Here is a 72,089-nt window from a genome sequence, read left to right on the forward strand (position 1 = left end):
AAATAAGATCCATCACTCTCTCTCTTCCTTGCTGCCCTTCTTGTCCTTTAATTAGGGCCTGGGGAGTCCAGGCCAGTCAGACCTGTCTTGGAGACACATCCTGGAGGTGGCTGCCCTGTCAACCATGAAGATTAATAAGGAACAAGCGAGGCTAGCTTTTTGGGATTACCCCAGGAGGCAGACCTTTCCCTGCCCTGGCCTGCTTCCAGCCCCACCCACAGCTGCCCAGCACTGCCTGGAGCTAAATGGACTTTCCAAACAGAGAAGGCCACAGTCTCCAGGGCCTTGTTTCAAACTTGTGGCAGTTCCCCCTTATCTACAGAGGAGCCATTCCAAACCCTCACTGTATGCCTGAAATCAAGGCTGGTACAAAGCCCTGGATATACTAGTTTTATTTTCTATTTGTTCTTACTATAGATCTTAGCCACCTTAGCATACCATTTTTTCTTTCTATATTAAATTGAGAAATTTTATTTTTGCACTTAAATTAATCACCTTACAACCTTTTTTTGGCATATTTGGATTGTCAACATCACTATTCTTGTACTTTGGGGCCCTTATTAAGTCAAATAGGGTTACTTGAACGTAAGCACTGTGATATTGTGACAATAGATGGCTACTAAATGGTGAAAGGCAGATAGTGTATACAGTGTGGATATAATGGGGCAGAGGGATGATTCATGTCCTGGGAAGCTGGAGAAGGGCTGCACGAGCTTTCATCATACCACTCAGAATGGTGTACAATTTACAATTATAGATTGTTTATTTCCAGAGTTTTCCATTTAATAATTTCAGACTACAGTTGACCACAGGCAACTGAAACCATGGAAAGTGAAACCATGGATAAAGGGGACTCACTGTATTTTAATCTTCCAGTGATGACTGGGGAGAATAAGAAGTTGTAGTGAGGGGGCTGCAGAAAAGAAAGCATTTTGGGAATACCAGATAAGAAATATAAAACAAAATATACTTCTATAAGTTTTATAATCATGTCAAAAATCAAACATTGGTTCATGGTAAAAGCAGGAGTGAGAAGCAGAGGTAAAGCAAGGCCTTGCCACTGGGCAAATTAGAACAGGGAGAAGCTCCCTGTGGTCATGGCCAGGGTACAGCACACTTATTAGGTATAGCTGAAAACAAGATCGTATTTGCAAGATGTTCTGGGCCTTCTGACCACTCCTGAGCAATTACTATGCTACTCTGAGTCATTTTTCACTCCACTTGCTATGTGTCCATTTTTTTCTTCTTTTTGAAATATCTGGATTCTGTAGAAAAGGAAACCTAGAAAAACTCAGCTACAAGCTACTCAGGCTCTTCTATCACAATGTCAGGATGAAGCCTGCAACTCTGAAAAGGGTATGTTGAAATATTAAGAGTAGTAAATCAAAATGAAGGGTTAATCTATAATTTATCCTCTAAATGTTTTAAACCACTGGGGCAAATAACACTTGAGAGGATAGCTCTTCACCTGGCACGGGTTCACTACTTTGTTTCCTCATCTCCGCTTGGTAACTTTGGGCATCGGTAATAATGACTGATATGTACAGTAGAATGGAGCCACATTCAATCAGGACTCACTGAGTATGAGTATAATGAACTATTCTGAATAATGCAGAAAGCCATGAATGACACCCTGCTGCTATGTTGCTAACTTCCTAACTCCCTCCCCCTCTCCCTCTCTCCTCTTTACCCTCTCTCTCCTTCCTTTCCCTCCTCTCCTTCCTTCCTTCTTTCCTTCTTTCTCTGTTTCCTCGTCCTTAATGGACATTAATTTTGTTATGTGGTGGAGTTATGAATATAGAAGTGACAGTGATAACTTGTCTCAAGCCCACACCCTGTAAAGGATTACAGTGCTTCACTCTCCCTCCCACACCACACAATGCAGAGACCTAAGCAGGTGGATATGTTTCTGGAAGTCCAGAAACTCAACTCCCTTGAATGGCTGAAGGTTGTCGTCAAAAAGCATTTTTTCACTGGATTATTTCAAGAACAAGAAAGACTTTTTCCCATGAAAAATGAGTGCCTTGTCATCCTGCAAGTCTTTTCCTTGCCACCCACAGAGTTGGTCAGTCCCCATTCATTTGGGTACCACAGGCATGCAGAATAGCTGGTGGTGGCCCAGGCAGTGGCTGAGAGAAGCTCACTGCCAGCCAGCATGGACTTGGCAGCCAGCCAGCAGTAGCTAGCGAGCAGCAGAAGAGTAACCAAGGCTTGTTTGAATTCCAGGCAGAATGCAAATAATACATTCCCTAGATGTTAGGTCAAAACAACCGCCAGCCCAAACAAAATGAGAGAAAAGAGTTTCACAAGAGCAAGCAGCCACCCAAACTTGTTCTTGGGCAGAAACTTAATCAGCTTTTGATGGACAGCCTGGTGGCTATCCCTTAACCAAGTTATAAAAGTTAACATCATCAATATTTAGATAAGGTGACATCAAGAAACTGGATATGATTTAGACAAAGTGACATCAAGAAACTCTGAATGTGATTTCTTTTGAAAGAGCTTCACATTGCTTCTGGGGTGTTCCTGCCCAAAATTCATAACAAAATCTAAACAGGAGGAAATAGAAAACCAAATTGAAGGACGTATTAGAAACTAATGGATTGTATTCTTCAAAAGATCAAGGTCAAGAAAAAATTACAGAGAAATTGCTCCCAATTAAGGAGGCTGAAAAGACCTAACAATTAAACGAAATGCATGATTCTGAAGTGGATCCTATAACTGTAAAAGACGTAGTACAATTGATAAAACTTGAATATGGACTGGATTAGATTATGACATGATATCAGTATTAAATTACTTTGGTAATTGTACTGCAGTTATGTAGAAGAATGTACTCTGTTCTTGGGAAACACAATGAAGTGTTGACTGATAAATGGACACAATGTCTCCAACTTAGTCTGATAGTCAGGAAAAATATTTGTGTGTTATCTGTGTATCTGGAGAGAAAGAAAATAACAGCAAATGGAACAGAATGTGAAAACTTAGTCTGGGGTAAACTATGTTATTGAATTCCTTGTAGTATTGTTGCAACTTTTCTGGCAATTTAAAAATACATCAAACAAAAAATTGCCAAAAAGGTTTCCCCAATATTAAATCTCAACAGAACCAAGGCTATAGTTAGTTTTTCTTCAAGAGGCAAACTTAACTCTAGCATTTGGGAGGCTAAGGCAAGAGGGTTGCATGTTAAAACCCAGCCTGGTCTACATAGTGAGACCCTGTTTGAAAAAATAACAAAAATCAAGCAGATAAAAATAAAACAAAACACTCCCCACCCCCAACACAAACACACAGATTTAGGAATCTGTGTCGAGGTACTAGCAGCCCTAGGATTGAGGAAGAACTCTTCTTCACCTGTGGTCTCCCTGTGCAAACACATAAGGGCTGGGGGTCTCTGAGTGGTACATCACAGCCGGCAGATGGCGAATAGGGCTAAATTCCAAATACCAGTGGCTTGGTGGTGAGTCTGCCACTTTGTTTCCATATATCCCTGGCCTGAACCAGGACATGGACCCCGGCATACACAGAGCACTAGAAAATGCCTTCCAGCTTTTACTCTAAGTGCATTGGAGGCCTCTCAAGTCTTCTTATTTATCTCTTTATTAGTTTCTTGAAATGTTTAAGAGGAATGCTGTATATTGCCTTATCCTGCTGATATAACATTCTTGAAAAGACAAAACTCTGGTAACAAAGAAAACAGCCAGCCAGTGGTGTCTAGGGGTTGCGGGTGATTATGATGTGAGCAGAAGATGGTGACATGAGAAATTTGGGAGAAAACTACTGTGAGTGCTTTGGTTTCTGATTGTGGTAGGGGTTCCAGAATTCTAGTCATGTGTTCAAATTCCCATACTTGAACCAAAAGAGTCAACTTAACTGTGTATAATTTTTAAATTAAAAGAAGAAAAAGAAAAAAGCACAGATATGATTCCCTGAAGAGTAAGTTTACCTCCTATCTAGACAGACAGAAGATGGAAAAGAATTGAGCGAAGATCAGATGCTATGACACAGGTAAAATTGTCTTTGTTGTCATGCTGCTTTCGGTATTTGGAGAAAAACACCAACTAGCAGAACTCAGTCAGCTTGGAATCCAGCATCTTCCCTGACCCCCCTCAGATGCCTGCTGGAAACACTCATGCTAACAGCTGGCCAAAGAGCAGGTTTTTCTGCTCAGCACACATGAGATGTTGCAAATGGGGGCACGTAGTGAGGGTGAGGAGTTGGCAGGGAGAGGTGCCAAGTTTCCAAAATGGAATTGTCTTAATGGATTCACCATGGTCCTGAGGATGGTCAGAGATTTGATGTAACCATTGCCTCTGAGCTGATTGGATACAGAGAACATACTGAAAACCCCTCCAAGCTTGTATGTATGCTTAGAATTATGAGCTGGCACTCTTAGAATTGTTCACTCGCTTTGACAGGATGCATGCAAGCAGCCTGCCTTCCAGAAGTTGATTCATTTATTCATTCATTCCCTGTACATTTCCCGAGCCCCTTTGTCATGACAGGCATTACACTAGGTGCTGGACGAACTAATATAAATAATGCATGTGCACTGCTTCTAGCAGCAACTGGCTTCCTAGAGGTTGTGCTGCAGGGTAGAGAATGTGATGCCATCTGACAGGTACTCCAGGCCCTTAGGGCAATGATTTTTCCACCTTATGATTTAACAAAATAAGGTTAGGTGTAATCAGTCACTGCCTTGTGAATTTGCTTAGCAAAACTCATTATCCGAGCCTCTGACAAAAATTATAAAACTCTAGGATTGGACCCCAAACTGATTACGCCAATGGGAAAATGCCCCTCCATGAAAGTGCAGCCTTTCTTCTAATGCTAATGAACCTAAGGAGTGGTTCCTTTTAATTCAACCCACACTCAGCAAGTTTCCACCCTCTCATGTCTCCCTGTTTGCTATCTTGTGCTGTCCAACACTGTGTCCTTAGCAGGCCAGGAACTGAGTGTGGCATATTTTTATTCTAGTCTTTTCCCCATCTCCATAGGTAGTTTAGGGATTTGCAAATGGTTGTGAGTATTGCTGTTTGTGTGTATGAGAAAGTGGGGTGGGGGAAGTATGGAAGGGAGGGAGGGAGAGAGAGAGAGAGAGAGAGAAAGATGGATGGGGAGGGGCATAAGCTGTTCAGAACTTGAACTGGGAGGTCCTTTAACTACCCTTTAAGTAAAACATATTTTTCATAGGTCTGTGCAGGAATTACACTTTTCAACAGAAAAAAAAAGATTCTAATTTTGCTGTCATTTGTTAGCTATGTTATCTTTGTAAGGCAATTATCATCTAATTCTCTTTTCTCAACCATAAATGCAATGCCTGGGCTAGGGAAATTCTAAATATTCTGGTACCCATTGGTTTCTGCATTTCTTGAGACAAAAATCCTCTTTGAGGTTCTCCACTATTTATTTTATAGTTTCTTTCACCATTTCTTTTGACACTTTAAAGAACTTTCTGAAAACTGCTAGTGTGAGAGATTTCCCATAAATAGTCTATCATATATGTTTCCTATTAGGGCTTCTGACATTCTACATGTTTTCAAAGGTAATTGGAAATACTAGAGACAATTTAAGGGTCATTATTGTGTTAGCCAAGAAAATAGCTAATGATGACTTTAGCTACTGAGCTATTTAGCCGATCATAGAACCCATTAGCTCAATTAAGTAAATCAAATAGGAAAAACATTTAGACTTTTTAAAAAGCCACCCACTACTACCTATTACTTGCCTGTGAGGCTTCTATTTCATGGGGAATTCAGTTTGTTCATTCTATGTAGAAGAAAATGGCCAGGTCATCTGATTTAGCAGATGCAGAGATTTAAGACCACTTAGAAGCTAAAAATGATCTTAAATAGCAATTTTAAGAAAGCAGGCAGGACAAGAAGCCTCCGTTTAAACCAGAGCTCATGCTTTTCTGGAACGGTTCATTTCACAACACTGAGGCAGGTCTGGGGAAAAGCCCATTGACTTTTCTTCCTTCCAACAATTTTCTTCAACCCTGAGTGGTGTGTAAGTTCAGGTAGGCAGACAGCAAGGCACTAGCATTTGGATGAACACTTAAGATCACAAACTTTCTGATTGCGGATTTACAGCATTCAAACATCAGGCATGCACTCAAACTTTCAAAGACCAAGCCCTTGATAAAGTGCTGAGGTTAACTTGTAGCTTTTTATCATTCAAGTGGGCAGTGCATAGGATGTTTGAGGTGACTGGTGGAGAGAAAAAAAAATACCACAGTTCATATTACTAATATTTATTATATAGTTATTATGCACAAACTAAGCTGTTGTGGAGAGAGCAGGTCCTTGGATGAATGTTCAATTTTGATGGAGAAGTGAATATTTCATCTGATTAAAAATTTAGCAAATGATGTAATCTTTGGTGTGCTGGTAAATGGGTCACAAATGGCTCTCCTTCACTGCTTTGCATCACTTGCTGATTTTCATGGTGGAGACACTCTCTTCATCGTTGATATCAAGCTACTAGTGTGGTGTCATTTGGCTTTTCCCAGCTGCTGGAAATTTGACAAAAATTGGCTTTAGTGAACTAGTATAGTATAATATTGAATGTGACTTAAGCTACAGAATAAAGAAAGAATAGCTTAGATTTTAAGAAAGTAATTCTTAGACCACACACCTAAATGCTCACTTTGTTGTTAACTTGCATCCCAAATTGGGAGAGGCTGAGAACACCCTTGCTAAGAAGCCTTTGGAAAAAAAGGAATTCTCCTTTCTACATATAGCTACTCCTCAGCTATAGTGTGACCAGAGCAAAAGCAGGCCATTCCATCTCCCTGGAACTCATATGTAAAATAAACAGATTTCATAACTGAAAGGTGTATGTTTTCTTCTATGTCTGCTACTCAGTGTGCAGTCTAGCTACTAATCACTTCATGATCAGTACAGATCAGTACTGATTATTATAGATCATTATGCTACAATTTGGATCTAGAATGTTCCCTAAAGGCTCATGTGTTATAGGCTGGGTTCCCAGCATGATGCTGTTGGAGGTGGTAGACACTTGAAGATAGGCCTAGTGGGAGGATTTCAGGTCATTAGGGCATGTCTTCAAAGAGAACTGTGGAACTTTGGTTTCTTCCTCTTTTTTCTTTCTCTTAGCAATGAAGAGAGTCATTTTATTGTATCACAATCTACCCCCACAGGCCCAAAGGCAATAGGGACAACTGATCATGGTTTGAAACCTCCAAAACAGAATCAAAAGAAACCCTTTCTATAAACTGGTTTAGTTCCATATGAATTTTAGAATTGGTTTTTTATTTCTGAGAAGAATGTCATTTGGGATTTTGATGGGCATTGCATTGAATTTGTATTTTGCTTTCGTTAGTATAGCCGTCTTAACAATATGTGTTCTGCCAGTCTATGAACATGGGAGGATTTTCCATCTTCTAGTGTCTTCTCCAATTTCTTTCTTCAGTGCTTTATAGATTTCATTGTAGAGATCTTTAACCTCTTTGGTTAAATTATCGCAGCACTATTCACAATGCCCAAATTGTGGAACCAGCCTAAGATGCCCACTGACAGTGATTGGATAAAGAAAATGTGGCACACAAATGCAGGGCAGTTTAACTTGGCCATTAAGAAGAATGAAATTAATTTATTTGCTATAAAGTGGTACTGGAGGTCATCATGTTAAGTGAAATAAGCCAGTTCCACAAAAGTAAATATTGCATGTTAGCTCTTATTTTTGGAACTTAAAGGAAAAACAACACAAAACCAAAAACAAGTCTATGAAAATAGAAGGGGGACTAAAAGGTAGAAGAGAAAGGGGCAAGGGGGAGGGGGAGGGAGCTAAAAGGCAGCAACGGGGAGGTGAAGATGATCAAAGTACATTATACGCATGTGTGGGAATGCCATAATGAAACCCTTACTATGTAGAATTAATAGTCACTAATTTATAAAATGAATAAATTGGTTATCTCAGGTATTTGGTATAGTACCTCAATCATAAGTGTCAATATGTTCCTAAAACGTAAGTGATCACCACCCAGATAGGAGAGAAGAAGTTCTTCAAGCTTCCCCAGGGATGTGCTAGGAGTCTGACTGCTTCCTATGAGATGCTTCTTGATGGACAAACCTGCTTTCTCTAAGACTGTCTCCTTCCTTCTGTCAACATTGTCCCTCTCATCTCAGCCCACCCAGTGCTGTACTTAATCCTGCTCTTGCTGTTGTGGCCTAAGAAATGTGTCTTCTTTTTTTTTTCTCCCTACCTCTCCTTTCACCTGTGTGTCATGAGGTGGTCATGCATATATTCTGTCATGGTCATTCTGAAATATTCATTGCTAGAAGTAACACAAGAATATTGAATTAGAAAAAAACACATATGATTTAATTCTCTAATATAATAATGATATAACATGAAACTGGTCACTAACAGTTGTCTACTCAAGTATGCCCTAATATTCAGTGTTTTTATTGACACATATCTTGGTTGTGCATCAACGCTGTGCACAATCCAGTCTGTAGATACCTGTTGAGTGGGAATAGATGGCTGAAGTTCTATCTGTGCAAATGGATGAACTTGCCTCAAGCTCATTTTCAAGCTTCAAGGGCTAAGAGACATTTTCCCTATTTCTATATATTTCCCTGGGTTGTCTGTTTATTCCTAGAGAATGGCAAATAGCATCTTGCACCGTGGGTGGAGAAGGATTTTGGCAGGAAAATCATACTCTTTACCTGTCACCTACCTTCCAGAACCACATGACAGGATAGCATGAGAAAGTGGAAAACACACCATGCAATTGCCAACAGTTGGGAGAGCAGCAAGTGAACTCCAGTGGGTGGCGCTTGTCCCCATTTCTGTGTCTGATCTGAAGCTTGTACAACAGATGTACTGGGGGCTGGAAGCTGGTGGTGCTCATATGGGGAGGTGAACACGCGAGGGAAAGGCCCAGACCACGTCTCGCGGAGGAAGCTGAGTGCCACAGGCTTGTGAACAAACTGATCCTGCTGGGTGGTGCTTCAGCAATACTATGACTGATTGCAGTGCTAGAAGCAATGGTAAACCTTGCTAACTTAACATTTTTAGAAGGCTGGAGTGCCAGAACTAGATTATATGGGACTTTTCACAAACTCTGTGGTTTTCTGTTTATTTCTGAGTAAATCTTAACCTCCAACTCGAAAAAAACTAACGTCCCAGAAACCTTTTGTTTCTGCTTCTAATTATAAAAATGGCGTGAGAATATTATAAATCCAGTGTTTTTTTTCTGTAGTCAACCTGATGTCTTTTGTGTGTATAGTATTTAATGCTTCTTCTTATCCCTGGGTTAATTTCTTCCTGTGCTCTTCTTTCTCTCACAATACCTATTGTAGCTTTCATATTTCTCAAAATAAAACAACAACAGCAAAAAGGAATTTCAGGGAGCTGTAGTATAATCCTCTCTTTAAAGTACTAAATAAACTCTTCTCAGGACATTAGGAGAAATTTCCACAATAAAACTTGTAAAAAAATTATTCGTGAGAGAGGGGAAATTTACTTGGAATTATCAATTCAGAGCTAATCTTTAACACCATTATTTAAGTCAATGTGTGTATTTAGTTTAAATGGGGTGTTAACCACAGGACAGATAGGGATTTTCTGGCCTTGTTTTGACCAATGAAAAGTTGAAATTGCATAGATTTTTATACCTTAAAATTGGAACAAAAATGGGAGTTTATACAAGATGTGACATTGTGATTTTTTAAGAAGTTGGTGAAGAGACAATGTCTGTTTCTAATTACACAAAGTAGTTAAGAAAAAGAATTTAAGTCAGTGGATATCTTTCCTATCATTAGTTATGATTTAAACCAGCTCATGTTTTATCCTTTCATTATTTACAGGACATCTAATGACTGGTCTGATTGAATTTAAACATTTGCTTCTGGCTTTGTGTGTGTAGAACTAGGGTCTAAAACAGTCAGATACTTTACAACAGGACTTTTGTGTTTTGTATGAAATAAAACATTTCACAAGACAACTTCTCTATTTCCCTCATTTTGATTCTCTGCTTATTTACATGAAATAATACAAATGAGATCATTAGTCATGGACAACATTGTCAATTAAAAGTGAAATCAGTGATAAACTCTATATGACTGGCCTCAAATTATTTATTGCATTTTAAGAGAAATGTTTTATCATTGAAAAGCCCACTATTTTAATTCATCACCTGGACTCTAAATCCAAAGAAAGGATTTGAGTACAAAGTCTTCATTTGAAGAGAACTGGAAAAAATTCTCATCACGTGAATAATCTGCAATTGCTTAAATAGTCTCAAAGGCTTCAGTACTATAGTTGTTAGAAGGTAGATCTCCAGACATGGCCTTGTACCCAGAAGGCAAATCCTTGCCCCATTCATACATGAGTCACTTAGAGGAGAGAAATGCTACAAGCAGAGTGATTAGAAAATTCTTTATGATTGTGAAACTGAAAAGGGGTGATGGAATGGGTTTCTTTACCCTCGTCTACATAAGCAATTTATTGATTTGAAGGACAGATGACTGGTGTTGCCACTACCTTGCATTCCAATGTAACCATGAATTAGTTCCCAAATACCAATGTAAGTACTTTCCTGTTCACACGTTGTATTTGGAGAAACAGCTGCAAATATTACTCATTGTGCTGTACCCACTCATTCAGCACAACCTCTTGTCCCCAGAGTGGACTAAATGACTAATGAAATCATACATCCACCCTTTACCCAACTTGGTATGTGAACAATAAATTGCCTCAAGATTGGTTCAGATTACTACATTAATGGAAACAAAAAAAAAAAGAAAGAAAGAAAATTGGACAGAAAATAATGAAATTTGTTCTAAAATCTGTACTTTTAGAGTTCATTAGTCAGTAACCATAAAATTTTAAAACTGAAATGAATGTTAGAGATTGCAAAAATAAGAGCAGGCATGAAAATAAATGACTCTGATCCAACATAAAAACACTGAACATGGAATCAGGAGACACAGGCAGTTAAAATGTTTTATGAACAAGAAACATGTCATGGTAGCTGAATGACTTCTGTAGGTCATTTTCCTAATAATTAGGATGGGACTTCATAATGAGTTTCCTACAGGGATCAAATTTTGAGAGTACAGGGAAGGAATCTCCAAATTCTTGGCTTATAAATTCCATTTTTATTTAACTTTTACATGTTTCTAACATAATCATAGGTGATGACGAACAAATATAAAAAATTAAATGTGATTCATATACAATATGTATATATAATTTGTCCACACATAAATATACACATATGAAAATTAATGTTATATATTAACTACAATATATAAATTAATGTATTATATATACATATGTATGTGCATTTATTATTTATATCCATATATATGAATCCATTGGGATTGGAAAAAGAAGTGAAAGGAAATTTTTATTAAACTCTGATTACAGTATGTATGTTTTTAGTAAGTGAAGAATGAAGCATAATATGTGTAATAAAAACACGGTTAAAAGAAGTAATGCTTTACATGAGAAGATACTATGATGCTGTAGACCTTTACCTCTATCACCATAAATGACTGGGTTAATACCAGTATGAAGAAAACACAGAAACAATATGAAGAAAAAGAGCAATACCATGTGTTTCCCTGACCCTAAAAATTAATATTATCTTAAGAATATTTTACCATTTGCTAACAAATTAGAACCATCTCAAGATGTTTTCACTCCAACAAAGCCAAGAAATGCCTTCCATAGGAACTAAAATAAGCAAAACAAAATAAGAATGCAGAACATAGACAAGTAAAGGAGATGTCCATCATTCAACAGAGAAATTCTGAATGTGCCATTCCTCTTAGGCCTTCCAAGAGTATTTTTTTTATTTATATGAATCATCTACTTGGCTATTTACTGAGATCCCTCCATAAAAACCAAATCACTCAGGACAGAGAATGGAAGGTATCTAATTTTTCTGTTCCTACTTTTGTTTCTAGAAAGGTTGTAGGATTATGGACAGGATGTAGCCCCTGCCATGATTTGTTACTAAAGCTGAGAGTTTAAACCTTGTAGAGTACCTAGATGTACCAATTGGGCAAGAAAAAGAGTTAAAGGGGATCCAATTTGAAAAGCAGGAAGTTAAACTAGCCTTGGTTGCAGCTGAAATGATCTTATGATTAAAAAAAAAAAAACCCTAAAGACTCCATCAGAAAACTATTCAAATTGGTAAACAAATTCAGTGACATTGCCAGAAACAAGATCAACATACAAAGATCATTATTATTTGTGAATACCAATAATGAACTGGCTAAAATGAAATCATGAAAGTATAACATTTACATAGCAGCAAAAATATCTACAGTAAGTTTAGCTAAGGTGGTAAAAGAACTCTACAATAAAAACTATAAAATACTAAAGAAAGAAATTGAAGAGAACACAAAAATGGAAAAACATTCCATTTATAGAATGTAAGAATCAATATTATTTTAAAAAATCCCTAATACTTAAAGCTATCCAGATTCAATGCAATCCCTATCAAAATACCAGTGACATTGTTCATAGAAATAAAAAAAAAAGTTCTTCTAAAACTCACATCCACTAACGACTGAATAGCCAAAGCAATTGTAAGCAAAAAGAACAATGCTGGAGGCATCACAATACCTGACTGCTAAACATACTACGAAACTGTGCTGATGAAAACACATCTATCTGTCCATAACAAAGTAAATGACAGCAGATTAATTCCTCTGTTGTAAACTATAAAGAGAGAAAATAGAGAGGCAACTGGTTTGGGAATTGGAAACAGTACAAACCTTGCTATCTCAGAAAGCTCTTTGCCTAGGGCTCTGGAGAAGACTAAGCTGTACAGTGGGGGAAGTCCCAGAAATTTCCATATGCTTTCCCCTCAAGTTCTCGGTTGAGAGCTTGGTTGAGTGTGCACAAGGTGAACTTGGGTGGTTACTAGAGAGCAGAAATGGAGGACAGAGTGGAATTGACTTGCTAGAGTTTGGACAGTTGTATGAGATTCTGGAGTTCCAGTATAGCCTGAGTGGAACACCTTGTTGACACTTTGGCATTCAGCTGACACATCACAAAATTCTCCTTCAGGAGTAAAAGTCGTGTGCCAGGGAGAGTCTGAAATGAAACCAAGACTACAAGTTTAGCTTAATTAGGTAGTAAGCTGATTGCCTACTAGAGCAAAAGTCTACTTTACAGAGGAAGATGGCAGAATTCTTAGGCTCTAAAATGTACCATTCGTGGTGTTGAAGGCACAATAAAAATTGCTAGACATAAAAAACAGAAAAATATGATCAATTAAAAGAACACTGTCTGTTAGAGAATCTCAGCAGAGAAATGGAAATGGAGAGAGTGAGAGAGAAAGAAGTGTGGGGTGCACTCAAAACTAAGGAAATCTTGATCTTGAGTGTGAGGCAGCCTGGGCTACATAGGAAAACTGTCTCAAAAAAACAAAGGAAGGAGGATCAGGGTCTTGGGGAAGGGGCGGCAGGCGCCATGTCCGGCCGCGAAGGTGGCAAGAAGAAGCCCCTGAAACAGCCCAAGAAGCAAGCCAAGGAGATGGATGAGGAAGATAAGGCTTTCAAGCAGAAACAAAAAGAGGAGCAGAAGAAACTCGAGGAGCTAAAAGCGAAAGCCGCGGGGAAGGGGCCCCTGGCTACAGGTGGAATTAAGAAATCTGGCAAAAAGTAAACTAGTCTTGTGCCGAGATGATGGTGACCCTGATTCCATTCCTATTTAAACATCTGGATTTCCTGCCATAACATCTTTTGCCACCTATGGTCAGAATGAAGTGTTGTATTGGAGTCTGTTGTACATTTAAGAATAAACAACTTTAGTTAAAAAAAAAAAATCATAGTTCAGTGGCTTGTTGTGTCTAGTGTGTCAGCCATTTGTACCTCAGCTGTGAATTTAAAATAAACCCAGCCTAGAATCCTGAAAAAAAAAAAAAAAAAAAAAAAAAAAAAACAAAGGAAGGAAGGAAGAAAATAAAGGGGGATTGCAACTTACATTAAAAAAATTCATCAAAAGGAATTAATAGCAGATTGAAAATAAAGGAACTATCATAAACTAAAGACAGATTGATAGAAATTATCCTATCTGAAGAACAGAGTAAAAAATGTAAAAAGGTTTTCAGAATTTGGGGTCACAATTTATATAATACCTAATTTACATATTATTACATAATATGTAATATTTAATTATTATATATTACTAATTGGAGTCCCAGAAAAACAAGGTAAGAATATTTTAAGAAATAATAGTTCAACTGTTTGAAATTTGGTGGAAAATGTCAACTTACACAATAAGGAAGCTCACTGACTTATAAGCAAGATTAATGCAAAGTAAACTACACTTAGTCCCATCCTAGGCAAACTTCTAAAAACCAAAGAAAAAGAAAGAAACTTGAAAAATTACATTCAAGGGAAAAGTAACATAAATGATGACTTACTTCTCATCTGAAATAATAAGTCCAGAAGTCAATGGAATAAAAGTTTTTTAAATGCTGGCAAAACAAAACGTTATGTCAATTCAGGATTCAAAATAAAGAAAAAATATCCTCCAAAAACAAGTCTGAAACAAGACATTTTCAGATAAATGAAAACTAAAAGAAATTATGTCAGCAAAACTAAATTATAAAAAATATCATAATGGGTGTTCTTAAAGACGAAAGGAAATGATAGCACATGGAAATTTAAATTTACTAGAAAGAATGAAGACCAGTAACTCAGTAAATAAAGATATCAAGTAAAGAATGTGCTTCTTTTCCCTCTTATAAAATCCTAAATGACAACTGTTGGTTTAAAATTAAAATGATAATATTGTAGGGTAACATTTATTCATTATGTAGAAGTATGAAAACATTAGTGCAATGGCTAGGGAGCAGAAGAAATTATACTGCTGCAAAAGTATTGACTGTGAACACTCAAGTATGAAGAATCAGAGCCAAAGTGTGAATTGGAAACTCAGAAGTGGAAATGTGAAATATTAAGTGTGAAGTGGGACAATATTGACTCTAGGTGGACTTGGAATTGCATACTGGCTTTCACTGTTTTATAAAATACATTGGTTAAATGGTACCATTATCAAAAAATCCCTTGGCCTATATCAATTTTATTTCTGTTCAGTTTTCACTAGATACTTTGCTCTGAGTAATGTCTGGAAGATTATATATCTGTTGGCAGAGAAAGTCATGACCAAAAAATTTGTGTGGGGTATTTTTTCAGGTTTGTATTTTATTTGTAAGAAGCCAAATTGAAAATAAAATTCGAATGACTTAATTCTTAAAAAAAATAGTCTAATAAGTTCAGGATGTTTTGTTATCTCTTGTAGTAATCACTTAAAAACCAATTATAATCATGATTATGCTAAATGCAAATGCTCTAAATGCTCAAGTCAAAAGTTTGAGATTGTCAGAACGAACTTTAAAAATGCAAGTTTCAACTACATGCTACTATGTGAGATATATCTTACATATAAAGTATGGGAAAAGATGTATCATGAAAATCATAAGTAAAATAAAGCAGACATGGCTACATTAATCAGAGGCAAAATTGACTTCAGGAAGTAAAGTTTATAAAAGGGGAACAATTTACAATGATTTAACAAATCAATTCATCAGGAGTATACAGCATTTCCACAAGCATAGGACTTAATAGTAGACCTGACTATCAAAATATGTAAAGCAAAACACTGACAGTAGACAAAGAAATAGACGATAGTTGGAGTTTTTAACACATTGTTCTAGTAATTATTAAATCATATCTATGTAATATATATATACATATATATAAATCATTAAAACTTCAGAAGAGCTGAGCACTATTAACTAATCTGACTTAATTAGCACTTATGGAACACAATAATTGCAGAATGCACATTCTTCTCAGCTATGCCTGGCTCAAGAAAGATCACATATTGAGCCACAAAGGGTGATTCAATCAATTTTAAACCACTGAAATCTAACTGCATATAACATCTGACAATAGCTTAAACTAGAAACCAGTTTAAATTAGAAGGCCCTAAATATTTGAAAAGTTAATAAGGTATTTCTAAATATCCCATGGAATGAGTTTTTTAAATTACAAGCAAAAATTTACAAATCTGAATTGACAATTAAAACACAGAATTTAAAAATATGTAGCATGCAGCTTTAGAATTACTTAAAAGGAAATTTATCATTTTAAATGCCTTACTAGGAAGAAAAAATTCAAAATTAATAACTAATTTTCCACCTTATGAAGGCAAGTAAAAGTGAAAGAAAGTAGAATGAAAGGAATAATACAAAGCAAAACTCAATGGAATCAAGGCAATTAGAAGATATTAGCAAAGCTAAAAATTGTTTCTTTAAAAGATCTAAGAAATTGATAATCTCCTTGAGAAACTAATCAAGAAACAATGAGAGAGAAAAAAATAGATAATGTAAATAGTGGGATTCAAAGAAGAAGAAAATCTTACTACAGATCTTCCAACAAGGTAAGATAATGATAAATTTTGACAAATAAATTTGATAATTTGGAAGAAGAGAACTTACTTGACACTTACCAAAACTGATTTAAAAAGAAATACAAAATCTTGGTTGTCTTATATCTACTAGAGAAATTTAATTTTTGATTAAAAAAAAATCTCCCCACAAAGATACATGGAGACACAGAGAGTTCAACTGGTAAGTACTATCAGACTTTGAGATAGGGAATAGTAGCTTGTGCAGAAGTTCTGTCTAGATCTACCTTCACAGACTCCTCAGTGGGACAAAAATCTTAATCTCAAAGGAAGAACAAAAACTGTCAGTTTAGGGCATTGGTGAACATCTACTGTAGCAGAAGGAAGGGAAGAGAAAAAATAAAATTGTATCCTGAGAGAGCAGCAGCCCAGGACTTGAGCTGCTAGAGAGTCAGGGTTGCTTGTGAGAACCATACCTGTGAGTCCTCACCCACAGCGCCTGCCTTACATTAGTGAGGATCAAAGTATCAGAGAATGTTCTCTTACTCCAATCCACCACCAGTAGCAAGTGTTAAGTAAATACAACCCTTTGCAAAGATTACTAGGACAGAGAGATTCTTTCTGGGGAATAGTATAGAAGGAAGATTCAGAGTCAAAATGAGAATAGATACATTCTCATTTTGAATAGATAGTCACAATGTAACCCATACCCTAAATACAAAGTATCACTAGAGGAGTTTGAGACTATGGTTCACTGAAGTTAACTATAGTAATAACAAACTTCAAATGCAGTCCAACACCTGAGGACATTAATGCAAAACCCTAAATTGAAGATCTAGCACCAGGAAAGACATATATATCTGTGCTCTTTGCAGTATGACAAGATTCCAACAAAAAATTATAAGTTGTAAGAAAAGACAAAAAAGAGTTTGAAGAGAAAACTAATCATCATAGACAAAGTTGTAACTCAGACATTGAACACAGTTTAACATAATTATAATTAATGTTGAAATACTAAAGGAAAAGGTAAGCAACATGCAAGAGCAGATAGGCAATTTCATCAGAAAGATAAATTGTAAGAAAGAATAAAATGGAAATACTAGAAAACAAAAACACACTATCAAAGATGAAGATCATTTTTGATGGTTTTAATTGACAGACTTGATGCAGACAAAGAAGGAATCAGTAAACTTGAATATCAATCAGTAGAAACTCCACAAACTGAAGTGCAAAAGAAGAAAACAGTAAAATGGCATCAATCAAATCAAAACATAGCATCCAAGAATTTCAGGCAATATCAAGTGGTCTAAAATGTGCATAACTGGGATTTCAGAAGGAGAAAAAAGAGATAATGGGGCTAATGAAATGCTCAAAGAAATAATAGCTGAGGATTTTCAAAAATTAATAAAATCCAAGATCTAAATCATAGACCCAAGAGGCTCAGAACATTCTAAGCAGGATAAATATACAAACAAACCCACAAATAAAAACCATCTAGGCATGCTCTATTCAAAATGCTGAAAACAAAAGTCAGCATGGACATCTAAAGGCAGACCAAGAAAAAGATACATTACCTGCAGGGAAGCAGGATAGAAATGACAGCACATTTCTCATCAGAAACATGCCAGCAACAAGACAATGATATGGCATCTTTAAGATGCTGAAAACTATGGGAATAAATGGATTGGTAGCAGACAAACTTTGTGACAATAATAATAAACAATAAAGGAAAAATTTTTAAAAGATAAAGAAATGTTAAAGGAACTTCTTCAGACTTAAGGAATATGACATGCATCAGAAACTTAAATCTACACAAAGAAATAAAGAGCAGTAGAGTTGAAATAAATGGACATAAAATATTTTTTTCTTGCTATTGATTAACATAAGTAATTTTTCAAAAGGAATTCACAATGATGTGTTGTTGAATGTTTGGCACACTGTTATAATGTACTAACTCCTCTCACAGTGTAATTTATTTGAAGATAGAAACAAATTATTTAAAATGTATATTATAATTCCTAAGACAACTACTATCAATTATTTAAATAATAACTCAATAGAGAAGATAAAATTGAACTACACTTATTTAATTAAACCTAGAGAAGAAAGAAAAAGAAGAAAAATTAACAAAGAACAAATGAAGCAGGTAGGAATCAAATATCTATACAGTCCATTTTAATACAACCATTTCAAAATCTGGCCCAAACACAACAGTTGTTCATAGTCTTCTACTATTGTTTTAATATATCTGTGGATTAAAAACAACATGTTCCTCATTTTTTTGTAACTTATGTCCTCACGTGTTTTTCCTTGATTGGTCTGACACAGATGATAATGATAGGCAAACATAAGCCTGACTGGCAGGAATGCTATTCATAATCCATAGATGAAAAACATTTTTGAAGATTTCTAAAGACTAGATCTTACAACCCCTGGGCATTTGAAACTCAGTCCTCTAATAGCTGCACTGTTCTGTCTCCAGAATCTACAAAAAATTTTCCAAGAATTTTTTTATCAATTTATTAGACATTAGACAGCATTTATTGCCATTTTACATTCCACTTTGTCCCAAACACTATTTGAGGTAAATAAAGACAAGCCTTTGATGTTTGCAAAACTTCAGGAGAAAAGGAAGTTATAGATTTGATACCTTCCCTGAGAGCAATTGAAGACACAAAACTACACACATACCCTTGGGGACCAACTCGAACTTTTCCTTCCTCTCTCCCTCAATCCTTAGGAGGAGCTCTGGCCTGTTTAGTCCTGGAGAGGAACTTTTGTGGGAGGTGACAAGTCATTAAAATTCTCCCTTTCTGTACTGAGGTACAGATGACTCCCGGATGGTCTTGGCAGCCAAACTTGGGAGAAGGTCACTGTGACTTAAGACAGAAGGAACTGATTAGACAGAGCAGAGTACTTCCTGTCCAAATCCCTCCATTTGTATCATTCATGAATAGCAAATAAATATCTACTCTGTTGAAGATAATTAAAAAAAAGAACCTCCCTTTATTGGGTCTTTTAATTCCTTTGGCCCCAAGGTTGTCAGGCTGGGAAACTCAAGCAAGGTCAAGGTAAATTCTGTGGAAAAAAAATAGCAAAAAAGGATTAGCTAGATTTTCTTACCTGTTTCTGGCTTTATCCTTCAGTGAAGATATTCTGGAGTCTTTCCTAAGATCACCTCTTCAGAAAAGAACAAGGTCTCAGTGTGAAACTGGATCCTGGGAAGCCCTGCTAAGTGCAGTGGGCATTGCCAAGGTGGAATGGGTATGCATTTGCAGAATTCTGGCTCTACAAGACTGGCCAGTGCCAAGTGCACAGTGAGATGATGCAAAGACTTCTCAATCCAGGAAAGAGGATGCTTCTTGAGAGGAGAGGAGAGGGAAGGCTCTGTGGAGGGACAGGACCCAAGCTGCATTCTGAAGTTGCTTGGTTGTAGGCAGGTGAGATTCAGGGGGAGACAGTGGGATATTGGCATAGAACCCAGGGTGACTGCTTTTGGCTAAAACTCATGAAGAATGATTATTGTGATTCTTCTATGCATTGCAGGGGCAGCTGACCCTGCATTGCCTGCTGGGAAAGTATCTGTCAGTGTTGCAGAGTTTTCTCTTTGCTACTGCTGCTAGAGGGGTAGATTCTGAACACAGTTATTAAAGTCTTTAGTGGCTGTTTGATCCCTTGTCTGAAGCTTTTGAATTCATTTTAAATCAACTTCAATCTTGGCGATTTTGGAGGGAGGTAGAGCCTTTCAGTTACTCTAATTCCTACCTGCAGGTACAGCCTGTCCTTTTGTAGAATGCATTTTACTGGTATTTATGGAACAATTTACCCTGTCTATTCAAACACATTAAAACACTTATTTTTGCTTTTCTCAATTCAGTCAATTGTTAATTATCATGTTGTCATTTTTTCCAGACTTGGCACCAAAACTTTATTCATTCTCCTTAGAAATTCTGCCACCAACCTACTATAAAAACTGTCATTATTTCTCAAAGTCACAGTCCTGACATCTGCTAAGTAAAGGTTTATTTAACACTTCAAAAGTCAATCTACACAGCTGACTAGACTCCTTCAGAATCTTACAGCTTGCTCTTGTCAAATATTTGGGATAATAAAATTTGCTTTTAGAAAAATATTTGGTTTTCATAGAAAAGAAAATGCTCATTATTTATCAAAAATTATTTTGTTTCTTTCCCTGAAAAATAAAAAAACCTCAACTTTTCTTATCAATTGGTTTTCAGAAAAAAACATATAAAATACAAGAAATCAGAATAATTTCTGTTTCATTTCAAGCAACAAATTCTTCTTCTAATACCCCTAAAGGTTGAATGGCTCATGTAAGTTCCAGATAAACTGTTGCAAAGAAAATCACTGCAACATGATGGGCCCTGAGAGGAGAGAGGTAGCTGCTGCCTCTCCTTGTTCCAGTGGGCATTCCTCTGGTCTCTGCATAGCCCTGTCTGAGTGATTTGGATTTGCACATGGCCTTATGTGTTGAAGATCCTCTTTGACACATATCATCAATCTAGAGGACAAATCCCCACTTGTCTCCTAACATTGCTGGAAACAAAGTAAGGGAATAGATCATATGGTCTATATTGGCTTTGTGCTAAGAACTTTCCTTGAGCTGCCTTATTTGGTTATGATATGGTTTGGATATGAAATATCCCCCCAAAACTCATGTGTTGTAGGCGTGTTCCTCGATGCATCAGTATTCAGAGGTGGAGCCTCTGGTGGGTTATTAGAGCTGTAACCTCATCAAGGGATTAACCCAAGGATGGGCTCATAGCTGAGTGGGCTATCAGGATATGGGTCCTACTTTGAGAAAGCAGGACAGTGGGGTGTGTCTTGAAGGGTATATTTTGACCTTGCCCCTTCTCCCCATCTCTTGGCTGCCATGAGGTGAGTAGCTTTGCTCCACACAAGCTTCCACAATGATGCTCTGCCTTGCTAGAGGCTGGGAAACAGTGGAGCCAGGTGACCATGGATGGAAACCTCCGGATCCAAAATAAACCTATTCTCCTTTATTTATCTCAAGTATTTTGTCACAAAAATGGAAAGCTGACTAAAACACTTGTTTAATCTTTACCATGGTCCTTCAAGGTAAGTATCGTCTTACCCAGGAATTGAAGTCAAAGCTTATAATTGATTGCTGCTTTCCAGTAAGCTATAAAATACCGTGCTTGATTCTTTCACTGACAAACCTTTTCTTCTCATTTAGCAAAATACAATTCCAAGCTAAAACCTTTTCTTCAGTGACAACACATGTCTCTGTGGTTATGCACATTCATGAACCTACACATTTTCTTAACTGTGGGTGAGTATTTGCAGATATACTGTGTTCTTAGCATGTGGACCTATTATCTAAAATCAGAGTGATGGACTGAGCTTAAAGTCTATTGGAATTTTATGTGTGTGTTCACGTACAGAATTATTTGCTCCTGCTTCTGACATAGAAGTACAGAATTATTTGTTACTGCTTCTGACATAGAAGTCATGAAATTTTCTCTCTAGTCCCACTCCTAGGTATTCCTCATACTGCATTGGGTAACAGAAAGAGCAATGAACAAGAAAAGAGAAGCCCTGGTCTGTCGTACTTGTTCTGCCATGAATTAGCTATTTCACATTGCAAAAATCACTTGGCTTCATTCAATTCCATTCACTTTTTGGTGTAAAAAGAGAATGGTTGCTATAAAAACCAAATAAATAATGTGGAAGTAATTTGAAAACTATAATGAACTTCTGGGGATGTTCAAGTTCAAATTCATTTCTGTTACACCCTGAGTAGAACCCTTCCAGCTTCCAATCTTCAGTTGAAAACTAACCTCTTTATCCCTGTTCACCAGATTCTAGGTTATAAAAAACTGGAATAGCTCCAATGATCTTAAACAGAAAGAGAGGGCTCTTTGGGAGACTATAGTAGGCTCTTGGGGTCCCTGCGTGACCTAGGAAATGAGAACAGGAGGTCTTTAGAGGCCAGATGAACGGAAGAGTTTAGAAGGACACGGCACCAAAGAATGCTACTGCCACTGCTTGATGCCAAGGATGCCAGTCTTGAAGGAATTCTAAACTCCTTCTCTGACTTTGCATCTCTTGTTTTGGATTCAGAGACCCAGGGAGGTGAGTGATTAGCTGAACATAGGTCCCATCACTGTGCCACCTAATATACCAGGGATTGGGCGAATGATCTTGCTCCTTCATCTTCCATCACACGCAAAAATAACCTCATATATGACAGATGCTATGCACAAAAGGAGAAGCCCCCACACAGGAACAGGGTCTGGGGGCTAGACAGTGAAACAAAAACAACTCAAATGCACATTCAAGACCTCCTGGAAAAGCTGGCCCTGCTTCACTCATTAGCCTCATAAAGCAACCCCAATGGCCCCAGCCTTGCTAGCCATTTTGCTTCCTTTTTGTTGCCAAGTTCTTTTCCATGTCAGGGCCACCCAACTGAGACATCTGGGATTCTTCACTGTTCTCCAGCTTCCCTTTTGGCTGACTCTTCCTCAGCCTTCCAGTCTCAACTTGTGGGGAAAATACTTACCTGATCACCACCATTCTTGCCAAATTCTTAGCCCCACTCCCACCTCATCACGTACTCCCACATTAATTTGTGCTTCTTCTTCATAGCACTTAAAATTAAATAATCATTGGCATGGTCTTGCAAATGTCTACCTTACTCAGTAGGATATACAAGCTTCATGAGAATAAAGTCTATCTATCACATTCAAGGATATATAAATTTGTTATCATTAAACATTCAATAAATGTTTATTAGCTGTTTATTAGTGTATGAGGATGGGGTTATCAGCTCCCAGAGACCCTTGAGGGGCTCCACTTTTCTGCTGAATGCTATAAGTATGAAACCTGCTCCTTCCTACAGTATGGCAAGATGTTAAAAGTCATGGGATGAGCTTTTTCTTTGTACCTTTCTGTTGGCATACATCAGGGAACATTGAATAATGGATCAGAAGATGCATAGATATAGGAATAAAAGAACTTGGTTTATAGCAAAATGTTCTTCTTTGAGTCCAGTATGGCTAAGATTAAATTCTTTTTGTTACTTCAAGCTAAGAGACAAAAAGTGAGCACAAGCATGTTATCAAGCAATAAATATGGACTAGGTTTTCTGTCACATTCTATAGGGTTTAAAAATAATGTTAAAGTCAGGCACCATGGCTCAAACCTATAATCCTAGCCACTGGGGAGGCACAGATTGGGAAGATTGTAGTTAGAGCCTTGGAAAAAAGTTTGTGAAACCTCAGCTATTTCAACCAATAGCTGGGAAAGGTGGTGCCTGTCTGTCATCCCAGCTACACCAGGAAGCACAAATAGGAGAGTTGGAGTCCAGGGCGGCCCAGGCATAAAGGCAGCCCCTATATCAAAAACAACCAACAAAAAGGGCTGGTAGCGTGGCTCAAGTGGTAGCTAGTGCCTGCCTAGCAAGTGTGAGGCCCTGAGTCCAACACCCAGTACCACCAACAATTAATAATTATAATAATTTTAAACCTTCATTTTCCCCTGTCAAAGAGCTTACCATTTAGTTAAAAAGATAGGTTGAAAACACATGAAGAATTAAACAGTGATGGCTGCAGGCAACAACACTCTATTAAAGTAGTAAAGAGGATATTATATGACAGTGTATCATTAATTGCAGACATAGACAAGAAGAGCAATTCATTCTGAAGAGAGTGAGGTTTTACCTTTTAAAGTGGCCTTTCTTTTCATACTTGACTCCCATTCATATAGAAGCAAACTCTTCCCAAAGGAGTTGCCCCTTTTAAGAGCACTTCTCCCTACCCTTCTTCCATGCCCTTCTTGCCCTCTCCACATTTCCAAGCACACTTGGAGTTAGGAGTCCTTATTACAGTTATCTTTCCATCTGCATCTTTCTCAGGAACCTTTGTGTGTGAATCATTGTCAAACCAGAGACCCCTCCCCCAATGGTCCATTGGCCCAGTTACTTTTGTGCCTGTAGCAAGGCAGTACATCATGGAAGGCAGTGTGTGGTAGAGCAAAGTGTTCACCTTCTGGCTAGGAACAAAAAAAAGAAAGAGGAAGAGACAGATAGTGTGGCATGCCCTCAATGACCCACACCCCTTCCAAAAGAAAAACTGGTAAAGTCTCTGTCACTTCCCAGTAGCGTCACACTGGGGACCAAGTCTTCAATACATGGTCCCTAAGGGATACTCAACATCCATCCAAACCATAGCAACTGGAATGGGCCTAGCATGAAGAGGTTTTGATTCTCTCTTTGCTGTCTAGACACTCAGCTTGGGTAGAGGGTAGAGGGAGTCTTCATTAGGAGATTGGGGTAAATTCTAGGACTGACTAGTTTGAATTCTGGCCATGCCACTTTCTGGCTATGTCTAACTTCTTTAAGCCTCATGTTTCTCATCTGTAAAATGGATGCCATAAAAAGACCCATCTTTACGAAATGTTATCATTCGCTGGTAAATGGATGGAATTGGAGAACATCATTCTGAGTGAGGTTAGCCTGGCCCAAAAGACCAAAAATCGTATGTTCTCCCTCATATGTGGACATTAGATCAAGGGCAAACACAATAAGGGGATTGGACTATGAGCACATGATAAAAGCGAGAGCACACAAGGGAGGGGTGAGGATAGGTAAGACACCTAAAAAACTAGCTAGCATTTGTTGCCCTTAATGCAGAGAAACTAAAGCAGATACCTTAAAGCAACTGAGGCCAATAGGAAAAGGGGACCAGGAACTAGAGAAAAGGTTAGATCAAAAAGAATTAACCTAGAAGGTAACACCCACGCACAGGAAATCAATGTGAGTCAATGCCCTGTACAGCTATCCTTATCTCAACCAGCAAAACCCCTTGTTCCTTCCTATTATTGCTTATACTCTCTCTACAACAAAATTAGAGATAAGGGCAAAATAGTTTCTGCTGGGTATTGAGGGGTGGGAGCGGGAGGGGGTGGAGTGGGTGGTAAGGGAGGGGGTGGGGGCAGGGGGGAGAAATGAACCAAGCCTTGTATGCACATATGAATAATAAAAGAAAAATGAAAAAAAAAAAAAGACCCATCTTTTATGTTTATTGTGAATATTAGAAAAACACTGCTCAAAGGCTTAGCCCTTCATGCCTAGTACCTTCCTGAGAAGAAGCAATTCTTAAAGGGTAGCTGATATTACCATAGCCAAAACCTCTTTGATTGACCTTGCTATTGAATGTGAGAGTGTATCGTCCCCAGCATTTTTAATGACTCAACATTTTACACTTATTTTACAAAAGGAAATTGTGATTGGACAGAAGACTGTTGTGAAAATTACCCTTTGCCTGGGAACACATCCATGTGAATCACTCACACAACTGTTACACAGAGCCTGCTGGTTTAAGTCAACCCAATTCACAGGACTTACTGACACAGTGCATGTATAAAGTCAGGAAGTGCTTCAGGGGTAAGGGTGGAAAGTGAAGGTATTGTGGGGTGTTTGTCTTGCAGAAAACCACTTGAGCATCACAACCCAAGACAGGAAGTAGCCCTTTGCTACTTTGTTCCTATGATTCTGGTTAGAGCCGGGTCTTTCCTTCTCCTTGCTTGCTGTGGCCAATCCAGGGCTATAGCAATTGTCTAGAATAATTACCTCTGCTGTTTCAGCAATTGTGCTGAACTGTGCTCATTGAAATACGATTAAAAAAAAACTTTACAGTGAACAGGCAAAGTCTGGGTGAGTGCGCTAGTCAGGAAAACAACTTTCACCTGGGCATAGCAGCGCTCAGGACAACAAACACCTTGTAGTTTTCGGGCAATTAGAGATGGTTGCTCTCCTTCCTCCATGCATGTTAAATTGTGTGTGTACAGCAAAGGCAGAAACACTGAGTGAAAAGAAGAAAGAGGTCTCAGATCCTGCTTTTAATTAGCTTCCCCTCCGACATTAGCCATGTCCACCTATCTGGGTCCTCTAATCATTTCTGACCATGGGCAATGAACATATGTCCTTCTGTTCCACTAACAGGCACCTGTCCTCACAAGGAGGCCATCCAGCCCGCCCCCCACTCCTTACCCTCCTTCCTGGCAATGGAGATGTTTAAGCTTCAATTTTCAATTTGGCCCCCGGGTCTGAGGCCCAATTTTAAACAAGTTGGCATGGAGTGGGTTCTGGTGGTGTACTTTTTAATTGCATTATCCTGGGCGACAAAAATCCTTTAATTCTTCATGCACAAAGCACATGCTGCACAGGGTACACGCTTCCCACTGTGACTTCGAGCCGGGGCCCAGCTCCCTCCCAGGGTCACTTTGTCAGCTGTTCTAAGATCTTTTGTCATCTCCTTGCTATTAATTGCCCTTGAGCAGCACTGGGCTTTTTATTTCAGATTTTCCTTCCACAGCAGGAGGGGAAATGCCGTGATGTTAGAGGAGGTTAATGTTAATTGTGAATGTGGGTGGAGGGTTTTGTTGTGTAAGATGGTCCTTCTAATTTCCTAATCTTGAAATGAAGTAGATATTGGGAAAAGAATCTCAGTCCAAGTACCTTCATGATAAACCATAGGAGAAGGAATGAATGTGATTTCCTTTCTTTCCTTTGTTTTATTTAATTAATTGTTCCACAATCAAGGTAGTCAAAAGATTTTGCTTATACCAGAAGTAGAGAGGATGCCTGCTAGAGCTCCACAGTGCTTGTCCTGATTTCAGAGACTCAGGGGAAGGTAGGAAATAAAATCTCAACCTTAGAAATATAAATGAAACTTTATATAGACTTCTCAGGAGATTTTAAATACCATCCATACTGTTGATGACAGATGAAACTGTAAAGTATTAAAGATGTCATTTACCCACTTGGGATCTTGGAATACAGAGTTGAAGTTCAAGCCCTTAGTGTGGACTTTAAGAGAGTCAGAGTTGATATTTTGCATTGACAGGCGAGGTGATCCACCATCTTGACACTAAGAAAAGGAAGTTGTTTTTGTTCTTTTTCAAAAACAGAATTATCATTTTCTCCATTTCTCCCATGGAATCAATGGGCAACAATGGTGCTGTAATTATGTCCATAATTCTTTTCATGAGATAGGCTCTTTTTATGTAGCCCAGCCTGGCCTCAAACTCACAATCTTTTTGCGTCAGCTGCCCAGTAGTGAGTGTCGGGATCATTTATGTGTACCACTACACCAGGCTGTAATTGTATTCTCATACAAATTTTTGGGCAAAAATTTTCTTTGAGGCAATTTTTTTTCTCATTTTGTGTTGTCATAGATGAATGCTTGTTTTCCCTTCAATAGGCAGCACTTGGGTCTGGGGGTGTAGCTGAGTAGCAGAGTACATGCCTAGCACATGAGAGGCCCTGAGTTTGAACCCAGCACCCCCCAAAAAGTGGCTTTTTGTGCTCACTGTTCTCCGTTCTGGAATCTTTGCAATAGTCCTAGCCTCAAATGAGAAAGGACAAGACTCTCGACCACCCAGTGGTGTCTATCACTAACTTCTACATCACAGTATTTTCTCTAAGAAGTGTTATCCAATTCAGCCCTGGGTGTGCTGCAAGCACCAGAGAAAGCTGGGTCCCTGTGCTGACCCCAGAGATGACGATCTCTTTATCTGTGGTTATGTTATGATGCTTTCAGAAGGATTTCAAACAACAAAAGAGGTGTTTTTGAAGTTTTTGGGTTTACCATTTCAGTCACTCATGTAATGTGTACTCAGTAAGTATTAACTAGAGTGGTGATTCTAGGCAACTGTGTCAGGATGTTGTAGTTCTCAGGCACGGGGTCACACCAAAAATTAGAATGACACCTTGAAGACTAAGAAGGAGCACAGCAAATAACTACAGAAGAACAAAAGCATAAATTGGACAGCCCCAGACTTGGGCTCAACTTCCCTAAAATCACATTCTCCTTTTTTATCATGGGTCTTGCCTAAAGGTATAGATGTATATGTGCCCCTTTTCCAATGAGGGCTGCTTTTGGCCTCATTTCCCCTCCCTCAACTCAGGTGGATTTGATTGAAATCTGCGTAAGTCAATTTTCTGTTACTATAATGAAATACCTGAGGCATTTAACTTAAAAAAGAAAAAAGTTCAGAAGTTCTAACGGTTCCATTCCAAGATCAGGCAGCCCTGTAGCTTTGGACTCTGGGTAGGGTACCAGATGGCAAAGATGGATAGGGCATAGTGGAGCAAACTACTTTGTATCATGAATCAGGAAGCAGAGTGCAAGAGGAAGATCCTGGGTTCCACAATCCCCCTCAGGTGCTTGTCCCCCATGATCTAAGGATCTCCCACTAGGCCCCACCCCTTAAAAGTTCCACCACCTCCAATTAGCACCATCTTGGGACCAAGCCTTTATTATATAGACCTTAGGGGGGACACTCATCCAAACCACAGCAAAATCCATTTATTCTTCATCCATCTCCACTGGCCCCCACCTAGCAGAACTCTACAGCTCTGGCTAGCTGACAGGCTAGCAGGCTCTAAATGCCACAATGTCCTAGACCTACCACAAAGGGCAAAGCTATTGCTGATGTCTGGCCACTGCCCCCTTCCATCAAGATAAGGTTGTTATCAGTGGGGAATACTAGCAATGGGCAAACTTCCTGGCCACCCAAACTCTCCAGCTCCTCTGTGTCAGCCTGTAGCCCAGTCAGCACTTAGAGCTGTAAGTGATGGAGAAGATGCTCACAGAGGGATTGATGTCAGGTGACAATGGAGCCACTTGAGAGCAGGCAGAAACAATGATGCTGATGTTCTGATGGTCAGAAACTGCCCTGCCCTCCAGGGAAACTGACTAATTTGCTCGTAATGGTGTCCACACCTGCCCACCTGCCCCTCTCAAACATACCCTCCCATTTTTTTGAGTTGATTTTCCCTGAAAAAAATCCACAGATAGACTTAGTTCTTCTTTGTTCTCAGTGATGGTCATACCAAATTAACTGTGTATGAGGTGAAAGGCAAAGTAAAAACACTGCTGACTACACTCCCAGAGAAATCCTTAGAAAAAGTAAGATTAAATCAAATGATAGTCTTTAAACTTGTAATTGCTGGATTGGAAGAGAGTTTTTAAAACATACTGTCTTTTTTCCTTTTCCTCCAGAAAGATAACCACCCACAGCTTTTCTTAGTCTGTATACAAAATTTTCTTTCCTGTCCTCTCTGCTCTTTCCATTAGCAAGTCAGAGTTAATAAGGCCTGCCTCACCTGTCTTACAGGACTTTCTGTGAGAACTGATGATAATAAAATGATAATCTGTGTTCAGATAGTACTTTACAAACTGCTTTCACTCTTCTCCACAGAGACCAGCAAGGTGGGGAATCCGAGCTTCTGCATGTAAATGGATTTAAAGGTCTCACATGGTGGAGATGTGAAGCACTGTGCTCATGGATGGTAGAATGATACCAGTGAGTGTTCATTCCTCCAGGAGGACAGAGAGGCCCAAGTCTCCTGTCAGCAGCTCAAATGCTTCTCCTTGAACTGCTCTAGGATGTTCCTTACCACAGAATTCCATTTGCCAAAGCAGTGAATGTTTCCCAAAGCAGATGTGTTAGGGTCCATTGTGCAGTACTGGCACCATGACTTCATTGGCTTCCCACCACAATGCCCAGTGCCAGCCCAGCCATGTTAGAGTTCTTCCCCAGTGATTATGGACTGCTCTACATCAATTCTCTCCTACTCCAATCTAACCACATGACTTCCCTTCACCTTTCATAGTGAGCCACAACTTCTCTGCCATGCATGTCACCTGCAGTCCCTGAGGTGGTACAGAATCGACCTCAGCATTTGTCTGGAAAGAACAATACTAAATCTGTTTCCTGTGCAACTCGGAACTTTTCTGTGATGCAGGCGTTAGACAGCAGAAATGGTGCCCCTCCATCTCTAAATGACCTTCAGAGGTTGAACTTCAGAAAGCAAGTGGACTTTTCAAATGATCACTTGAGTTTTGGTTTAAAATCCCATCTAGAATTCTATACCTTTATCCAGCCCCTTCCCTCTGATAACACTCCATGGAGTTCTCCAAGTCAAGTGCTCTTCCTGGGCTCCCATGCACCTTGGGTTACCCACTGCAGTTGCATAATCACTTGCTTCCTCCTTTTCTTCTCTCATGCAGTTCTTGAATGCATCAACTATGATGTCTTTCTCTTTCTATTTTAGGCAACTAGCACATGATGAATCAATATTTTTAGAATTCATTGGCAAATTTAATGAATGGCTCAAAGTGGTCAGAGAAAGTAGAACTGAACACATTGCAAACTGAATGTGCACAATACACCTTGATTCACCAGGCCCATTTTCATTAGTAGCTGTCAGATCATTATGGTTAGAGTTAGTCTCTTGCCCTCAGAGCTCTCTGCCTCGTGCCATCCTACACTATGCTTCAAAAGCACCATCATCGACTCACAGTCTTGAAAGACATTTTTAAAGGGAGAAGACACATGTTCATTTTATAAAGTTCTTCTCAAGGAAAAGTTCTCCCCAAATGAGCTAAGTGTGACCAATGGTTACTACCCTGAGTCTTTGGACCCATGGACACAGAGCTGGGCACACTGTCCTTGCTGGTGAGGGCTTCTGGCTCATATGAATAACCAGATGTGGCTACTGCAGGGCATAAATGGACAGGGCTGTCAGGGTACATACAGCACAGAAGCTCTGAGTATAGGATTTGTCTCTGACCTTCCATGAACCAGTGCCAAATATTAATGAGTCATCTCCTGGCTTGATAAGCAGCATCGGCTGCTATACATTCCTACCACTCATCTGCTATCGTGCCCAGTTATTTTAGACAAGTCCCACTTTGCATGATGGATCACTGTTCTGGCTTTCATGAGGTTTAGGTGGGTGAGATGAAAACCACAGCAAAAGAACATGGCAGGAAGTTTTCTTGCAAAAGACCCATGTATTACCTTTGGGTTATGGTTTCTAAAACCCAAATTCTTAAGTGCTCTGACGTTAAAAGCTTCCTACTTGCCACAGCGTTGAAGGATGATGATCTAGCTGGTGTATTTTAGAAGTGCAATTTTACATTTGGCTGTCTTTAGATGAATGAGTCTTTAATTTTCACCAGGGAAGGTCATTATCAGAGAGGACAATTCTGCTTCCCGACAGGGCTCACTTGGGAAATGAAACCAAAGAATTAGGCTTGAAATGTAGTTATTTGGTGAGCGTGGAATGAGAAGGGGACTGGACTGACTGGCAGATTTATCTGTTCATGTAAGGATACTGTGGATCTCTTGAGAAAAATGGAGGAAAAAAATGGGAGTGTGGTCATAACTAAAAACTTTTCTATTTCTCCCACCCTTTTCTCTCACTAAATAGACTGATATAGAAAGGCATTCTGAGTTCTATTAATCTACTTACATTATTTTTTCTTTGAGAAAGAGTCTTGCTATATAGACCAGGCTGGCCTGGAACTCATGATTCTCCTACCTCAGCTGGGATTACAGGAGTGCCCACCATGCCCTGCTACTTACAATATTTTATTAACTGTACAGTTGTAGCTACCATCTATTGAACACTCATTATGCACTCAACATGCTATGTTCAGCCCACTTAGTGGCTACTGTTATTATGTCTATTTTAAGATGAATAATCTAAAACTCAGAGATGTGGTGAGTTACCTGCTTAAAGTCTCACTGTTCAGTACTGGGCAGAGACAAATCAGAACTGAAACTGAGGTCTCCTTGGACCCAAGACAACACCGCACACTCTTATGCAATATTTTTCTCTCTTGCTTAAAAAATAAGGGGGAAGATGTCCACAGGTGTTACAGAACTAGTTCTAAGGTACATATTTAGTCAGTGGCACTGCTGTGATTAAAAACTCAAGTTTCCTGACCCAACAATTTCATTCTACTGTATATATCACTGTGCTGTTAGAACCAGAAGTGGCAACTATACTATATAGCTCCAGTATTTTGAGAAACATACAATTTCTTGCTTTTTAGTAAGAAGTTTTTAGGGCCAGATATGGTGTTTCATGTCTATAATTCCAGGTATGCTGGAAGCATAGGTAGGAGGATCATGTTTCGAGGCTGGCGCAGGGCAAAAAAGCCTAAGATCATCTGAAAAATATAACTAAAGTCAAAAAAGGCTGGGGGCATGGTGTTAGCAGTAGAACACCTGCCTGGCAAGTGTGAGGCCCTGAGTTCAAACTCCAGTACTGCCAAAGAAAAGTATTTTATTTTTATTGTACACTTAATTTGTTCTTACAGATTTCTCTTTGTACCAATAAATTTATAATCTAGAAAATGTCTTTGGATGTGTGTGACAACTAAACTACCCTAAGTGTGATCTGAGTAGACAGTCTGAAGGAGCAAATGGAAACTGAAGGAACCAGGAAAAACTTATGTATTCAGTCCTACCCACCAATGTCCTGCCTGAGAACTTGGGATTCCTGACATTGAAGCCACTTCATTGGGCTAACCTTTCATATCACCATTTGAAACAGATATATGATATTGTTTATTGCCTATTAATCTCTTACTTCTGTGCAGGGAATCAGAAAGCCACTTGTCTGGGAAGAGACTGAAGAAATAACACCCATGGAAGCCAAGTTTGGGTATCAGCAGAATTCAGGAAAGATTCAAGGCAGGGGAACTCAATGCTGACAATGATTGATCCAGATGGAATAAGGCCCAATGGGGCACTTCTAGTTGAGGCAAGTAAATATAGAAACACTTCTCCAAGGGAAAAAAAAAAAAAACACGTGATTTCTCTTGCTAGCTATGGTACTTCTGGGAAACATTTGGGAAGACTTTGGGTAGTCAGTGAGCAGCATAGTACCAAATACTCCTAGTAGAAAATCTATGAGAGTGGAGAGGGATAAAAAATGTCTACAGACAAATTTACCCTGCTAATGCTTGTGAAATTCTAACATCGACCCCAGGTATGGCTCCCTGAAAGGCCAGCCTTGCATGTCACATGTGCCCCCGGAAAAATTCAGAACAAAACACTTCCTGCATGAAGGTGGCAATGAGTTATGAGCCACTGTCTCCTCTGAGTCTTCAAAGGATACTCAGATCTCTAGTTTCCGTTGTCTTCCTCACCTGCAAGGCAGACACATTCCCCAGTGACCCTCCGCAAGTCTCCCTCCCCTGCTCATCCTACCACGGTGTGCACTGCCCCCTGCTCACCTATAAGGGTTGGCGGCACTTCAGAAAGGAGTAGGTTATGAAGGTCACCGATATCCCCGTAAACCAAGGTCTGTATCTGCCATCACCATCTTCTTCCTTCACCTGAGATTTAAGCAGCCACACAACAAATAACACTGCAGCCTTCTCATCAGATCAGAAAACAAAAATCTTTATTTCTTCTGAGGTGTGAATGATCACAGTTCAAACCAGAAATTAGGTCCCAAGAGTGCTTTGCTGCTAAATTGGTCAGATAAGTAGCAAGTGCAGCAAATCAGGCCTCAGTGATTTAACATTTGAGAATCATCCTGATTACTGCTTGATGGGAGAAGAGGGAGAGAAGGAGCCGGGAAACCCATCCCTGACTTCCTGGAGTTGAGTAATCAGGGCCAATCACAGACTCTTGGTGTGAAGAAGAAGGCTTGGTTAATCACGGGGTGCAGGAAATTATATTTTGGCTAAGGAAAGCCTCTTCAGCACACATTTTGCCTATTGTTCAGGCTCAGGGGAAAATTATGTAATAAGGAGGGGTGTGGCTCTCAGGAAGTGAAGTGGCAGCCTTGGCACCTCCTTGTCCTCTCCTCTTAGACTCCTGGATGCTGCTCCCCTTGTCATAGGGCTGCAGGGGTGGGCAGCAGGCCCAAGCACCACTTTCTTAAGTGGGGGAAGACAGCTGGTCTTCACATGGCCACCTAGCTGAGATTTGCTTGGTAGGAAACTATACAGGGTTATACTCCCCTTACTGCCCACTTCACTAGGTGGAAGTTACTAGGGACCATTGTCTTGGAACCCAGGTCAACTCTCAAGCCAGACACTGTTTCTCAATTCCAAGAAGTATGTACTTCTTTAGGAGCCAGAGAATTCAGTTGCCTTTTCAATAAAAGGTTGCATGTGCCCAGAAAAACATGCAACTCTGCACAGGCATGGCAGCTCACACCTGTAATCCGAGCTACTCAGGATGTGGAGATCAGAAGGATCATGGTTTGAGGTCAGCATGGGCAAAACCTTAGCAAGACTCCATCTCAACAATAAAGCATGTGTCTGTGATCACAGCTACATGGAAGGAAGAAGTAGAAGATCACGGTCCTGGTCCACCAGGGCAAAAACACCAACCAAACAAAAAACCTGAGGCCATACTTGAAAAATAACTAAACCAAAAAGGTCTAGTGGCATGGCTCAAGTGTCAGAGTACCTGCCTAATAAGTGTGAGATTCTGAGTTCAAACCTCACTACAGGGGAGTTAAAAAAATAAAAAAGCATGCAACTCCCTACTATCTGTGGGAGACTTTGCTTCCTGAAGATGGCAGGTCCTGGACCAACTGCTTTCTCCACCTTGGTGTCTGCCTGCTGGTCCAGGTTCAGGAAATGTAAACCAAGTTTAACAACAGTGTAATTTCAATACTGCTAATTATAGTAAACACACACACACACATTGCTAAAAAGAATGTTAACACACAAAAAAGGAAACATAAAATGGGATTTGGATGTCAGGAGTCTTAAGAAAGTGAATACTGTGCTTGTGGGGTTTTGTTTTGTTTTGTTGTTTTGAGATATAGCCCAGGCTGGCCTTGAACTCATGACTCTCCTGCCTTGAACTTCCAAGTGCTGGGATTACAGATATGCACCATTACACTGGTTCTGTGTTTTTTTTTTTAAGGTGGTCAATGTTTTTGAAAGTTGCCTGTTTAGAAAATGGAAACTGATTGATACCTGACTTCAATGGGCTACAAGTGGAGAGAAAAGAGATTGGGTAGCTTCTTTCACCATGGTTTGCTTCTTTGGCTGGGAGATATTGGTGAAGTAAGGAGAGGAAATCAGTAAGTAGATGAAGAGATGCAAAAGAGCTGATAATTGATCCTTGCAGAAGCCTAAACAATGCTAGCTACTGTCTCCCTAGCATCTTTGTCTGTTTCATCCAGAGCAAATGTCATCCAGGAAATAAGGGTAGCAGAACAACACCTATTTCATACCTGTGATCATTCTTTTCCCTATGGAAGGACTTCTATTAGCACCAGATTCTGGGTCCCTTTCTTTCTACTCTTCACTCATTCCTTCAAAGGGACAAAGAGGGACTTGTAAAAAGCAGGGTAAGGATATCTACATCTTAGATTTATAGGTTGTTTGGAACATTTGATTAAGATTTCAAAAAGAAAAAGAAGATTTCAAGACATTCCTCCAAGTTACCTCCCAAATTAGTTTGTATTCTCCATATCATGACTTGTGATATTCTTCTACGAGAGTAACTCCCACCTTTATTCTCTGGTGAATCAGAGGTAATATTTTGGAAAATGCCAGATTGTTTTTCTCTTTTGCTTTTCTATGTATTCCTCCACCACAAGGCAGCCTCGGTTCACCCAGTTAAGAGAAGAAAGCCTTGTGGGTAGGCAGATATGGCCTAGCAGATGCTCCAGGACTTACCTTCCTACTGAGTTGTGACCTAGTACCCTACTGAGGGGCCAGAGAGACACATCAACTGATCCAGGGGACAAACGGGAGGTGTGTCAAATACTCACAGTGCCTGCCATATCATCAATTGCTTAGAAAAGATCAAATCTCTAAGACCCTGAGCAAACTGCACAGGGAGAAGCCACTGTTCATTGGCCAAAATGAACGGCCGTGTCTTTGCACAATCAGCTCTGCCAGCAGAGCTGTGGGCCTGAGCCTAGACAGAATTTCAGTGACAAACCAGGAGACCTGGGAACTGTATGAGAGCCTGAAATAACCTAGTAAAGACCAAGTCAAATCAAAGGAGAATTTCAATTATAGCTTCTGACTAAGATCGAAACTCAACTAGTTTTTCTCTCCACAACCTAGCAGATGGGCTTCCCACTCATGAGGAAAATCAGGTGAGTTACAAATTGATCAAATAAAGAATCTGTATCCTCTTTACATATCCCAGTTGCAGTAAGAATAATTTAGGGCTCATACTCTTTGCTTCATTTATTTATCTAGTAAGTGGTTATGGAGCACCTGCGACACATTGGGAATTGTTCAGAGTACTCCAAATAGTGATGGAATCTCGAGGTGACAGATTTTTTGACCAAGAGGAACACTGACTGCCTGGACCATAACAAAGAGGTCTTGAAACAAGATTGATCCCATGTGCTGGGAAGGAGGTGTTCTGATGCTAAATTGTGTGCATTAAATAGCTAATGCTTCCTATGCTCCAACTCTCTGGTAAAATATTTTTTATCTCACTTAAAATAACTGTCTTCAAGCTATTGCTACTGACAACCTCTTCAGTGAGATGGAATATGGAGCAAAACACAGATACTAATGTAAAGCAGAAAGCCCAATCAACAGTTGGCCCAAATATTTGTACAGTAGTATCTGTAAGCAGAGAATACCATTGTGCAGTCATTCCTCAGGCTAATGGAAGAACTGGGTAGATTATGGAGAACTAATTGGTTGTGCAGGTTTTCTGAACCCCATTATAAAATTGATGGATCTGGTGCAGAGGAGAAATTATAAAATGTGTCACTCTGATAATTGGTACAAGAGGAAATACAAATAGCAAACATGGGAAATAATTTCTATCTTTACATGCATAACCAAATAAGCGAACACTAAAGCAAAGTGAAGGAACTATTTTCATTTGAATTAGCAAAAAAAAAATTGTATCAGAAACTCGCTAAAAATGGCATTATACATTTATTGCTAAATTACTGTTGGCATTGCTATAAACATTTTTGGGGCAAGGAATACAACAAAGAACAGACAGAGCAACCTAGCAATTTCCTTCCAAAGACTTTATCTTAAGAAAATAATTCAGTAGAAGCAGAAGTGCTATGAATGAAGAGAAATAAAGAGAAAAGTCTGAATGGCCACCATACAATACATTAACGTGCAGTCGCTGAGAAAAATAGTTAAGAAAAATATATGGCAATGTGAAAAACTGTGTTGAAGCACTATTAATAAATAGAGTTAAAATGATACTACAATTGCCATTATGTAAAACATGAACATGTATAATAAGCAAAAATGGTAGCAGTTTTGTTAGGATGACATGATTACAAATTTTCTTCAATATTTGCAGCACACTTCATTTTTAATGAAAAAGGATTCCCAAATGAAATCGGAGGGCTCTATCAAATACAACAGGTGACGCATCAGCTCATAAATTTTAAACATAAACAGTCACATGACTGATGGCTGTACTTCAGGGGCTGGGAAATGGCTTTTAAAAAAACCAAGATCTATAACAAGTATGTCGAGTGGTTTGAGGTGGGTCAGGAGAGGCACTGCGTGTAGAGAAAAGTTATCGCTTCTTCCAGGAACCACATTAGCCAGCTCCTATCACTCAGCACATCGGACCGGCGCTGGGCTTCCCAGAACTGCAGCATTCGGGTGGAAAAGCACGGAAAAGTCAACCCAACAAAGCCAGGCTGAAAGGTTTTTAATTAGATCAAAAGGGTCCAGTGCAATCTGGGCTGCACTTGAAAAGTATGGTTTTTTTTTTTTTTTATCTGTTTTCTCACTCATATACTACTGTAGGTCTTAGTGTTTCTAGTTTACATTCCACCTGGCTAAATTTTACATAATATTACTTTAGTGTTTATTTCATATTTTTGATATAATATGTTGCTCTTTATAAGAAACAGATTATTTCCTGGGTGTTTGGAATGGAAGTTGCCAGCTGCCATCCCCCAAGACTACACACACACACACACACACACACACACACACACACACACACACACACACACAGGAGTCTTTTTATTCAAGTCAAGAAAGACAAGATCTGAAAAGGGCAGGGAAACCTGGCCACCCCTTTTGTTTGTGCTCAGCACTTTTGGTCCCAAGACTTCCTGAGAGGAAGGCAGCACAAACCACCCATGCAGCAAGGCCAAGTGCAACTGAGTGTTATATTGCTCCCATTTCCTCAGGGATCCACCTCAGCGTGACCTTCTACTTGCTGCAAGAAACAGAAGGATCCCGCTACTTCCATTTTAATAAACAGTGGATATCAAAAGCTCTCTGATAGCATTTTATAAAACTTCTGCTCTGCGAGAGGAAGTGTCTCCTCAGCATCCACCCCAGGCTCCTTTGAGAACCTCAGGTGACTTCTGTATCCAGGTCAATGTTTCATAGCTTGTCTCCTGCAGGCTCCTAGTCTCCTCGAGGATAGGTGTGAGCAGATAGGAAAGAAAGATCTTTTCTCTGAGTTCATTAGTCAAATGAACCTTCTTCCTTTCAAGAGCTGTTCTTTACCTCCTTGTTACTAAATGGGCAGAAAATACACAGAAATTATCGTATTTGAGATATTAAAAAGCACATTGAAATTAGACTAAAAACTCAGGACAGCTAAGCTTACATCATTTTCTATATTTTGCCTCTGATGATCATGCAAAATTCCCTGGGATGTTAGAATTTCATGTAACAATTATTAGGCCTGGAGGTGATTCTTCTCATAGAGTTATACTCTTCTTTGATGGGGGGACACCAGAAATGTAGTTTCAAAACTGCCAAAATGCCAAGGGAAAAGGTGTCTCAACCCTCTAGGGCCTGGAGGGTGAGCATCACACTGAGTCTCTACAATCTGGCCAAAGTGCTCAAAAACTGAGAAATCCAAAACTTGGAAAATCATTGCTATATCACCTTTTCAGGACAGTGTCTGTTTGCTTAGCTCTAGAGTGGAGAAAATGCCATCCATACATAATTCTACTCTGTTCCTTATAAAACAACTGTGTCTGTTTCTTTAAGAGTCAAGAGCTTATTTTCAAAAGTGTAAGTTACTTTATAAGCTACTATAAAGTTCAATTTAAGAATAAAAGGGTTGCACTGGTGGTGTACTTTATATAGGAGAGGGCAGATGTGATAACAAGGTGAGTTAGTCAACTTTCCACCACTACAGCAAATACCTAAGGCAAGCAACTTATAGAGAAAAGATGTACTTTGCTTCATGATTTCAGAGTCCTCAGTTCATCAGCCCTGTTGCTTTGGACCTGTGGTGAGGCAGCACATTGTGACGGAAGTACATGGTAGAGCAAAGCCATTTGCTCATGATAAGGAAGCAAAAGAAGCCAGGAAGAGCTAGAGCCTTCCCCATTCCCTTCTAGGGCAGACCCTGTCCAGTGGCCTAAAATCTCTTACTAGGCTTCACCCCTTAAAGGTTCCACCAACTTTCCAATCATGCAAAAAGCTGGGGACAAAACCTTCAACACAAGAAGATCTGAACTATATAGCACAAAAGAAAGAAATGTTGGCATTTTAGCTCTTTCCTTACAGTGTGGCTTGCAGAGTTTGCAAGTACCTCTCATGGAACACAGAGTAGTAAGTTAGCCCTAACATGACCACAACTTGGAGTATCCTATAAAACTTTGTGTTGTATTTCCTTCTCACATTCACAGCTACTGATCAATAGCTGCAATTCCTTGGTAACCGAGGAGAGATTTTACCACTTGAGCTGTTTTAGATCAAGACCAAATTAAAAGAATGAGGACAGCACTTGCAGCCAGATTTTCTTGCAGTTCTTTCATTCTGTGACCCCATTTCATTACCCATGTCAGCTCTGTTCAGAAAGATCTTCCTATAGAGCTCTAGATCGGATTCTTAATCTACAAGAGAAGCCATACTAGTAATGGTTTTTTCAAAGGCTGTTGTCTTATCAGTGCACTGGAATACTAAAATAAAAAATGAAGTCTTTCTACCCTCTCAACTCAGAGAGCCAGAAGTTCAAAACAAGCAGGGTTTATTGGCAAGGGAATTTATTACATATGATTTTGCCATCAAAGCTGAATATGACTTTTATCTGTTCCTATGCATTTACCTCCAATAGCTCCACAATTTTTTTCTCTGCATCTTTTATTGCCTTCTACAGAACTGATGGGCCCTTCACTTTGAGTTTCATATCTAACGCTCCCCTCTTTTTTTTTCCTAGTGACTATATCTCTTTAGATATTCAACAAAGCAGAATCAACCAAATTCTCTAAGGAAACATGTCAGTTGTTTGTTAGAGAACAGAGGACAGCCCTTTTCATAGTGTTTCCTGTTACTCTGGCTGCCTACATAAGCGTGCTTTATATTGTAAACCTGAGTAAATAGGATTCTGACAAAAGCTAGTTCCCTGAAAACAAGGCTATAGAAAAGGGCAGGGGAGGGAAAGAACTCACAGAAATTGCTCTAGCTGAAAATCTAGGCTGCAAGAAGGGAACAGGGAATAGTATGGTAAGATTACCAAGTTTCCAACTAAAAGAGGAGTCCTCTGCTAGTTATGACAAGAAAATCGTGTGTGCTTCTCTCAGGAACGGGAGCCACTTATTACAGCCACATTTTGACGTATAGAACCAGGCCCAGATGTGAATTTTCAGAAACAGGTAAAGGAATCTAGCTCCCCCAGCCTTCCAATGTAATCACTCATAAGGAAAAGCAGTAATAATTGTGTACACCCAAGATCCTCATGGGTACAGTTGGAAATGATCTGCTACAAACCAGAAATTTCTTCATAATGTCTTGTTTTTAACTTTAAAAGTTTTGTGAGTTGTATATTCTACCCTACAATATACATGTGCTCATTTTTAATAGAAAAATAGTATTTTAAGTTTCCATTTGCATATTTCTGGAACACCACTGACACATCACTGCCTCAATTTATTAAGTATCAAGTGGAGATGCTGCCTGTACAGGGCCAGAGTGGGATCCCAGATGCTGTGCACTAAAGACCTTCCGGGTGATTCCTATGCCGCTGGTCTATTAGCCTCACTTTGTACAGTGAGGTTAATGTGAGTCACATGGTACAGTGTGGCCCCTTACCAGTCCCTTTAGCATCTTCTGAGAATGTTAGAAATGCAGATTCTCTACTCCCTTTCGATCTACTGAGTCAGAAAATGGGGAATCCATGAATCTGTATTGTAATCACCCCTCCAGGGGAGTCTGATTTGAACTAATCAATCAGGACAGTAAGAACTGGGTCAGTCAAGAGTAAGAATAATAGGTTTTTATGTCTTTAAAAGCCTATGATTAGTAGATAGCTTCAAGATGTAGATGGCTTGAAATCAGAAAAGGGACTTCTTGGACCTGACTTGAAAACCAAGAATTAGAGTTGAACTCACTGTGACCAGGGTGCTTGAAATGGAATACATTGCACAGTAAAGAATCAGAAGCTATAGCCAGGAGTTGAATCTGGAGAAGAGATTAGGCAGCAGGTTCTAAGAGGAAATGAAACTCCACCAGAACTTTCCATTCACATGAGGCTTGGACTTCCGATTCAAGTTCAGCATTCAAGCCAGAATGGGGAGGAGGGGGATATTCCTGCTGAGTCAATGTGTGCTCAACATGCAATTAACCAAGGGACACAGAACATTGATTTCTACATGCTAGCAGTCACTTTTTGGGAAAACTTTGATGCACTTCAGAGTCTTTTATTGTCTTCTGAAGAATTTGTACAAGATCTTGCTCCTAAGGGAGAAAGGATCATGTTGAAGTCTAGCTAGAACTAACTTCAGAGAAGAGTAATAGAGGTCAGGTCTAGGGGAGCCATAGTCTCAAAGGGGTTAGCAGGGTCCTGGGTGATAGCCAGGAAAACATGAAGACAGCTGTGGGAGACAACCAAGACCATAACCCACTCTTGCCTGGAGATGCCCTCGCTCCTGTTCTTTGCTTTTTAAATCTGAGCTGCCTCATTGCAAGAAAAATGTGGAATTTCCTTCACCTTGGACCAAAGCCCAAGACTGGGAACCCCAAAATGAATTTGTGGTTGGTGCTCCCAGTGTGGCTTGTGATTTTGTCTACATACTTCATATCAAAGAGTAAGTGTTCAGCTTGGTGTTTCATTTCCTAAATATTTTGAGGCAGTCTTTAATTCTCAAGTAGTGTGCATGTAGAGAGTAGACTTTGAGGAATACCAAATTCCCCATCTTTCTCCAAGGCCCTCCCAATGGTTTGGTAAGGCTCTAGCTCTCTTCCTGCCCCATTTGAAGGTTGTCACTTCTGCTCCTTGGGAAGCTTCCCAACCCAACACCCGTGGCTGACCAGCAGGTAATAATCTATTGCGCTATTGAGCAGCCCTGGCCTCAGGAGTGGGAAGCTGGAGAGAACAAGCCATAGAAAACAAGCCATGCAGTTGTGACAGATTCCAGGAGCCATGAAGACCAAGACTTTTTTCTTGCCCAGGATCCATCTCTCCTCTTCATCCTCTCTCTACGCTATTTATTTTCTTCACCCTCCATGCACTCAAATACTTTTAGGAAGGAAAGTAGAAGGTAATGTAATTGCTCTGAGAGAAATTACTTGAAAAAGATTTATAGAAAAACATGCATCCAAACAAGTTTGTGTGACCATGCTGACCCTGAAATGCTCCATTCAAAGGATTTACAAAGAAGTTAATATCTAAGCTCAATAGGATATTCAGAATAAAAACATTTAATCATTAAACATGCATTTATTAGCATACATTAACCTGCTAATGTATTTACTTGAATTAACTTAACAGGTACTAAATACTATCATCTATGAGAGGACTCAAGCACATGTGCATGCAAGAATCCTCAAAGTCAGTTTTGCAGCAGCTGCTTCTTGTTATGCTAAGTTTTTCTGCATTAAATGTACTTGGCTATTTCCAAAGACAACGCCTTCAGTTATGATGAAGAACTTGAACAGAAAAATGCATCAGAATCCCAAAGGAGCTGACCTGGTTTGCCAAATACAAATATTATAGAGATAAAGATGAATTATAGAATGTGTTTTATTGTCATATTTTCAAAGGAAAAACTCATTAACCAGCTAGAACACATGTTTCCTAATAATTATAACATAATACATAACATTTATTGAGCAATCACTAATATGAAGACTCTGTGCTATTTGTTTAGCTACATCATATAATCCAGTCCTCATAAGATGCTATACTGGAGTGGTGGACACAGGGTTGTAGCCACTGTCAGGTCAATCAATTCCAATGGAAGCAAGGAGCTGAAACCAATTAATTTCCAATTTTGTATCAACCCATTAAAATATCAGAATGAGACTTTGATCAGCCAAGCTAAGGGCATGTACCTCTTCCTTGACCATGCTCTGGCTAAGGAAAAACTGATCTGGCAAAAAGACCCCCCAGGGGCACAGCTGTCTTACCAGCAGTGGAGCAGTGCTCCTGATCTGTCTAGCCAGGCTATGCCCAGGAGATAAGAGGTAATCCCTCTGAGAAAATCACAGCAGCATTAAAAAGAAATGTTGGGTGCTTAGGAAAGGAAAAATGCCAAAACACACCTAAGAGGTTAAATGAGTTTTCCCAGTTCACAAAACTACAAAATGTTTGCCCCTGGGCAAGAAGACAAGACACCTCAAGCCCAGTGTGTGTTTTATTCCTTCCAACTTTGAAACTACTGCACAGAAACCCAAATGAAGATGGATGCATTAGATGCCAAAACAGACTAATTTCATCCTCTTTTACTCTCCATTAAGACAGAAATACTTTAGACAAATCAGGACTGCAAAGTGACAAGTCGTGTCAAGTCAGTAATAAGTAAATAAATGATAAATAATAAAGACTTGAAATACACATATAGGTCTGACTTGAAATTCTACTTCTGCCACATAATAACTGTGAGGTTTTAATTATGTTATATAGCTAAGGCAACTAGCATGATGCTTTGCCCTTGGTAATTGCTCAATGCATGTTGTGCATTGTAATACAATTGTTAGGAAACATTCTACTCTGGTGAGTGGGTTTCTCTTTTGAAAAGATAGCAATTGAAGATAATTTTCATGACTTCAGTACAAGCAAAGAAGTCTTAGCTTTTAAACACAGCACATTAGCACTCACTCTCTATGGAAGCAAAGTATCATAAAATAAAATATGAGAAAAATTAAGAACAATTGTTTATCAAAAAAAAATCAAGAATGAAAGGCAAAACTAAGAATGGAAAATGTTAGCAGCCCAGGAAAATGACAAATGATCCCTATCCAGAATATACAAAGAACACTTTATGTCAGTTATCTATTGCTGCAGGACAAGCTACACCCAAGTTTAGGCACACAAAACAACAAATATGCAGTATCTCACAGTTTCTGGGGGTCAGGTGGCCAAGTCTTGTGAGATTGCAGTCAAGCTAGGACTCCAGGCACCCCGAAGGCTCACTCGGGGAGGGTCTGTTTCTAAGTTCAGTCATGTGACTGTGGAGCTACATATGTCTCTTCTTAAGGAAGCTTAAAACATGCACCTGGTTTCCCCTAAAGCAAAGTCTCCAACAGGATTAGAGAGGGAGAAAAAGGGGAAGGGGGGGCGGGAACAGGAGAAGCAAGCAAAGTGATTGCTTTTTATAACCCAGTGTCAGAAGTGGCATCTCATCACCTTGCCATGTTCTATTCATGAGAAGTCAGTCACTGGATTCAATCCACACTCCAGGGAAAAGAGCAGGAAGGAGGGTGTCAACACAGGAAGTGAGATCATTGAGACCATTTTAGAGGCAGTCTACCACGCTCTCACAAATCAATGAGAAAAGACAACCAACACGATAGGAAAATGAACAGTCAAACAAGCTTTTTCCAAAAGAAAATATCCCCATTCTCAATCAAAATTTGTTCAACTGCCTAAAAGAACTCTGGTTGTATTTATTAAAACTAAACTGCATGTTTTATGACCCAGCACTCCCGCTCCCAAATAAACACCTGACAAAGTTGCATGTATGTGTACACCGAAAATTAGAGTTAGGAACGTTCCTAACAGTTATCTTTATATAACCAAAAACTGGAAACCACCCAAACATCCATTAATACTAGAATGGATAAATCAGGATGTACAATTGGTTATAGTAAAGCAACAAAAAAGGGTATGTTCCTGCTTACATTAACAATATGAGTGAATCCCATGAAACAATTTTAAGCAAAAGAAATGGGTCAAAAACATTCACTTTGCAAACATACTTATATAAAACTCAAGAACTGGCTAATCCATGGTGAGGGCAGTTAGGAGAGTTCAGTCGGTGGGGCTAAATGACAAGGTCAGGAGTGGATCATTAACTTTGAAAATTCAGTGTGTTATACATTGTGATTCACGTACTCTTCTATATATGTATAATTCAACTTTTTACTTAAAACAAATTTATAATAAACTTTCTTCTTGCTCTGCTAGTCACAATGACATCTATGAATAAACCAACTAAACAATAATTTTATTGAAGATTGAAAATCTGTCCATAGATGGTATATCTTAATTTTTAGTCCCAAAGACCCTAAATATTAACAATTAGCTTTCAATTTAATTCCTGGGGGCTAAATATTTTTTTTACTTTTATATTTCTCTTCTTTTTCAAAGAAACATTAGAAATGTTCTCCAGTTTGGAGGATATCACATGCTAATCTGTTTTCCCATCTTCAATGAATCTACGGAAACTTTCTCTAATACTTTAATCTTAAAATGAGAAATAGGAGGAGAAGAAAGAAAATGAAGGAAGAGTAGAGAGATAGCCAAATTTCAAAGAAAAGGAAAGAGAGCAAGTGTGAGTATGGGTGTGTGTGTCTGCACCTGTGCATGTGTATATATACACACTTGGTGGAGGAATCGAAAGAAAATGGAATGGAGAGGGGTTTATGGAAATAGCCTGGAGAGGCAGAAAAGGAGAGAGTTGAAAGATTTATTAGTCATATGTTAAAACTTCAAATATGCTGTCTTGTGGATATCTTCCATGCACAACAGAAGTTTGGAGAATATGGGTCTTGCTGAAGAGCTAAAAACTATAAATGTTAATAGAGAAAATAAGGCTTCTAATGATAAACCTCTGAAAAGGTGAGAGAGGCTTAAGAGAAATACAGCACAGAAAAGTATAACAAAATTTTGGTTCTATGTGTCTTTTTGTGTAAAACTTAGGGTTTGGAATGTATCTTAACATGTTACCCCAAAGTGCACCTTAAATTCCTCTTCCGTTATCTTCCAGGTGGGAGATGCTGGTGAAGAAACAATGTTAGTCAGCAAAAGGGATAGTTTCATACCATGTGACAGGACATTAGGTCCCTTGAAAGTCCTTGACTTACCCATTTCCATCTACTTTGTCCTCTCCCTGATACAACACCAGACTTAGATTGGCTTTTCTATATGATTTGAAGTACTCTGTTCTTTTTATTTTTTTTAATTCATGTTACAGTCTTATGCTGTACTGTTTCACTTTAAACTATGGAAATATTCTCAAAATTTATTAGTCTCCATAATACTCATTTTTTTCTGTTCCTTATTTTAAATCAATGTAACTTAATTGTACAAAAGGATTTCATTGTGGTATTTATACACGTGTATAATGTACTTTGATCAAAATCTCCCCCTCTTTTGCTCTATCTTAAAGGCTGGTGTTCTTTCACATTCTCAACACTGAAGCACTATAAGCAAATACACATGCATAGTGAACAGCCCTGTGGAATACATTTAGGAGCTACAAATATTTTACTTGTAAACATTAAGTTCTAGCTGTTGAAGAATAAACACCCCACTGACCAAACTTTTAGGAAACAAATCTTTAAAAATGCCTTTGCCTCAACACCACCTCCAACCCCTTCTAACGTCTATCCTCTTTTTTCATATTAAATATTTACCCTTATCTTCCAAACCATGGTTGCACACAAATCAAGGCTAAGTTGATATGTTTAGTTGATGCTAAGTCTACCTTTGTTATCCATTTGTCAAACTTAATAGAAACTGTTTCAGAATGGAAGTTTTCTGCAAGCATTCAACATAGGAAATCTGGAAAAATAATTATTGTTCTTTTTTTCTGTGCATTACATAAATATTTCCCATACAAATGGTTCTCAGAGAAGAGCACTTTTTCTATCTTGGTATATGTTAATTGTACAAAATAATGCATTTCATCATAACATTTTCATACACACATATAATCTCATTTGTTCACATTCACCCAGCACTATCCACTTTTGTTTACAGTTAGAAAACATTAATTTTCATTTAAAATTAATGTTTGACATGGAGCAGTAGACATTCATGGCAGAAAATTAATCCATCTCAGGAAAATACTAAATTATGAAATAAATCATGCATGCTATACAGTACACCTTGGTGTACTTTATAATATGTCATGTGAGTGTTTCTTGGGGAATGTGCATAGATGGTTAAAAGCAATGGATTTCTCATGAACTATTCTGTGCCAAGGATTTGCTTTCTGCAATGTGAATGGTGTCCACATGCGAGTGCCATTTTTAATGCAAGCCTCACAGACTAGAAGTCTGTGTTCACATCAAGACATGTATCCAGGAAATATTCAGTAGGATAGACCTTTTCTAGAATAGTTTCCATTTTTACCAAAAGCAAAATCAAAGTTATTTTCAATGCAAAAGCAAATTCTAAACAACACTCACTAGAATTAGCAAAGCAACATTTCATCAGAAAATCACCTGCAGAATTTAGAATGCAATTTACAATTACTAATTGGTGTGTTAAATGGATATATTCAGAAAGTGCCGAGGGATGAGTCAACACTTCCAAAAGAACCTTAATTTTAGGACTTCCTGAGTGAATGCTCCAAATAATAAGCCTACCCACATATTAGTATATGGGTTAGAGAAGTCAGTGCACCCAGACATTTGTTGTGTGCATAATTTTAAAAAGAATAAATACCACTTTGGAAATTGCTCTGGTTCATTTTGCCAAAAGTAACACCCTTTCTGGGCACATAGCCAGTAGATATTTGCCCTGCTTTCTTTGTGACTATGGAACCCTGAAACATTGTTTGCAATTTTATCAAAGGACTCATTGAGTCAGAGGATAATCAGAGAGAACATATTGGCTATGAAAACGCAGAAAGGAAGGTCTGAGATTCCACAGAAGAAAGTTTTACTCTTCATACACTGTTAATAACTTTCTATTATTTGTTTAAATGAATGACTTGAATCCTATTATTGCTCAAATCTCTGCCCACTTTGGGCATTTTCCCTCCCTACTGTCTTTCTGTCACCAGGGAATGTGGCTGAAATCCAGTCCCTGTCCATTTTTGGACTGTGCCAAATACTGGACCTATAAACTGACTTGAATTTTTCCCTTTTTCTTGAGCTACTGGTGATCATGAGATAGCTGCAGTGAATGACAGGGGAGTTGGAGCCCCTGGTCCTGTTCTGATTTTATTTGGATGCTCCATTTCCAACTTAGGCTGGACTTTCTGGGCCCTTTGACTTTAGAATTTGGAAGGTCCAACAGAATGCAGTTCATAATGGAAGTTCTGGATGCAGCCACCTGGTGTCCCATGAGTAAGAGTTTCAACTCTTCCAGGGTCCAGTAATACTCAGGGACTTTGTAAGGCATGTCTTTCTCTCCTCAGCATGGCCTGGCATTGCTCCAGAACTATCAGGCCTGGATTATGATTCTCTTACTAGAACTTGTCATAAACTCCACACTGCACCTCTTGATATTTCCCAAGCCATAAGATCGCTCAATCAGAAGATCCAAATGGCAGGGTTGGTTGCTCATGGCCCAGAGCTGATGCAGTGCTCTTTCTTGCTACTCAAACTGGCAGCCTTCTTTGTTACCTGGTACATGGGTTTTCCCAGGAGTGAATATGTGGCTGCCAGCATCTAAAGAGGTCTACTAGGCACCATGCTTTTTTGTTTTTGTTTTTTTTTGTTTTTTTTCTGCATGAAGACTCCAAGATGTTAAAATTTGCATATTTTTAAACAGGAATATTCCCAGCATGACCCTGGTCAATGACCTCAACAAAACCCATTGACTTGTCCAATGATCTTTGGAAGTTTTCTCTTAGCATATGTGTTATGAAGGCCTCTACTGCATAAGCTTCCCTCGCTCTTCCTATCTGCACATGATAATAATTACTATGATTTGTGGGTGGCCCATACCTATTTGGACCATATCATGACAGAGCAGGATAAACATAGCCTAAGGGAAAACTCTGAGTGTTGTCCTCACCTGCACATGAAATGTTTCCTCTTCCTAATTGAAATGGAAAACATGTTTTTCCAAATGGATGGCTATATTCCATGAATTGAGGCCTATTAATCTGCATTTTATCATTAAACAATTAGCACAGCATACAGAATAAGGGTCATAACTAAGTTATGATACTTGAAGTCATCTTCCTGGTTCTATGTAATTTCTGTAGGGGTCAGACTGGCAACTTACGCTGACATACAATAGGACCAACACCTCTGTATCTTTTAGGTCACTAGTCTCTGCCATCAGCTCACAGTACTAGAGAATTTCATTTGACCTTCCTCATTATAAATTTTTTTTTACTCTAGAGACCAGGTACACATGTGGAACTGCTATAAGTGTTAAGTATATCAATTCCAATTATGATTCAGGACTGAGAAATAAAAGACAGGTCCATGGACGTAGGGTACCCACTGTAACTAGACTTTAGCTAAGACTCCCATTATTATTGCCTGGTTCCTGATAGCCCCACTCCAATAAGGGGCAACAAGGGTGCACTGGGTCTCTGGCTATCAATGTCAACTGTATCCAATTAGTTCTCAATATGTCTGTTTTTTCCCATTTTGCAGTATGTGATCATCTGAGTAAATGACTGTAAGTCACTCTGGGGAAGAACTAGTTACAGGATCCTGTAGGACCCAGCCACCTCTTATGTCAAAGGTCTCCAGGTCTGCAAATTGGCTCTCACTTGGGAACTAACACTAAATAGTGACTTTATGGGAGCAGTTGCTCTCAGGTTTTTACTCTTCATTCTAACCTTTTTCTTATTTTTAAATCATAGCTATAAAGCAGCACCAGGGAAGAAATGAGAAAACTACAGCCAGATTCAGCCTATCCTCAGGTTTTGTAAATAAAGTTTTGCTGGAACACAGCCTTGTTTGGGCTTTTTAATTCTTTTCTTTACCATCTGCTGGAGAAGCTCAGGCATGTCAACTTTGCTAAGAGTTCCCATTGTCTCTTCTAGGCTTTTAAGAGACAACACATTAATGAGTTTGTCTCAATTTCTGGGTCTTTGCTATAGTAATAAAGGTCCCCCAAATCAGTGAATTCTTGCTTATCTACCTTTACATTTTAGCCCTTTTGGTCAAGCACCCTCTATGTCTAAATCCAAGAGTATTCCCACCTTTTGCCAGTACATACCACACAGTTTTCTTAATTCTTTTGCTATATAGACTTTCTTGCCTAATCCAGGCCCATCCTGACCTCAGCTGGATTCTCCTGGGATTTGTGATCAGTTCAGAAGCAGGAGTGGAGTTGGGGCAGAGTGTGGAGGGGATGCCTTTTGTAGCATCTTCCAGCATGGCCACGCACCATTTCTTATAACTGTGCATGCCCTAAGTGGAAGAATGGGGCACTGTAGAGTCAAAACCATGAAGGCCAGGTTTCCCTGTATGAAGGAGTGTTTGATGTCTCTGGATCTGGGAGAGCCTCATAATTAGGTTGTCCCACCTACCCTTTACCTATAAAGTATAGATCTACATGCTACCACCACTACCAATGGAGACTGCACCACCCTTACAAATATTATTTGTATAATAATGGCTGTCAGTCTCCTTAGCAGAAATCAAGGCCCTTAGTGCTAGTCAGCTAGTTCTGCTGTATTTGTGCATAATGTTTTGTACATGCTTCTAAATGCTTTCATCATCACACCTATCACAGCATTTCCCTCCACAAGGACATGTTTTCAAAGGTCATAACCAGTGAAATAGTAGCACTTGAACTGCATCTTTTGCCACGAATCCTTCATGTGAATGCTACCTGCCAAGAAGATAGGCTGACTTTATGGCCCCATCTCACTGTTCCTCAGCCCACTCTTAGTACTTCTGTGTTAATCTTCTAGGAAGCAAACATCAAGTCTGGGTTAAATGTACAGGGATTGTGTTGAGGATGATTCCTATGAGTCATGGGCGGGGGACAGGTAAAAAAATGCTGGGAAAGATGGCGACTAGGAAGCAAATGTGAACCCAAGTGAAGGAGAGAGGGAGAGAAAGTTAGGGGAAAGCAACCTAGGCTCTCATGCAATCCAAGGGAAGTTCAACAAAGGAGGCAGGAATTTGTTGCCCTCAAGTTTGAGTTTCATGTCCTCCAAGAAGGTCTGCTTTAGAATCCCCACTACACCTCATCAATGACTGGGGTGTGGAGGTCTTGGCTCAAATGAAGCAAAATTCCATTTTGAAGAATGGAATTCTTCAAAGCACAGATCAGGAGCCCTGCATCCATTACACTCCTTGCAGTGGGAGGTCTGCAAACTACAATTTTATGGCTGCTTTATAGATTCAATGCAATTTCACTCAAAATCCCAAAGGGCTTTCTTTAGAAATTGATAAGTCAATTCTAAAATATTTGTGGAGATGAAAAGACTTGGAGTACTGAAAACATATGTGAAAAAGAACAAAGTTGGAGAGCTTACACAATCTAAGTTCAAGACTTATTGTAATATAATGTTACAGAACTCATATATATATATATATATATATATATATATATACACATATACACACACACAAATTAATGAAATCAATTTAAAGCATAGGCATACTCTATTTCTATAAAAACAGACCTATGCATAAATTGACTATTCACGTTTTCGGGGTTTTTTTTTTTTGCGATACTGGAGTTTGAACTCAGGGCCTACACCTTGAGCCACTCCACCAGCTCTTTTTTGTGATGGATTTTTTTGAGGTAGGGTCTCATGAACTATTTGCCTGGGCTGGTTCAAACTGTGAGCCTCCTGATCCCTGCCTCCTGAGTACGTATGATTACAGTGTGAGCCACTGGTACCCATCTGACTATTGGTTTTTTTGAAAAGGTACAACAAGGATTATTCAATGGGGAAAGCATACTCCTTTCAAAAAAAACAAGATAAAATAACTAGATATTGATATACAAAAAGACCTTGACCCTTACTTCACACCACATGCAAAAATTAACTCAAAATGGATATAAATGAAAAATCCAAAGCTATGAAATTTCAAGACGAAAGTGTGAGATCTTCTTGGTAAACTTAGGTTAAGCACAGCTTTTTGTACATAAAAATCATGGGTGAACTGGACTTTACCAGAGTTTAAAAACTTTGCTTTTGAAAATACATTGTTATGACAATGAAAAGGCAAGGCACAGACAGGGAGAAAATATTTCAAATGCATATGTATATACAGAATATGTAAGAACTCTTGCAAGTCAAAAATAAGAAGATAATAGGTCTAATTTTTTAAATGGGAAAAGTTTTGATCAGACATTTCACCAAAGAATATATATGGATGGGAAATAACATGAATGCATGCTTAACAACAATAGCTACTTGGAAATGAAAGTTAAAATCCCAATAATGTATTACCACATATGTATGAGAATATTTAAGACCGGCAAAACCAAGTGTTGCCAAGGTTGTAGAACCACCAGCATGGTCACATGTTGGTGGTGAATTAAAAAAAATCATATAACCAATTTGGAAAACAGTTTGACAGTTTCTTATAAAGTTAAACATTTAGGTACCATATAATTCAGCAGGCTTACTCCTAGACATTTACTGAAGAAAAAGAAAAATATATGCTCACACAAAGACTTCCAAATTAATGCTTTATTCATAGTATCACCAAATTAGATTCAACCTAAATTTTGGCTTACCTGTATGTTCACATAGTGGAATTGCTACTCAGCATAGAAAAGAAAGAGCTACTGATACATCTAACCACATAGGTAAATTGCAAAAGTATTATCCTAAGGACTGGGTAATATCATTTATGTGAACTTATAGAAAAGGCAGAACTTTATTAGTGGACCTGTGGTTTCTGGAGCCTGGAGATGAGGAAAAGGGGTTGACAACACTAGGCATTAGGGAATTTTTTTTTGGAGTGATAGAAATGTTCTGTATATCATGAAGGTGATGATAGTTACATAACTACACATTTATCAAAAATCATTGAATTTTACACTTAAAATTGGAGAAATTGTTGTATTTAAATCATACCTCAATAGGCTGATTTTAAAAGGTAAGTGAAAATAGGCCAGATGTGATGGGTCAAGTCTGTAATTCTAACTACTGGGGAGATCAAGATAGGGAAGATTGTGGTTCAAGGCCAACAGGGGCAAAATTTTATGAGACTCTATCTGAACCAGTAGCTGGGCACAATGGTGCATGCCTGTCATCCCTACTATACCAGGAAGTACAAACAGGAGGATTGAGGCCCAGGCCAGCCAAGGCAAAAAATGAGATCCTGTCTTAAAAATAACCAACTCAGAAAGGGCCTGGTAGAGTAGCCCAAGTAGTAGATAGAGAGCCTGCTTAGCAAGTATAAGTTCCTGAGTTCAACACCCAGTACCACAAAAAAAAGGAAAGAGAAAAACTAGATAAGAGAAAATAAAATAGCCATAAGGACATAAAGTAAAACCTGAAATAAGAGTAATGAATAAAATGATGAGATGAATGGATGAAAACTAACTCCTATTTAAATGACCACACATTTGGTTCCAAGGTTTCTAATGGCCACCTTGAAAAGAAAGTCTAATCATTTACAAAAATTTACTGTTCTTGATTCCAAGACTACATAGGGATCTCCCTTTGTATAGAAAGTGAACACTATTTGAAGTAAAAACAATTTTGTTATAGTAGACTCAACAGAGACTTTCACTGGATGGCCTCTCACATTGACCCCATTACATAGAGAATTCAGTTGAAGCAATTTTTAGGAACAACCATTAAAATGCTAGGTAAATAAACAGCTATTGTCTAAGCCGCCTTAATCCAAGGTTAGATTTTAGAATATCTACAGACATGGAATACTCTATGACATCCAGTTATCTTTTCCTAAATCTTATTTCTTTCCATAGAGCTTTTGACCAACATTGGCAATAAGCTGAAGTTTGCATTTTTTGGCCTGGGCAGCAATACAAGCTACTCAGGCATCAAATGACAGGAGACTCCCTAAAACCTGAACACATTATGGAGCTTGAGGCTGAAATATCCTGCTAGGGAAAGTCAAGAACTCTAATAAGGAAGGGCTCTGCCAACTTTGTTTTTAAGCAACGTTCACCTTTTATATTTTCAATAGAAAGAATACAGAGCACCTAATGGCTTACAGCTGTTACCTTCTCTACTGCCTCTTCAAGACTCAGGATCTTCAATCAGTTGTATGCTTTTTGGAGTTCAAGTATATTAAATAATGAAGATATGCCAAAACAGGTCTCCTAAGGTAGTGATAAATTTAAGTGTTAATAATTAATAACTTACTATGAGTTAATAATTCATGTTTTACCAGTGTGTCCAGGACTGTATGTTTGCCTTCATTACAAGGTAATGTCAAAAGTCTACATTTGAAAGTCCTTTTTGAGCATAAGGCCATGGACAAATGTCCCCCTTGCCACCACCTATCCCACCCCATCTCTGTCCTACCAGGTAACATATTTCATTGAGGGTAGCAAAGGAAATGAATAATGATCCCTGTATGCCAGGAACTCTTCTAAATGCTTTATCTATATTAACTCATTCACTTTTTACAAATATTGTGAGAACAAGACTAATACAATGTGATAAATAATATCCAGATAAGGAAATGAAGACAAATTGGTTTGTAATTTGCCCAACATCATGGCTAGTAAGTGGCAGAGCCAACTCCGAAGTCCTTATTCTTAACCATTATGTTATTGAATGAATCACGTGAAGTAGCCAGTTGTCAGTCATTTATGACCTACAAAATTGGCAAGTCCACAGGGATCAACTTAATGTCATGCTCAGTTGGCTCAAGCTCTGTTATAGGAGTGTGAAAATATGGCACCCATATGCTCCTACTGCTACCCAAGAATATACATCGACCTTTTATCTGAGTTTGACAAATGCAGTATTTGTGTCTGAGTTTTTCTTGCTCCAGGGCAAAGACATTTTAAATTCATATTTCCTTTGAGAAGAGGAGGAGAGTTCAGCAAAACTGATGAAGGCTTAACAAAAGGAAAAGATTTTAATGAGCGAGATGTCCGAGATGGACCGAGAGCCACTCTGGACAGAGGTAAGAGCATCTTTCCTGAGAGACTCCCTCAGAGAAGGAACATGCAATTATCCAGAAAGTCTGCTGAGGTTTTGTCTTCTCATTACAAATCAGTCAGGGCAGGAGCTGAGTACCCATCAAATTCCTGCCTGCCTAGCACATGGTAAGCTCTCTCGCTGGCCAGTTAACAGCTTATTTTTCTTCCCAGATGCCAACATTTTGAACTCTGGACTTTCCAATCACCAGGCCGGTGCTCTAGGACTTGAGCCACCCTGCTAGCCAACAAGTCAACATTTTGAAATCAAAGACGCGATTGAAAAGCAGGGAGGGTCCTTTTGCTGCCATTGAAAATTTTTGTAAATTTATGAGAGTTTTAGAGAGAAATAATTCCACGTGTTTGAGAAGCCCAATCTGACAGTCTTTAAGATGGACTAGGCTAGTTCCATAAACACAAGTTCCTTTTTGTCTCCACGGCTTGCGAGACAAGTCTAATTTTCAACTATGGACAGAGCCCACAGAATTCTTAAGACGCTCAGCACTGGGATTTAGTGGGTTGAATTTGCTCTCAGTCCACTCTGAGAAGGTTATCTGATCATGGCCACTCCCCTAATTTGCATTTTATTGATTCACATTGCTTACCTGTGTTCAACCTGATAACAGGGAAATCCAGAAGGCTTTCAGCTGCCAGCCAAATCCACTCATCCCTGACTTTAGCTAGAAGCCAACAGCTACTGCCAGGATTCAGCAAATCAGCTCACTTGGCTCATCCTGACTCGCAGGACTACCAGTGTGAATAATGCCCGAGAAAAATGAAATCTACACATCCTGGAGGATACACACAAAGACAAGTAGAATTTTCTCCATCAACTTCCAGGCAGCATTTTCGCAGGATGAGAGGCAGCATTTTCGCAGGATGAGATTTTTTCCCCTCCCTTCCACACCACGTACAGCTTCCCCACACTGGACAGGAACAATAAGTGTCCCACGTACTGCAAAATTTGGTTTTACTCATTACAGCTTCTCCTGTCATTTAGCTCAGGGCATTGGGTCTTACTTTTCAAAGGCCATTTTTTGTGGGCATTAATGTGTTTGTCCCTTGCTTATTCTGATCAGAGAAATTAAAAGTAATTTCTTTGATTGCCCTTTGATGTTTCTTCTGAATGCCCTGGTTTGACAGTGTGTGCTTGAGTGTGGGTGGTGGGGGTGGTGGGAGTGGTGGGGGTGGGGTCCTATTTGCAACAGCAAAACACAGGATGCTGTGCATGTCTGGCCTTTTGAGCCAGAAGTCACTAGACTTAGCAATGCAGAAAGTCATCCCATTTCAGCTATTCTTGAATCTCTGCAGTTAAGGTCAGGGTAGAACACCCATTGCTGCCTCCCTATCTACTCCTATCATAAGCCAATTCACCTGTTCATGCATTACATTTTCTCACTATGTTTATTGATCCTGAACAAAAGCAGCAACCCAGAGGCTGCCACCCAGCAGAAGTGACCAAGGTAAAACAGACCAAGGTTTGCCATGCTGGCTGTATCTGGCAAGGTGGTTGGCATAGCTCCTTTTAACAAGCCTCTCTTTCCTTAATGGCTAAAGTGGCACCCAGTGAGACCCAAGGCAGGTGCAAAGGGCTGGTCTCCAACACCCTTGGGTAGCTCTTCTGCCTTCAGAGATGAGAGCAATAGCCTCCAGTTCCCTAATTGATTACTCTTTGTGATATATTATTCACACTCCTCTCCTTCAAGCTTTTCCTGAAAATAGTTCATGCCCCTGACTACTTTCTTGGTCCTTATCATAGGAGAACTTTCAGGTGTTCAACAGTGAAGGAAAAAACACAAGGAGTCAGATTGTTACAATCTGCAGCTCCCTGTCAGGTCAAACAGAGTTCTTAAGAGGAGAAAATATAAGCAGCAAATATTAAATGATGCCAACAAACATCTTAGTATAATAACCAAGGTGCAAGCATTACTTCTTTGTGTGGGTGCATGCATCTATTTTAGTTGAATAAAAGAGACTGCCATTCCTCCAACACCACACCTTTGTGTTCAGGCAACTGGCTTCTACCAAAGGATGTATCCAAGACTACATTTTGTGATATTGCACCAATATTTTCAAGAACTACATCTTCTTTTCACATCCAGAACACATTAGAAACCCTTTTACTTTATTCAACAACTGTAACATATTCAGTCCCTGGTCTTGGGTTATCATTGGCATTTGTTTGTACATTAGTGAACATGGCAACTTAAGCCTCTGCTGTTGTTATCACACAGTTATGAACATATTGAACTGTGTTTCACTTTTAACCTGGGGGCCCTTCAACTTTCCTGAAGGGGACAATTCAGCTGATAGCAGGCATCCTATGCTATCTCATTAGCTATACAGAGAAACAATAGGGAGCAAGAATAAGCGAATCAACAAAAGCCAGGTGAGATAATTAAAACTATCTTAATCCCTTCACACTGAGAGAAGGATGTCAGCCCATTTCTTTTTCATTTTCTTTCTTTTTTTTTTAACTGTGTAAGCTTTGGTTCTAATTTCATTTCAAACTGCTCTTTCGATCAGTGCTTGTCCTACAGATGGGAATCAGTGGAATGAATTAAGTTTTGCTCAAGGCGTTTAGTAGAATAATAATCTGCTTCTCAGAAGAGGGAGAATAAAGGGGCAAAAAGCATCCACCCTATAATGCCAGGTATGAAATAAATCACAAAAATGCTAGGAGAGAGTATTCCCTAACCAAAGCATATCTTCTGGAACCAAGTTTAGGCCCTATTACTGCTTTGGTAAGGGGTGGGAAAAAATCATTTGAGGGTAAAAGTGAAGTGAAAGTAATCTTTTAAAAACTTATTTAATGTTGACATACAGTGGAAGGGTACAGAGCAATCATTTGGGAGGGCACACAGACAGTGTGTCTAAAGTGAGTCAGACCCCAGTCCTGTGACACAGTAGAAGATCTACCATGAAGAAAGAACACCAAATTACAGCACTGGGAGACATGGCCCATTTGTTTTTATTGGCCCTGTGAAGTAATGGAAATAACAACCAAAATGGGACTCTGTCAGTCTAGCCATCTTTCTCTCAGTATGTTAGTCTTCTGTCATGCCAACAAAATACCTAGGATAATCAACTTAAAAAGAGGAAAGGTTTATTTTGGCTCACACTTTTGGAGGTTTCAGTTCATGGTCAGTGGTCTCATAACTTTTGGGTCTGTAAGGAGGTAGCACACTGTGGTGGGAATGCATTACAGAGGCAGCCTATTCACCTCCTTCTGGGAATGAAATATCAGGGTAGAGAATGGGATCTCCATATCTATTTCAAGGGCACATCCCAAATAACCTAACTGCCTCCCTCTATGCCCTACTTCCTACAGGTTCCACCATCTACTTCTCAATAGAATCAGGGGCACAGGATCAAGCCTTCAACACATGGGCCTTTGGGAGACATTCAAGATGCAAACTAGAGCTCTCAGGCTTTGCCACTGTCTCTTAGCCCAGTTATTCCAGAGGAATTTCTTTGTAGTTCAATGAGACAAGAATTATGAGTTAGCTTTGCAAATACTGAAAGTGGAGAGTGGCCTGAGGTTATACTCAAGCAAATGTAAGTTTTCAATATCTTCATTAGTTTGGGAACTCTTTCTTGGCCCACTCTTTAAAAGCAATAAACAAAAGTAGAGAGAAAACTCAATTGTAGAGTAGCTCAGAGTGAGGAAAAGAGATTCTTTTCTTCTTTGGTTCTCACTGATTTCAGAATATGTCACTAGCTTTGTTTAATTCCAAAAAGAAGCAGCTAGAGCAATTTTTCTAAGAGTACATCTGGTCATTTTATTCTTCTGTTTAAATTCCATAGTGGTTTCTGATGCTTTTGGGAATAAATTCAAATTCCTTAGAATAGCATGCATGGCTCTCTATGTTGTGCCTTGGTCTGATTGCCCACACTACCTCCATACCTGGAGCATTCTTCTCTGCTCACCTGTCTCCATACACTTGCCTCCATGTTGATACCTGACTTGCCCACTAGGAAGCTACTCAGGACACCAAAAGGGCTTCAGGGCCCTCCAGGATGTCTGGGCAGTTGTTTAATATTAACTTCTTTTTCTTCCCTGTTCATGAGCACGTTCAGAATAGTAGATAAATCTTTCTTTGGGGAGTCTTCTGTGTCAGGAGTTAGTGACTAAAACATTAGTAGGCACAGGGTAAATGTTCTTTTATCCAAAGAAAAAAGGAAAGAAATTAATATTGATTACATAACTTACTTTAGGCTCTTCCAATTTCAATCATAAAAATATGTAATATTTGTGAATCACCTGTAACAGTATTTACTTTATTATTTTGGTTTAATTAAATGACTCATTTTTTTAAACTTAAAGATAATTTAGGAGAAATTCTTTCCTGAGTATACGGCAAATTCCATAAGAGCAGGAATTATATGTTGTTAACCACTGAATTCCTAGTGCTTTGAATTGATCCTAACATAAAGTAAGTATCTTAGTCTGATTAAATGCATAAGTGGAAAATGAGGAACACTGGTTACTAGTATATAAAAACTAGTGTAACACCAGTATAAAAGAAAAAGAAAGAATACTAGCAGTACAGTAGACAATCCTGAGCCAAGATCCTCCCAGAGAGATTTAGACAGGAGACACTAGGGTTACAGAGGTATTAGGATCCCTCAGAATATAAATGAGATTTTCTCTTTGGCTAATTAAAGGGATTAAAGAAAACTGAAAAGACTATCTCCTGTAAGGGGTGTTTATTAACACACAGTCACACTCAGCAAGGATCAGATACCCATACTACAAGTTTCCCTCAGCTAGGGAAACATCACCTCTTCCTATCAACATCATCTCTTTCCATTCTTCCTCTTCCTCCAGAAAGACTGACCAATTCTGAGCTCCAGCCCATTAGGAGACTAAAACTATCATGGCGAATTCATTTAAATGGAAATGTTAATGGATGATAATGGCTAAATTAGTGTGAGGAAATACCAAAGGGGATTATTCCCATGTGTATTAATTCATGTCCCAGTGCACTGAAAGGAAATTTGCCCATGATCCCTTGAGGATTAAGACAGAAGGGATCTACATGGTCTTTTTCTTTTAAAAGATTCAGGATACTCCACCCTTGGCAATAAACTAAAGAACAAAAGGGAGGAAGCAACTAATCAGGCCCTGTTATAGAAGGTCACTGTAAAACCATAGATCTCTCCCCTTTTGGATATTTTTGTATCATTTCTACCAAGATCTGTTTCTTCTGGTGGTTAACAATAACAACAAAATGCCTTATATTTTGAAATGTCTATGCATCTATTCCTAATATTTGGCACATATATTAGCATATTAAAATATTGATACTTCGAGAAGTAGTTGCCAGATGAGCAGGGCAGGGAGAAACTCATTAAGTAACCCTGAGTTCCCCTGGAATGCCACCTACCCTTTGGGGCTACAACTTTCTTCAATCTTGCTCATTCCATATTATAGTGCCCCACTTTTCTTTCAGTAACTGAGAAACACTGGGCTATGCTAAGGGAGAAAAAAGGAAAATTAATATTTGTAATATAAAAATATTATATAAGAAACCCTAGAAACATCCCAATGCACAACATGTGTGAAACAGCTACCCAGAGAGACACAACCTTCTGGAAGGATCTACCAGGCAGAACTGAGCAAGGAGTGGAAGATGTCCTAGCTACTGAAATGGGTATGTGTATTTATGAAACAACAGCAACAAAAACTAAGAGAAGCACTGCTCTGTCCTCACAAGACTGCCTTCACTTCTAGACACTTAGGACAAGGAAATGACTCTTGCTAAAAACAAAAGCAAAACAATGACAACAAAAACTAACAAACAAAAATCTAGAGATTCTGATCTTAGAGCTTATTCTCCAACACCAACCAGGTGTGCCAGGTAAGTTGTCTTTCCCACATTCCTCAGAACTATCTTTCTCTCTCTCATCAGTGTTAACTTCACCTTTTCTCAATTGTTCTTCCTTTATTTTCCCCTTCCAGTCTAGCTTCCATGTTCAACAGAGCCTGCTAGGAATGTTGAGTAGAGATAAGCCACAGTGTAATCTGCCCCAGATCTTCTCTAATCAGAATTGAATTTATAGAGGGGATAAAAAAAGTGGCTGCCTGAGAAATAGAAGATTTGAAGGCAGAATGAAAGGGTCTCTACCATTCTCACAGATATCTTCTCTTGGTCTTCTTGGGCACCTAAAAGATGGATTCGCTTACAGCTTTGGAGTCAAAGACTAGGCATTTATTAAAGCTCAGGTGAAACCTAAGATGAGGGCTCATCCCAGGAGAATGCTTTGTCTAGCCTTTGGTTATTAAATGCCAAAGCCACATCTCAACATAAGCCTGCTGCCTGGACTCCCTTTTAATCTTTTCCACAGTTCTCATCATTCACTTTTATTCACTCATTTATTCAACATGCACACACACACACACACACATACATACATATGTGTATACATATATACACATATATATGTGCATATATGTGTATGTATATATATATATATATATATATATATATATACATACATATATATGTGTATACATATGGAGGACCATTTATTTAGCACTATGCCCTGAGGTTGCATTAGTGAAAAGGTTAGGTATTCCTACCCTTATGGAGAGAAGGCAGACATTAAACAAATAAATGCACAAAAATGAAATAAATTGAGTCAATTTATTGATTCAATAAAGATATATTATGCAACTACTCTGTTCCATGCTCAATGCTGGGAATGAAGTAGTTGACAAAATATTTTGTGATTTTTGTGAAACTTATAGTCCAATTAAAAGTAATGTCAAGCAATGCAAAATTGCATATAAGATAAAAATATGCAGCATAGCTTTATGAGAATACATTAAAAATAAATATAGCCACAATATTTTGATGGATACGTAATATAGAAAGATTGAACCTATGACATCAATAACATAAAGAGTAAGGAGAAAATGAAAGTGCAAAGTTTTTGTGTGTGGTTATCAAATTAAAATAATCTATATAACTATAAAATGTGTTATTGAAGGTTCATGGTAATCACAACGAAAAAAAATCTCTGGTAGCTACACAAATGACACAGAGAGAAATCAAACCACATCATTATAAAGGCCTTTAAATAACAAAACAAGACAATAAGAGAAAATAGGAGTAAAGGACAGCAAAAACACTATAAAACAAATAGCAAAATGGAGTAGTAAGTCCTCTGTTAATAATATTTTAAATATAAATACATTAAATCATTCAGTCAAAAGAAAGAGTGGCTGAAGAATTAAAAAATTCAACTATATGCTGCCTATAAGAGACTCATTTTAGCTTTAAGGTTACACATGGGCAAAAAGTAAAGGGATAAAATGCAAATTGTAACCAAAAGACAACAGAGGTAACTATACTAACACACGGCAAAACAGACTTTAAGGAAAAAATTGCAAAAAGAGGCAGAAGGTGATTATATAATCAAAAGGTCTATTCATCAAGATCACATAATGACTCTAAATGAATATGCATCAAACTTCAGAGCACTTAAGTATATAAAGCAAGCATTAATAGAATTAAAGGAGAAATAACAACGCAGTAACAGTGTGGAACTTCAATATCCCACTTTCAGCACTGGATAGATAATTCAGAGGGAAAATCAATAAGGAGCAGTGGGCTTCAACAACATATTGCAACAAATGGACCTGAAAGGCATGTACAAAATGTTTCATCCAACAGCAGCTCAACACACTTCATGATAATATTACTTCATGGTAAGTAATATTAGGCCACAAAACAAGGCATAAGAAATGTATGAGCCAGCAGTGGTGGTTCATGCATGTAATCCCAGCTACTCAGAGGCAGAGATCAGGAGGATCACAGTTTGAGGTTGTCAAGCCAAGCATGGTGGTGTATACCTGTCATCCCATCTATGTGGGAGGCTGTAGGTAGTAGAATTGCACTTTGTGACCATCCTGGGCAAAAATGGGGAGACTACCTGAAAAATAACTGAAACAAAAATAGGTTGAGGCATGTATAATTATAAGCATGAGCCACCAGCACCCAGCTAGAAAGAAACTTAAGAAGATAGGAATCATACTTTTCTGACCACAATCGTATAAAAATAGGAATCAATAGCATAAAGAAAAATGGAAAATTCACAAATATATAAAAATTATACAACACATTCCTGAGCAAAGAGTTGCTCAAAGGACCTCTCAAAAGTAAAGTGAAAAATACATTAAGACAAACAAAAATATACTTACATCATACCAAAACTTATAGGATGCAGCAAAAGCAGTTTTAAGAAAGAGCATTATAGAGAAAAGAAATATTTCAAATAAACAACCCAACTTTATAAGGAGCAGAAAAAGAACAACATGCTAAGCCCAAAGTTAGCAGAAGAAATTAATAAAGATCAAAGCAGAAATAAATAAAATTAAAACTAGGAAAACTATTAAAAAGATCAGTTAACTTAAAAGTTAGCTTTTGAGAAGATTTAAAAACTTTAAAGTCCTTAGATAGATTAAAAAAGACAGTAACTCAACTAAACTTAAGAATGAAAGAGGAGACATTACAAGTGAAAAACAAAGGCTCACATAAAACTACTATGAGTGGTTATCTGCCATCAAATTGGATAACCTAGAAGAAATGAATAAATTTCTGAAAACATACAACATACTAAGACTAAATCAGGAAGAAATAGAAAATCTGACCAAACTAAAAATGAGTGAGAAGACTGAATCAGTAATCAAAAATCTCCCAACAAACAGACCCAGATGGCTTTGCTGACAAATTGTACCAAACATTCAAATAAGAGCTAACATTAATCCCTTTCAAATATTTCCAAAAAATTGAAGAGGAACACTTGCAAATTCATTTTATTATGCCAGTATTATCTTGATACCAAAACCAGACAAGGACACTACCAAGAAAGAAAATATGCACCAATATCCCTGATGAACATAAATTTAAAAACCTTCAATAAAAACAAGCCAAACTAAATTCAACAACCCACTATGGTCAGATTTTTACCTGAGATGTAAAGATGGTTCAACATACAAAAATCAATAAATAATATGCACCACATTAACAGAATGAAGAATAAAAATCATATGATCATCTCAATAAATGTGGAAAAGCCTGTTCTTGGTAAAGGATCTCAAGAAATCATTCATAAGCTAGATGTGGTGCTGTACTCCTTAAATTCTAGCTACCTAGGAGGAGGAGACCAAAATATTGTGAGTCTGAGGCCAGCCTGGGCAAAGCTGGAGAGATCCACCTCAAAAACAAAACAAAAACAAAAAGGCTGGGAACATTCTTTTTTTTTTTTATTGTTGTCCTGGTGGGTATATTGTAACATGTACCAAAGTTTACTATATCATAGTGCAATTTGCCTCTTCCATCATTATCCTTTACTCATCCTCCCTCAATTCCTGGAACAGTTTCTACCTGTCTTGTTTTTCCGTTTTCATTCACTGGTACATAACACTGCCCTATATTTATCGTCTGACACCTTTTCCTTATGCCCTCTCCCTATCACCAGGGCCAGCCGACTCCCAGACAAGACCTGTTTTACACTCCTGTTCTCCATTTTTTTTTTAAGATAGCTATACAGGGAGTTTCATTGTGACATTTTCATGTATAGATGTATTATATCTGGAATTGGTTCATCCCTTCCATTTTTCTCCGTTCTACCTTAGTACCCTTTTTATGGTGCTTGAGAGATTTAATAATTCTATATTCATTTTTGTACAGAAAGTATGTCAACCATATTCACTACCTTTACTTCCTTCTTTGGGGATATTTTTAAGTTGTAGAGCCCTTGCTTATTAGTCATGAAGCCCTGTACTGAATTCCTAGTACTGAAAAAAAAAAAAAAAAAGAATAGGTGTAGAAGTAATGTACCTCCACGTAATAAATGCTATACAAATCAAGCCCACAGTTAATACCATTCTTAAATGTGCAAAGCCAAAAGCTCTTCTCTAAGATCAAGAAGTGTGCAACATAGTTCAGGGAATCCTAGCCACAGCAAAATAATTAAGCTAGACAAAGAAATAAAAGGCATCAAAAATGGGAAGGAAGAAATAAAACATCTCTGTTTGCAGATGATAAGATCCTACATATAGAAAACCCTAAAGACTCCACCAAAACTTTTAGAACTAGCAAATAAATTCAGTAAAGTCTCAGGATTCAAAATCAACATACAAAAATCAGTTGAGTTTCTATACATTAACAATGAACTCTCTGCAGAAGAAACAAAACAATCCTATTTACAATGCCATCAAAATGAATAGAATACTTAGAGATAAATTTAACCCCCCAAAATAAAAGATATATATGCTAAAAACTATGACATTGATTTAAAAACAAAACATTGAGGAAGACACAAATAAGTAGAAAGATAGATCAAATGCATGGACTAAGAAAATTAATATTGATGAGATATTCATACTACCCGAAGTGATCTACAGCTATAACACAATCCCAATCAAAGCTTCAGTGGCATTTTTCACAGAAATAGATAAAATGATCATAAAATTCACATGGACCCACAAAAGATTTTGACAGACAACACAATCTTGAGCTAGAAGAACAAAATTGGAGGTATCACATTTACCGAATTCAAATCATATTACAAAGCCATAATAATAAAAACAGCTTGATGCTGGCATAAACATACACTCACACAAGGATCAATGAACAGAGTAGAAAACCCAAATAAAGTCACATGTATACTGTCAACTAATCTTCAACAATAGTGTAAAGAAGAGAAATTGGGGAAATTGAGAAAACTGGATCTCTACATACAAAAAAATTGCAATGGACATTTATCTTACACAATCCACTAACCATCTCAAAGTAGATTGACTGAAAAGTAAGTTTGGAAGTCATAAAACTCCCAGAAGCAAACTTAGGGTCTGGGCAATGACTTTTTGTGGATATGACTCCAAGAAGCTCAGGCAACAAAAGCAAAAGTAAACATCATACTAAAAAGTTTCTTCATACCAAAGAAAATGATAAATGGAATAAAAAGTGAAAGAAAATCGTTTTAACCATGTATCTGACAAGGGTTTGATATCCAAAATACATAAGGAGCTCCTGTTACTAACCAAAAAAAAAATTAAATAAATAAACAAAATAAATAAAAATTTTAACCTGATTAAAATTAGTTAAATAAACTGAAGACACATTTCTTAAAAGTTGAAACATAATAATGACCAGCAGGAATTGAAAAGGTGCTCAACATCACTAATCATTAGGGAAATGCAAATCAAAATCACAGTGAGAGATCACCTCACTGTTAGGATCAATGTTAATGGTAAACAAAATACAGCAAATGCTGGGAGGATATGAGGAAAAAGGAGCCCTGGTATGCTGTTGGCATGCTCTCAGCAATTTTCTCATTCGGCTTTAATATCAATGTTTCTGGCCTAATGAAAATTTGGTAAGTATTCGGATCTTTTCTATTCTCTGGAAATACTTAAATTTGTTATTATTGCTTCCTCTATTATTTGGAAGAATTATCAATAAAACCTGCACCTGAAGTTTTCTTTGTGTAAAGGTTTAGTTACATATTCAATTTATATAGAATTATTCAATTTTTAAAACGTCTTATGTGTCTTTTGATGCTCTATTTTCTTAGGAATTTGTGTGTTTCTCTAATTTTTAAATTAGAGATTCTCCAATATGCAGTCTTTCTCTTCTCTTTTCTCCAACAAAATTCTCTACAAATAAAATCTTTCCTACCTCTGCAAAAAAAAAATAATAATTTAAATTAGATAAAATTTCTAATGTTTGTAGATGTGGTTTCTGTCTCTTCTATTTATTCTAATATTATTAATTTGTGGGATTCTACTATTATTTCATAAATCAGCCTTGCTAGCTGTTTGCCAACTTTATTAATCTTTTCAAAGAGTAATTTTTAAGTTTCTATTTTTATGTGTGCTATTTTCTTTCATTTTATTTGGATGTAATACACATCTCTTTTCCTAATTTGTTGGCATAGAAACTTAGGTTTTCACACTTTCTTCGTTTCTAATAGGTGACTTTAGAACAAGGTTCCCTGCTTTTATTAACATTCAGCTCAAAATACTTTCTAATTTCCATGGGGTTTCTTCACCACCCATGACTTATTTAGAAATGTGTTATTTTCAAACATTTGGTGATTTTCTAATTATCTGTCTATTATTTGTTTTTAATTCATTTTTTCTGTGGTCCAAAGAACATATTCTGCATGATCCCAGGTCTTTAGTATTTGGGAGAGCTCTCTTACCTGTCCTGTACCTGCTGTATTTGGTTCAGTACTTCATACACACTTGAACGTGGTTTTTGTAGTCTCTAGTCATGTAGTCTACAATTTCTTCATATTCTTGATAAATCATGTTGCTTGAATCTTTCCGCATCTCTACTCATTTTTTTGTCTGCTGGTTATAGATAAAAGAGTATTAACATCCTCAACTGTGATTGAGAATGTATCTTTAAAAAAAAATACAGGGTCTTGCTATGCTGCTCAGGCTGTCCTCAAACTCTCAGTCCTCCTGCGTGCTGGAATTAGAGGCATGCACCACCACACCCAAGAAGCTTGTTTTCTTTTTTTTTTTTTAATTCTGTCAAGATTTGCTTTAGTATATATTTGGGAGCTTTGTTATCAGGAAAGCAGAACTGATATATTCTTGAATTAACCTTTTTCTTCTTTTTATGCATGCTTCATCTGATATTAACATAGGCACATTAATTATATTTTGGTTGATATCTCTTGTCTACTTTTACTTTTAACCTTTAATACCTTCATGTTTAAAGTGTTATATTATAAAAAGCAATGGTTGACAATTTTTGGACTAAAGTTTTATTGTTCTTTCCTTCATTTATGTTGTACCATTCTGATTGCTTGCTGGACATGCTGCCCCCTCCCCTTTTTAAGGTACTGGTGTCAATATGTTCTGTACCAAGTATGCAGTCATGGTAATTTAAATATATATATTATTTACTCAGGTACATGCATAACAAAGGTGAATTCTCGAATGAAGGATATGGCCTAAGGATATCAGGGATATCTGAAGAAGTAGTTCAGGGAACAGAGAATTCATAGGTACATAGGCTATAGGGGCAGAGATTTATAGGACAAGAACAACACAGGGTATGGTGGCATACACCTCTAATCTCAGCACTTCAGAAGAGGAAGGTCCTGACTTTTGAGACCAACCTCGTCTACATACATAGTGAGACCTTGTCAACAAACAAATAAGGGACCTTCTAAATTGGATTTTTGAAAGATGCTAATTTCAGGCAGGCTGTCCCAGTGTGGGAAGCTCCAATCAAATAGGCAGACCAAGGCTCAGGCATATGCCTTACTAGGGGTACAGCTAAAGTGAGTACAAATTGCTGATGAACATCTGTTTTATTTTTTTGAATTGGTGATACTGGGGTTTAAACTCAGGGCCTGATGCTTACTTGGCAGGCATTACTACTTAAGCCACACCCAGCCCTGTCATATGTCAGTTTTCATCCCATGGGTACAACTGTGGAGACCTCCTATTCCACTCTGACAGGTGTTTAGTAGTTTAATTAAATGGGTGAATGAATGGCTTAAATATGAATTTTCTGGGGATGACTCAATTTTATTTCTCCACAATTTATAACTTGTGTTTTAAAATTCTTTTATTCCTCTTTCCTTTCATTCTTTTAGACTATTATTAAATAAAGTTTATGGTTTTGACTGAGCTAGGCCCAATAGAACAAACCAAATAAAGTCACACATGCTGAAGTCCCACACCATAAAGACAAAACTAAGTTATTTGACCTTCTGAGAAATCAGAAGAGGGAGGGATAACAGCCAAATCCCCAAACAGGCCAGTTTTAGCTAGCACAAAAAGAAATAGAAGAAAAATTAACTTGAGATCACCAATTGACCTTTTGTTAGTGCCTGCTTTCACCAGCCCTTTTCTGCCTAGAAAACCATCCCCTACTCATCAGAATACTTAAGCATCAGTTGTTGCCTGATTCTAGAACTGTAAACCAAAAGAACTAAGAATATTAAACTAGCAGGGGCTTCAGCTCAACGGTAGCTTACTTGCCTAGCATGTGCAAGGCCTTGGGTTCCATCCCTAGTGCTGAAGAGAAATTCTTAAATTTTTTGTAATTTTGTCTTGTGACATGATTAATTAAACATATTCTTAATGCTTTCTCCAATTTAGAGCCTCTTAATTGCTAGGCAAGTGCTCTTCTGCTTGAGCCACTCCACCAGACCTCTTTTTTCCTTATTATTCAGCTTTATATTGTCATATAATGTGTAGCTTTAACTTATTACAGTTTACCTTAAGTCAGTATTTTATGACTTCCCAAACAAGGCAAGAGTCTTGCAGCAGCTCATGTCCATTTACTTCCTATCATGTACTGAAATTTACTTCCACATGTCATTTGCCCTTAAGATATTCTTAATTTTGCTAAAATTCATCCATATTATTTTACCTGTATCCCCATAGTCAATTGTGTAAGCATTCTTCTTTCTTCCCCTAGCTCTGTGCTTCTACCTCAAATCCCTTCTCTTCAGTTTGAAGATATTTCTTTAAAATTTTTTATGGTTTTAATTGTCTAAAGAGAAATTGTTCTCTTTTCCCTATGTGAACATGTCTTGGTTTTTGCCCTCAGTTTTGATGTCCATTTTGCTACCATTTCTCATAGAATTTTAACAATTTGTTTTTCTCTCTCTTCAAAGATGTCACTCTACTGTCTTCTGGCTTTCCTGGCTTCTGTTCAATAGTCAACCATCAGTCTTTTCATTCTCATTTGAAGATAATGTCCCTTTTTTCTAGGTCACTCTCAAGACATTTTTTGGTTTGATTGTTTTATTCATGTTTTTAAAAGTTTGATTATGATGTGCCTAGGTTGGTTTCTTTGTATTTATTATACCTAGGGCTTCTTGAGTTTTGTGACTCTATTTATATCTTTAGCATTTGGAAAACTTCAGAAATTATCACTTCAAATATTTCTTTGAACATTTCATCTGTCTCCTCTGATTTTAAACTCATACAATAACATCTTAATTTTTACTATTATGCTTTAAATTTCTAGACCACCTGTCTGATTCTTTTCTTATGTATTATAATCCCTGTTGTAATTCTTTACTATTAAACTTTTTATCTCTTTTACTGTATCTTCTTTGCATTTCAACCACAATGATCTCAAAACCCTTGTGTCTATATCTATTCCTGGTTCTTTGTGGGTCTTTTTCTGTTGCCTCATATTTACCTTTGAGTATATATAATATTCATGCATCTTCAGTAGTCTAGTCATTTTTCCTAGTATGCTGGACATAGTTGAATAAAAAATTCATAAAAGTACCAGACAATGTCTTTCACCAGTAGCTATTTTCTCTTGCTTTCCTGTTAAAGAGATGAGTCACAGATTGAGGTGACACAGGCTGGTTAGTAGTCTTAATATGAATAACTTCATCTTTTTCCAACTTTTATTTTAAAGAAGGTAGGGAAACTGGGGAAACTGGCCCTTCTGGTTTTTAGATTAGGAGCCTGACAGATTTCCATCTCCTCATCCCTAGAAAACTACAGGCTATTCAATTCTGTACTTTATAAGTGTCAAGGTTAGCTCTTTTTTCTCCTGCTTACCCCTCTGATAACCCTCTTCACCTCCAACTCTCTTTCATAACTCTGAAATCTAGCACATAAGTAGTTGTTTTTAGGAGAAACAAGCTGGATATTCAAAGCAGATTATTCCCTTCTGATGGGACTTTCTCCATCAGAAAGTCCATCAGACATAAGCTTCTTATGTTTGTGGAAGATTTCACTGGTCCTTTGAGAAACATTTGACATTGATTTAATCCTCCTATGCTACTCTAGGTTTTTTAATTATTACCTAAAAAGAAAAAAACCACCCTAAAACAGAAAGTCTCTTATTTTTATTAGAGTCTGCAGTTTGAGAATGGCTCAATGGGTTTGCTTCATCTCTTTCCAACAGCTTTGGGTGGTGTGGCTTTACTGGGTTTTGAAAGATTCAATTCTATAATGCTTTACTCACATGCTAACGTAGCATGTTAGTGATGGATCTAAGATGAGGCTTCTAGTAGGCTACAAATCCTCTCCATACAAGTTTTTCCATGTAGCCGTTGAATATTCTTAGAGAATAGAGTTTGCATTCTAAGAGACAAGAAACAGAAGCTGCTGATCTCTTAAGGTCTGGCCTTAGAATCTGTAAAAACATCACTACTATCATATTTCATTTGTCAAAGCAGTCACAGAGCATTCCCAGTTAAAGGATAAGGGACCTTGACCCCTACTCTTAGTAAAAGAAATGTTGGAGAATTTATGATCATGACTAATTTACCACAAACATGTCTTACCCAAACTCAATAAATATCCTGTGAAGAAATCAGGCAACATTTGGGAGCTCCTTAAGTTTTTAACATGCCATTTCAGCCATTCACAATTACCAAAAGCCTCACAAGTTTCACCGTCCTTTCATAGAGTCCCTTCAAGTGGGTTACTCAGTATATTCCTCCATGTGACCCTGGAGTCTGATAATGTTTCCAGAGCTGAAACCACTGGGAATCTTCACTCACCTCTGAGTGACACTTGTCTGAAACTCAAGTTCATCCATGATGTTTTCCTAGCTCTTCTACACCTTGAACTTGTGGTCATTACTGAGGCTTCCTGGAAAGGATATCAGAAGTAAGAAGAGAAGAAGAAACAAGAAAGAATCCCTTAGACCAAGAAACAAGAACCAGAGAGGTAGGAAGAAAATCAAGGAGTGCAGAGC

At 38.3% G+C, this 72,089-nt stretch overlaps 1 protein-coding gene and 1 long non-coding RNA gene across 2 annotated transcripts; one reads left to right on the forward strand and one right to left on the reverse strand.

The window, feature by feature from the left end:
* Nucleotides 1-6,237: 6,237 nt before the first annotated feature.
* LOC141417297 (uncharacterized) lies at nt 6,238-44,664 on the reverse strand. The gene is made up of 3 exons (XR_012441819.1): nt 44,482-44,664; nt 33,486-33,587; nt 6,238-6,514 (listed from the first exon to the last, which is right to left on the reverse strand). It is a non-coding gene; the product is annotated as an uncharacterized lncRNA (long non-coding RNA).
* On the forward strand, nt 13,429-13,813 carry LOC109684711 (translation machinery-associated protein 7). Its single transcript, XM_020161218.2, has one exon. It carries the CDS (start codon nt 13,459-13,461, stop codon nt 13,651-13,653), a length of 195 nt encoding a protein of 64 aa, XP_020016807.1. The 5' UTR covers nt 13,429-13,458; the 3' UTR covers nt 13,654-13,813.
* Nucleotides 44,665-72,089: the final 27,425 nt, after the last annotated feature.

The sequence above is a fragment of the Castor canadensis genome, chromosome 15 (assembly GCF_047511655.1).
Source record: "Castor canadensis chromosome 15, mCasCan1.hap1v2, whole genome shotgun sequence".
NCBI classification, from domain to species: domain Eukaryota; kingdom Metazoa; phylum Chordata; class Mammalia; order Rodentia; family Castoridae; genus Castor; species Castor canadensis.

What these genes read in the sequence shown, in the direction of transcription:
- LOC109684711 (XM_020161218.2), top strand. Translation starts at nt 13,459, where the DNA reads ATGTCCGGCCGCGAAGGTGGCAAGAAGAAGCCCCTGAAACAGCCCAAG.